The sequence below is a fragment of the Protomyctophum parallelum genome (assembly GCF_964188405.1).
Source record: "Protomyctophum parallelum genome assembly, chromosome: 7".
NCBI lineage: Eukaryota > Metazoa > Chordata > Actinopteri > Myctophiformes > Myctophidae > Protomyctophum > Protomyctophum parallelum.
Genome location: NC_139705.1, coordinates 47,893,197 through 47,965,285, shown reverse-complemented (window position 1 = coordinate 47,965,285; position 72,089 = coordinate 47,893,197). Strand labels below are relative to the sequence as shown.

The 72,089-nt window shown below is 42.0% G+C and overlaps 3 protein-coding genes across 3 annotated transcripts in view; all 3 read left to right on the top strand.

Moving 5' to 3' along the window:
• Positions 1-1,980, top strand: part of LOC310862139 (E3 ubiquitin/ISG15 ligase TRIM25-like) — a gene marked incomplete at both ends in the record, with an annotated part of 3,263 nt that extends 1,283 nt beyond the window's left edge. Inside the window, one exon of the mRNA XM_083769874.1 lies at positions 356-1,980. Within this exon, the coding sequence (XP_083626000.1) occupies positions 356-1,980 (1,625 nt within the window). The remainder of the gene's footprint in view (positions 1-355) is intronic.
• Positions 1,981-18,247: 16,267 nt separating this feature from the next.
• LOC310862138 (uncharacterized protein) lies at positions 18,248-40,202 on the top strand (the record flags this gene model as incomplete). Its single annotated transcript, XM_083769873.1, has 5 exons — positions 18,248-18,358; positions 19,509-19,631; positions 21,587-21,808; positions 39,831-39,973; positions 40,092-40,202. The coding sequence occupies exons 1-5, from the start codon at positions 18,262-18,264 to the stop codon at positions 40,200-40,202; spliced, it is 696 nt and encodes a 231-aa protein (XP_083625999.1). The 5' UTR covers positions 18,248-18,261.
• A 13,560-nt stretch (positions 40,203-53,762) lies between these two features.
• Positions 53,763-56,757, top strand: spmip11 (sperm microtubule inner protein 11; the record flags this gene model as incomplete). Its single annotated transcript, XM_083769872.1, has 4 exons — positions 53,763-53,853; positions 55,421-55,543; positions 56,120-56,240; positions 56,709-56,757. The coding sequence occupies 4 exons, from the start codon at positions 53,763-53,765 to the stop codon at positions 56,755-56,757; spliced, it is 384 nt and encodes a 127-aa protein (XP_083625998.1).
• Between the last annotated feature and the right edge of the window lie 15,332 nt (positions 56,758-72,089).

Below are 72,089 nucleotides of genomic sequence, written 5' to 3'. Positions count from 1 at the left end.
TTTCATTGAACTTACATTGCAGTTTGTATTTCTGTTTGCCTTTTAGACTTCGTAATCACAAATTGCACAGAGCAGATATGACAAATAAATTAAATATACAAATAAATCACTTTTAATATTTTTTCCTTTCCAAAATAATTACAAAATAGCGTGTTGTAAGCTTGTAGATCTGCTATTTTTTTTTATAGTATAGTGTTTATTACTTTTGACACAGTTGCTCTGTGATTTATGATGGCTACACAGTAATAATGTAGTTGTTTATATTAATTTGAGGGTACAGGCACATAGACAAATGAAATATGTATATATTTTTTATCAAAATTGATTAATACATTCTGTATCAATCTATTAACAGGACTCCAAGCTGCTCCGCCTGACCACTGCTACGCTGGACCTGGAGATGTGGCCTGTGATTTCTGCACTGGGAGGAGACTGAAAGCTGTGAAGACGTGTCTTCAGTGTCTGGTCTCTTACTGTGACACTCACCTCCAGCCTCACTATCAGTCTCCTGCCTTTAAGAGACACCAGCTGGTCCAAGCCTCCGGAGAGCTTCAGGAGAACATCTGCTCTCGTCACGACGAGGTGAAGAAGCTTTTCTGTCGCACCGATCAGCAGTGCATCTGCTCTCTGTGCTCCGTGGACGAACACAAAGGTCACAATACGACCTCGGCCGCAGCAGAACGGGCCGAGAGACAGAAAGAGCTCGATACGAGTCAGCAGAACATCCAGCAGAGAATCCAGGAGAGAGAGAAAGACGTGAAGGTGCTTCACCAGGAGGTGGAGTCCATCAAGCACTGTGCTGACAGAGCAGTGGAGGGAAGCGACACCATCTTTACTGAGCTCATCTCTTCCATGGAGAGAAGACGATCTGAGGTGAGGCAGCTGATCCGAGACCAGCAGGAACGTCAAGTGAGTCGTGCTGAAGAACTGAGGAGGCGTGCGGAGCAGGAGGTCACTGAACTGAGGAGGAGACATGCTGAGCTGGAGCAGCTCTCACTCACAGAGGATCACATCCGTTTCCTACAGCGATACACCTCCTCCCTCTCAACCACCAGTGAATCTACACACCCAGTCAGCAGCCATGTCCGTCCTCTGAGACACTTTGAAGATGTGACTGTGGCCGTGTCCCAGATGAGGGACAGACTGGAGGACATTCTCACAGAGGAAGGGACAAAGTTCTCAGAGACAGTGAACAGAGTGGATGTTTCACTCCGGGACAGTTTATTGCACGACGCAGACCGCACAGTTGCGCAGAGCCCCGAGGCGGGGGGCCCCCACTGCCCGCCCGCCGTCCGCCCGCGGCCCACCCTCCGCCCGCCCGCCTACCCCCCGCGGACCCCCCTCCGCCCCCCCGCCTCAGCTTTGCTGGGAGCCCCCAGATTGGTAAATCCGCCACTGGTTTCACTGTCAACACCAGCAGAACCCAAGACAAGAGCTGAGTTCTTACAGTATTCACGTCCGATCACACTGGATCCAAACACAGCTCAACAACGCCTGTCTCTGTCTGAAGGGAACAGAAAAGTGACACTGATGGACACAACACAATCACATCCTCGTCACCCAGAGAGATTCACTTTCTGGGAGCAGGTTCTGAGTGGAGAGGCTCTGTGGGGACGCTGTTACTCTGAGGTAGAGAGGAGTGGAGGCTGTGTTATAGCAGTCTCACATAGAGATATCAGCAGAACAGGGTCTGGTATTGAAGGTTTATTTGGATACTATGATCAATCGTGGTGTTTAGAGTGCACAGAACAATATACGTTCAGACACAGAAGAATCAGAACTATCATCGCGTCCCCATGCCGTGTGTCCTCCAGAGTAGGAGTGTACCTGGACCACAGTGCAGGTACTCTGGCCTTCTACAGTGTGTCTGACGACACCATGACTCTCCTCCACACAGTCCACACCACGTTCACACACAACCTCTATGTTGGATTCAGGCTTGGATCTGGATCCACTGCTGAGTTGTGTGAGCTCAACTAGATCACACTGTTGTTTTGTCTCTCGTGTCATCAGATCAGAATTGTTTCTTCATTATTGTATAGTTTTTTTCTCTCAGCCTGCTCTGTGAGCTTGTAGATCAGCTATTTTTTCCTGATAAGTATAATAGGGGCTTAAATAATAATCTATCTAATTTAACCCATTAAGACCTGAGACCAGATTCTACTAAATGTCTTCTAAATCCTAAAAGTTATCTGGAAAAATTAATAATAATAAAGAAAAAGAAAAAAAACCTCATGTGAGCTTGTAGATCTGCTTTTCAACAGCTAAAGCGTTACATAATGGTTGAAGAGGTTAAAAGCTATAAGGTGACACAGATTAATTAATAATGGTTAACCCATTCTGACCTGAGATAAGATTAAAAAAATGTCTGTTTGAAAATGACATTTGAAAAAGATATGTTCTATTTCGTCCCTGCTGACCGCCAGAGGCGGTGCTTTAAGCACTGAATACGTCCCTTCGCGCATGCGCAGTCGAGTATTTTATACCAACAATGTCGGTTGACCCCGTGATGACCCGGAGTCGTCTATAACTTCCGGCAGTCATCAGGGGCTCAGTCCCTAATTTCTTCTCGCTTTGCGCAAGTTGTACATAGCACAGAGTTCTACAGCAGAATTAAACTGCATGATAACAGAACTATTGCTTTGCTACTACTAAGTCGCCGGTAGTCCCGCGACCATTGTTGGTCGGAGCTGTGACGCGTGCGTTCGCCCTCCAGGGACTGCGACTTAATACTACTATTATTGTATCGTTTTCGAGTGGAGCTGGGCTTCACATCGTCTTCTTTCCCCGTGGGAACAAGGTAAGCAGACAACCCCTGTTCGCATAGGCTGCGTGCGCGCTGCTTCCCTGCAACACACACGGTTGCGTGCTACAAACGGCGACCTGAGCGTCCCGTTTTAGCACCCGTCAAAGTTGAACGGATAGCTCGTTCTCTTTGACAGCTTACGCTGTCTTGTTTTCCCACGAAGGCTGCGCCGCAGTGCTGGTGACGGCAAGCGTTAGCACTACCCGCTCCCAGCACGTGAGTCGACGCTAGTATTATTTGTTTACTACTTACCTATACTACTTATACTTATACTACTTATACTTATAAGTGTACTTATCTACTGCTATATTACTCTGCCTCTCTGAGCGAGTCTTTGCTGGCACTGGCCAGCTATATAGCACCACCGCGTGCTACAAACGGCGACCTGAGCGTCCCGTTTAGCACCCGTCAAAGTTGAACGGATAGCTCGTTCTCTTTGACAGCTTACGCTGTCTTGTTTTCCCACGAAGGCTGCGCCGCAGTGCTGGTGACGGCAAGCGTTAGCGCTACCCGCTCCCAGCACGTGAGTCGACGCTATTATTATTTGCTTACTACTTATACTTATACTACTTATACTTATACTTATACTACTTATAAGTGTACTTATTTACTGCTATATTACTCTGCCTCTCTGAATGAGTCTTTGCTGGCACTGGCCAGCTATATAGCACCACCGCGAGGTTACGTCAGTAACCCCGGTTATATGAATTGGCTTGACTGATTTAGTCACTTGTTCTCAAATAGTGTACTTTAATTTCGGCACAGAGCCATTGCCACTTTATAGGTTGGTTTTTCTGAAATTATATATATATAACTATATCATTATATATATATCATATATACTGGTCTCTGCTAGAGCACCCCTTACCTGGCATAGGCGGCGTGCGCGCCCCCTCCCTCCAGCTAAGCGGCCTTTAGCAGCTACAGTAGCCTCTACTGGCACAGGCAGCGTCCGCGCTCCCTTCCTACCAGTTTACGGCTCCACCCCTAGCGACCACTAGCGTCCGCGCTCTGGGCTACATCTGCGGGTTTCCAATGGACGAACCCCGCCACCACCTGTGCACCTCCTGCCAGGCTCCTCTGCGGCCAGAGGATGGGCATGACCTCTGCCCTGGGTGCCTTGGCCCCCAACATCTGAGGGAGGCACTCGGTGACAACCCATGTCACGTGGACGCAGGAGCGTCCAATCTCTCTCGCCGGTAATGAAGGCTAACAAAACCCTCCCCGGACAGAAGGTACGTTATCGTTTAAAGCGGCGCTATCCCCGCTAAACAGACGTTCATATGATATCATATACTTATCATGGCATAACCTCCTGTGTGGGTAAAGGCTGCGTTCGCGCCGCCTCCCTGCTCTGCATACGAGGTCTGTTCGACTGTGAACGCTAGCGCTTATTATAAGCGACTATAAGACTTGCCGAAGGATAAGAACACTGTCATATTACCTTCGTTTGTTAAACACGCTACTTTTTAAGCTTTGTTTAGCCCCTGCTGGTGATGGCAAGAGCCTTGCTGGCCAAAGCCATATACCGATATTGGCAGCATTCAAGCTTAACTGCTTTTGCGAATAGCTGTATTGTTGTTATTATCAGCCCGGTACAGGAGCAGCTTCCTGCGTCCTCCCAGGGTATTGATGTTGCTACCAGTATAGTTTGTAGCAAAATAGTACTAACAGCTACTGGTGTACATAGCCTGTCTGGTTGTTAACCCAGCTGGCCCCCAGTAGTGGGCCTAGCTGAAGCTGCTACCAGTATGTCTGGAGCTCAAAGCTCCATTAACAGTTTTTTGCATATACAGTGGGTGCAACCTGGTTTGTTCCCACAGGTCGGATTAGTGCCCCTGGGTACCTGTAGGTCCTATTAGCCCAGCTGGTCCCCAGCACAGAGTATCTGGCGCTGCTGCTGCTGACTAGCTCACAGCTGCTACCAGTAGCTTAAAGTTAAAGCTGTTTATGAACAGGCTATAGCTTGTCTTGTTTTTTAGTAGCCTAGCTGGTCTCCAGCATAGCTCTCTAACTGGCGCTGCTACCTGTAGTTGTAGCCCAAGCGCTTATTATACTATTGAAGATAAAAAGCTATCTGTATATAGCTTGCCTTACTGTTTGTTGGCCCAGCTGGTACAGGGCAGGCAGCGTATGCGCTCCGCTCCTCCAGCATACGGCCAGCTTGATGTTACTTACTACTAATCGTTTGTTAGCTCAAGCATTTATTAACAGCTATTGGTGTATAGCTTGTTATGTTCATTAGCTGCAGCTGGTACAGGCAGCGTACGCGCTCCCTTCCTTCAGCAGGTGGCCCCTATCGGTGGAGCTATCGGTTGTAGCCTTTTCTCCAAAACTAGCTTGTGTCGGTTTATTTAACCGAACCTGGCTGGGGTAGGCAGCGGTAGCGCTCCCTCCTCCCAGCATGAATGCGTAGTAGTGCACACGTGACTAGTGTATTGGAAGTGTCTTTTGTTTCGCTCTGGACTAGCAAACATAAATAATAATGCACTGGAGTTTGGATAAGCGTCATAGTGCCGTGATAAACGGTCACATAGGAAACACTACAGCTGCTACATAGCAGCGTCCAAACCTTGACTGAAGGCTACTTTATTATCATAAATTATAAGTAAGCCTCCGCCGGGGGTACAGGTAGCGTAAAGCTCCCCTCCCCCACCGCGACCATGCAGGTCGCACAGTCTATCTAACAGCAACGTTTGTGTGCTGTTTCTATGATGCACTTTACATCTGGTTGAATCTCAAAGTGCTGCAATGAGCATTTGCATAAACGTAAATGCATATTCACATGCTGCGGCAGGTATAGCAGCATTCAGTTTTTCGATTAAGTCATTATATGCCGATCTAAGTTAAAGCCTCTGCTGGCACAGGCAGCGTACGCGCCCCCTCCCTGCAGCATATGGCCAACACCTAGCAAACCAGTAGCGTCCGCGCCCTGGGCTAGTTGGGACTGGTGGGCACCGGCCGGTCCAAAGGAACCGGTGCCACCAACAACGGAGAGCACCCACTTTCGTACCTCGAAAGCCTCTGCTGGTACAGACAGCGTATGCGCTCCCTCAAGCATATGGCCAACACCTAGCAACCAGTAGCGTCCGCGCCCTGGGCTAGTTGGGACTTGTGTGCACCGGCCGGTCCAGAGTAACCGGTGCCACCACAATGGAGAGCTCCCACTTTTGTACCTCGTGTGAAGCTCTCCTTCAGCCGTGAGCCGACCTTGGTCCTGCCCCGTGTGCCAGGAGGAAAAGGTCTGACCGCTGACTACAGCAGATCCGAGAGGGCTCAGCTATCTGCAGAGTTGGCCCGCATGAGGGCCATGCTCACTTCAGATAACACCTAGGCACCTCGGAGGGTGCCGAAGCGCCTACCTCTCCGATGCCACAACTGACTCGAGGTTGATGTGCTCTCCCCGACAGCTTAAGCTACGCACTTCCATGACTATGAGGAAGATGCAGAAGGCGGTGCCTCCCAGGCATCAGAGCCGGCCTCCCACTTCTCAGCTCATGCGCATAGCCGTGGAACGCATACTAAAGCAGGCAGTCGGCTCCTCCAAGCGCCTTCTTCTTGCTGTCTTCGCCGTCCCCCACGCCTGTACCTGAGACAGCTACAGGCCTGCCGGGCGAACGATCAGGGCCCTCTCCCATCTCTATACCGATGGTGAAATCCTGGCAGCCCTGCCCTGATTGGGAAAAGTGTCCTGAGACAACCCGTTGCGACGTGACACTTTAATAGATTTGAACGCACAAGGCGATAAGGGCTGGCCTGGGTTACATGCCAGCCACCAAGCCTGTCATTGCATCCCTCATTGTGTTCCCCAACGAGGCCCGGCGGCAGAACGCTAGGTGACCTCGACCCCAGTGCAGGAGCACAGACAACCTGCTCACTGGGGCCTCCCGTTCACACTTAATAGTGGCAACGTTAATACTGGCTCAGTCACCTTTGGTGTGTCACTGGAGCCCGTCGCCAAGTCGGGTTTTCACAGTCAAGCTTGACTGATGAGCCTAGGCCAACTCTCCGTAGTCTCCCTGAGGAGCCAGGAGCACTAGGTGGTTCAGCCGGGCGAGAATCGCCGGAGCGAACCATCCAGGGGGGGAAGACCAGGCTGCAGCTTGCAGGCCTACGACACATCCCGCCTCCCAAAGGGCCGAGCTCCAACATTGATGAAATCATCTTGACTGCCCTCGGAGCTCGCGTATCACCGCCGGCCCACACTAGAGGCCAGCGTGTTCCCTGGCGTCCCACGCAGGGACCTGACTGTGACTGTGACTTTCCGGGCTGTGCAGTGCCTTCTGACGCCAGCCCCCCATATCCGGCGGGTCAAAATGGCCATTATCAGCAACATGACGAGAGCCCTACTATCAGACCAGGAGTGATGTGTCCTCCTGCCCAAGGGCGCAACAGAGGCTGTATATCCTCAGTCACACTAAGGGAAGTCCGATCTACATACTTCCTCGTGACGCAAGACAGACGGGTGTCGACATGTCTTGAATCTGATGGGACCCATATGAAGTTTATGCCAGTCTACTGGGCCGAACACGGCAATGTGCTGGAGCGGCAAGTGGTGCGCTCCGCTCTATAGCACACATTCTCATACTCATGGGACCTTAACCGGGTACTGGACGCCCTGTGCGGGCCTACCTTCGAACCCTTGGCACAGGCAGAGCTGAAGTGGGTGTCATGCAAGACAGCCCTTCTCCTGGCCATTACATTGGCAAAGCGCGTCAGTGAACTGCACGCTCTGTCAGTCAGCGAATCATGTCTGAGGTGGAACGCAGACGGCTCGGGGGTCACGCTGTGGCCAAACATAGCATTCCTCCCGAAGGTGCTGTCGCAGGCTCACCTCAACCGGCCTATCAGGCTGGCTCGATTCAACCCCCCACCTGGGGAGCTGACAGACAAACTGGAGCTGTTGTGCCCAGTCCGGGCCCTGAGAGCCTACATTGAAGCTACTGCACGCATCAGGCGAGCAGAGCAGCTGTTCTTTTGCCATAGTGGTGTGAACAAAGGCGGCGCTCCCTCCAAGCAGCGCCTGTCCCACTGGATTGTAGACACAATCAGCCACGCCTATGAGGCAAGTAACCTCCCCGTACCATCAGGGGTACGGTGCCACTCTACAAGGAGCATTTCCACATCATGGGCTGCCATGAGAGGGGTGCCCTTGGAGGACATTTGTGCCGCCGCCTCATGGGCTTCGGCAGGCACTTTCTCAAGGTACTACAGGGTGAATGTTGCCACTCCCCACCCAGTGGACGTGGCCCTCTTCCCCGAATCCTCCGGTTCTACCCTTTGAGGTCTGTAATCAGGATTCCTCGTGACTTGGCTGGTATAAGTCATTCAGTGCTTAAAGCACCGCCTCTGGCGGTCAGCAGGGACGAAATAGAACGATAGTTACGTATGTAACTACGGTTCTATGAGTCCTGAATGACCGCCAGAGGCACTCTTGTCACTCAGAATCCTCGTGTTCTCGCGAGAAGATTCTGTAGGGACTGAGCCCCTGATGACTGCCGGAAGTTATAGACGACTCCGGGTCATCACGGGGTCAACCGACATTGTTGGTATAAAATACTCGACTGCGCATGCGCGAAGGGACGTATTCAGTGCTTAAAGCACCGCCTCTGGCGGTCATTCAGGACTCATAGAACCGTAGTTACATACGTAACTATCGTTTCTATGTCAGTCGTTCTTGGCGCGCTATGAGCTTGTAGGTCTGCTATTTTTGAAAAACGAAGCTTTTTCCGCCGCAATCGGTGTGTGAATGTGTGAATGTAATGCACAATCTATGTAAAGAGCCTTGGATAAAGGCGCTATATAAATGCACCATTTACTAATACTACTATGACTAAATATATTGAAGATTTCGTCAACAAATAAAAACTAGACTAACATTAGATGTTAGAGAGGGACTAGTGGAGAAGAGATCCAGTACTAGATAAAATGCCCATCGGGGCACATGTCTCCACCAGGGCAGGTCAGGTTGTGTATTTCAACAGCTGGCCAGGGGGAGGCAGTTTAGTGACCAGGATTACTGCATGTTTTTTGTGAGGGTACCTACCCTTTAATGATGATAGCAAAGTCTACTTTACTTTATTTGTTTATTTGGACAAGACAATGCATATTAATGGACGTCACATGGACGTAAATACACCGGATATAGCACAGTTGCTAATTTTCATCCGTAGTCCTCACAGGAAACGCAAAACGGAAAAACAGACAGTCAAACTCAAACAGTGGAATACATTTACATAACATTACATAGGGAACAGAGCATAAAAAAAAGAAATACACCTAAAATAATCATAAATGGTTGCAGCTTTGGTTTTCAAGCAACCATTTTTTCAGATTGTATTTAAAAGAGGGAAATGTAGCACAATCCCTTATAGAGCACCGAAGTCTGACGTCAATATCGGTAGAGGGCGCAAATCCACAGGTTCATGTACTTTTTATTTGCATTATAATCCCCATAGGGGGATTTTAGATCGCCTCATATAAGAACTGTGTTTGTCAATCAACTGACTGAGAGAAAACGCTAATGTTACTGCTACTGAATTAGTTAAATTTTCGCTAGAAACAGACTGCATCATATATGAGTGACTGACTGTTGCAAACGATACAGAGACACCTCCCTGACAATAACGCAGAGACAGCTTGTTTATTTTTGGACCACAACACTTATATGAAACGATTTTAAGATGAGCCCATGTTATTCTCCATAGAGAAATTACTTCCGCGAACCAGGGGAATCGAAGGGATGAGCGAGTTACGTCAGGACTTCAGTGCTCTATACGCAGAGGAAGGCCATTCCATGCGACACAACCCCGTACTGAGAGGACATTTTGGCCGAATGTTGTTTGCTGGTGCGGCACTTCGCAGTCTCCTCGAGTGGTGGCTCTGGTACTGATTCCCCTATCGGGCTTTCGTTTCATGAATTCACTTCACAGGGGGGGCGGGCACAGACCATGGGGTCTTGTATATGACCCCAACCTGTTTGAAATTTTTTAAGTTATCAAAGCTAAAATAATTGAGCCTCCGGAGGATGTTACAAAAGTCTAAAAGCTTGCGGATCTGCTACTCCTCACACGTTTGTGTGATACTGTAGTATGATCAAGTTAATTTACAGACTCTAAAGAGTATATAGAACAGTGATTGTCAAAGTGCGGTCAGGGGGGACCACCTGGGTTCATTGAGAATTTCTAAATGGACCCTTACATGTCTTTTCTGTTAAAGGGTAAGACCACTTTTTTAGAGGTTTGGGTTGTTTTCTTACCTTATTATAGGCAAACTAGTCCATTCCATGAATTCTTTCGCTCCGTTGTGCAGTTTATTAGCTATTTAAAAAATAAAATTAGGGTCTCATTGACTTCCATTGTAACGGGGAAACAGCTCTCAAAGTCACTCTTTTAGCACATAAACGAACGCAACAAAAGCTGATTCTGACAGTTTATTCCATCAGGAAAACTCATACGGTTTTATTTTTGTCTTTTAAGATAGAGAGATTTATAAAGGTACTATCTTCTCGGGACATTAGTTTATAAACAATTCGCCACGCTGTTTGAGATGCACCCAGCTGCAGCCTCGCATACGAGCAGTCCCAGACACAGACACTTCTTCTAAAGTGTCTCCCTCAAACACGTCCATTGTGTATGTTTTTCGCGACAAGCGGACGACCTCAAATCCGTTTGTTTACATCCCTGTAGTGGTTCAACGGTGTCCCAATAATACCATACGCTTCAGGAGTGGGTGTACAGATTTGGACCAATCAGAACGCGAACATAAGTGATTCGGTTGGCGTAGACATGTTGTAGCCTACCTACCGGATTTACTTTCTACACAAATTAGTCAAAACAAGACAAAGTTGACATTTTTTTATTAAAAATAAAATCGTATGAGTTTTCCTGATCAGTCTGTCAGAATCAGCTTTTGTTGCGTTTGTTCATGTGCTAAAAGAGTGACTTTGAGAGCTGTTTGAGAAACACACGTGGAATAGGCCATTACTACCCATCAAATCCCTTCTTACCAACACCCTGTGCATAGCCCTCCGGGACGGGTGGCACCCAGTTGATGTCGGGCCACCCCAAGGTTTCATCCTGGTTCTGCTGTTGGAGCCATTTGACGATGGGATCAAAGTATCTCATCAGGGCCCCGGCATCCATCTTGTTGGTTCCCAGAGCTGACTGGAGAACTTCTGTCCAGGGTTTGGAAGAACCAGACTTCAGCACCGTCCTGGAAATATTGAAATAATCTAACTATATGAGTTAATCATATATATATATATATATATATATATATATATATATATATAAATACCGTAAGCAGCCATTGGGTGCCCCGACATTTAATATAAATATTTGAATAATAGGTTCCTACTTTCTATTTCAGGCATTTCATTATCTGTGAAAAAAGGAGAAAAAAGTAAAGTTTGAAAGTAAAATAATTTAAAAAAAAAATTGGTCTCCCCCTAGTGATGTGTGTGGGGGAATGGAAATCAATGCTGTCAAGCAGAATATTAAATTCAGTCTCTTTTTTTCTTCCTCTTGTTTTTTTTCTTTTGTCAGATGGGTGGGCCGTGTGTATTTTCAGAGCCTGTTTATTTTAAAATGTATTATATTTATACTACAATTTTGGGCGGGACCCCCTTTTGGTGTTAGCATTATGTTATGCTTTAGCAATTGAAAAATAGCAGATCTACAAGCTCATAGCGCGCCACTCGGAGCTTGTAGGTCCGCTATTTTTGAAAAATCGAAGAACCACTGACATAGAAACATTTTCAGAATTTTCAGAAAACTGTCAGGATGTAGAAGACATTTTTAGAATCTGATCTCAGGTCAGAATGGGTTAATAAAAAGTCGAGTCAATCTGATTTGGATCAATGGAACTAATGCTATTCATGAAAGAATACGGCCAGGCCGGTCTGTCCCAAGGCCAGAGACTCCATCTTGGTCCATGCTAAACCCCTTATCCCTAAAACTACTTTGCCTTTTTTTTTTTTTACTATTTTGATTTTAAAATAGTTAAAATAGACAATCTACATGAACACGTATAGGTATTGGAACAATTTTAAAAGGTTATTCAAAATATAATTAAGTTTAGGGATAATGCACCATATATATATAAATTAAACAATTTTTTTATATTACAAATGTTGTCCAAACCTCATGCGTATCGTTACACATTATGTCTATAGTCATATGATAAACACGTATGTGTCAGAACTTTTATTTTCCATCCTGATTGGCTAAAATAGCTTTCCAACGTTTGCAAGAGTGGCCTGTTTTGAACAAAATGCCACAAATCCTGAACGCAAAACGGTTTTGCTACAGTAGGGTGACCATATTCTGAATTCCCAAAAAGAGAACACATGCGCACGTGCATGTGTCATGCGTGCGTGGTTTGGACTGGCGAGAAATGCACGTTTTCATAGTAAATGCGACATGCGGTCGCAATAAGATGGCTCCTGGAACGGTAGATGTCACATGTGTGCAGGGGGCCGACGTGATTGGCTGCCTGGCACAGTTTCTCATGGATTTGGAACTGCAGGATATAGCTGACAAAATATCTGCAGAGAAGACAGACAGACAGCCGAGTCATCTAATTAAATATCTGCAGGGGAGACAGACAGACAGCCGAGTCATCTAATTAAATATCTGCAGGGGAGACAGACAGCCGAGTCATCTCATTTATATTTACTTAGTTTCATCAGCGCAATGTATTCCGTTTAGCCTTGAGGCCCATTCTATAAATGCGCCTTCTTTCTTTCAATCATTTTATTTTTCATTTCTGTACAAACTGATACATGACTCACATATACATACAGACCAACCGACATTGACATACATTATACATACATAGGTCCATACATCATCTTCTTCTTACTACTTATATGATTATTTATGTAGTCTTAGAAATCATAAAGCCCTTGTTCCCAACATGAACAGTTCCTTAATTTGACAAACCTCTTGATAATATTTCTGCGTATTCTACTCCCATGTATTCCACAACTGGGCCCCAAACCAAGAAGAATCCATCCATGTCTCCTTGGAGAACATGTGCCTTCTAAAACTCAAGGCACTTTTGTTTGATTGATTGATATTTTTATTTTACATATTTATTTATATTTTATATATATATTACAGTATTTTATATACAGTATTACAGTACAGGGTACATTTCAAACAAATGTACTATACAGGTCAATACAAAAACTGCTACGTGAGGATAAAGACTTGTTTACATAAGGGTCCTCCATTTTCAATTCATCAGAACATGTAATGACATACAAATAACACTTCTATGAAAAAAAGAAAATCATCAAAAAAGCTAACAAACGTAAATGTAAATGATCTAAGAATGAAATCTAAAAGACTAAAAATCTAAAACACGGACATGACGCGACATCAAACAATGATCCGGCAAGGACTAACCGGGGAACAAGAGCACATGAGGGTGCATTTTATATAGCGCCTTTATCCAAGGCGCACATCTATGTAAACATAGATCCACCCATTCACTGGGGTCAGGGGCCAGGGCTGATGATACCTGAATGTATGGCTTGTTTGAAGGAGTGTTCTTACCTCATGTACGGATGGTTTGTAGGAATGTGGAATATTGCTCCAGGATCAAAGTGCTCCTCTGTGCGCGTGGTGGGTGGGCAGATTCCTTGGTACTTTGTCCTTTAAAAAGGAACAAGAGACATTGGTGTGTCCATACATGTATACTGTAATATGTTCGTGGTTTGTTAGTTATTATCAGTATCAGTATACTGTAGTACATCATACTGTAGATTCAGGAACATCTTTGACAATGTGACATGGTGGAATTGCTGACGTATAATCAAAATTGCACATATCACACAACAAAATCAAATAAAAAGAACTAGGCCATGATGGATGACGTGATCTCCATATATGGGCATTAAATGGGACACAGACAGACCGGATGGTCTGAATTCCCCTCGGAGCCTCTGTGACGCTAAATTATGGATTCCACCAAAGACCCTCCCACCATAGACCGCCCTGCCTGTGCTGTGTATGATTGGCTTCCTGGCTAGTTTTACTGAGTTTATGGTTAAAGTTAGGTATAGTTGCAAAAACGCTAGAAAGGAAGAACTGTCAATCACAGCGACTAGACCTGTGGTGGGATCCATAAGCACACCTCTGTGACACACACACGCACGCATGCACCCACGCACGCACCCACGCATGCACCCACGCACGCACCCACGCACGCACGCAGCCACGCACGCACTCACACAGTTTGATCATTGAAGTAGGTTCTTGAGTTATGTGCAAGACAGACAGACATCAGAACATTTAATTCCCTGATGAAGGCTTAACCGCCGAAACGTTGGATTCATTTTTGTCTTACCTGCTGTCCTAATAAATATTGGCACTCTGGCTATTGGTGTGTGCGCGGCCACCTTCTTGTTTTTTCAAGATCTCCTCTACAAGACAGACAGACAAACAGACAGAGACATTCCATGCATTTATACTGTACACAGATACAAATACAGATTTGAAATCCTACCTGAGGTGCCACCATTCAGAGTTGTAGCGCTCTGGGGGTGTGTCCCCGCTGAACACGCTCCATCTCCATTGGTCGACGAGGTAGCCAAACGGAAGGAAAGCTATTTTGTCTAGAGCCATCTTCAACAGGTAGTTGATGTCACTCTCTGTGCAGAAAAACAATGCCGTTTAGCCTTCCCATATGCATGAACAAAGACAAATATAGCTGCTGCAAGCAGCAATAAGATGGGGCCAAGCCATAAAGAGAAGGAAAAGAGAAATAGAACTGACACCATAGACTGTCCTCCAGGTACTATGTAAGGAGAACTGCAAGAAATTAATAAATAAAATAAGGGGTACTGCACTAGTAGTAACTATAGGTCGGAATGGCTTATTGCATCGGCCAAGAACCCTTTCAACCCTTTCAGACCCCGTACTTACGCCAGAACCTTGTGGTCCAAAGGAGAGTGCTCTACTGAGTCTGACTGACTGTGATACCCGGACACTGCATTACATTCTGACAACGACTACAACTGTTTTAGACAGACATATCCTGAACTGGATGAAGCAGGAATTAACATAAATAACTGTATTAATGTAGTAATGATACCCGTGTCGGTGGTGATAGAATCCAGCAGGCCAATGGTTTGCAGATGTTTAGGTGTGGAGACGGACAGAGCCATTACGTCCCATATTGCCTCATGGAAGCCAGGGTTGGCTCCGTGACGGAAGCCTACAGGCAGGTTCTTGTAGTGCAGGTAGTATTCAACATGTCCCATCTCATGATGCACAACGTTTAGATGCTCCATGGTCACCTCTGTACACAGCTTGATCCTACACAAAAACAACCATACAGAAAAATGGTAAAATGGTCAATGGTGCATTTATATATTGCCTTTATCCAAGGCGCTTTACATAGATAGTGCATTACATTCACCCATTCACACACATTCATACACCGATTGCAGCGGAAGCCATGCAAGGTACCAACCAGCACATCGGGAGCAATTTGGGGTTCAGTGTCTTGCCCAAGGACATGGGTGCGCGGGATTCGAAGTTCGAAACGCCGACCCATGCATCATTGGACGACCTGCTCTACCTCCTGAGCCACAGGCCATAACCAAGTACTCAAACCCAGTACTTCAAAAGTATATCCTGGGCAAATGTTACCTCAACACTGGCCAGCGCCAGGGGGCGATAGTTCAGCAACCACCACCGTTCACCACCATTCTATTTGGTTGTAGAAGAAGAGTGCCTCCTCGTCTCCCCAAAACAGCAATGGTGAAGGATGTTGATATTCATTCATCAGCCAACACCACCCACTGACAGGTAGTACCACCCCCCCCCCCCCCCCAGAGAGGACGTATAGGGCCTTAGTCCTACTCCTCCTCCTCCTCCCAGCCAACACCCCCCACTGACAGGTAGTACCCGCCCTTTTGATTTACATCAAAAGGGCATGTGAGCTCAAACCCACAATTCAACATTTTTGTTTTAAGATGTTGATATTCATTTTGTATTCATCCTTAGGACCCAAAATCACACCTTGGAAAGCATGAGTGTCTATTTCAAACAAAGTGTTTTTTGACTGGGGGGTCATATTTTGACAGCAGGAATTGCCCGTCATTATTTTGACCCCCCAGTATTAGGATGAATTGAAGGATGTTGATATTCATTCATCAGCCAACACTCCCCACTGACAGGTAGTAGCGCTCGCCGACAAAACCCTTGATCTGACGTTAAGCGGTGCCCAAAAGGTAGATCACGATCTACCAGTAGATCACAAAGGCTTTGCAGGTAGACCACATGACATGCCCCTAAAAAAATATATAATTTAAATATAAAAAACGATTTTTGCATCTGCCGCTTGAGATGACCTGAGATGACTTGATTGATTGACATCAAAAAGGGCATGTCAGCTCAAACACACAATGCAATACTTGTTGTTGCGTACAATCATCAGTAGCAAAGTCAAATACCAAAAGAAAACCCTACCATTTCCATTTTTCCCCCTCTATTTCCCATTCCATGAGAAAAGTAACTAGTTACTTATTACTTATTACTTTTTTCTCTCGCCTCCAGTAATTGCATATTTTGTCCCCAAAAGTCTTACTTTGCATTTTCAACATTAGCAGTCCCCCCTCCCCTATTCTGTTTATGTGTTTCTTGATATTTGAAGTAGATTCTTTTGACGTGGAATATAGCTTCTTCCCTATGCACAACTTGCAGCGGACAATAATGTTCTATGACTAACACTTTATCTCTTCCCCTTATGTTAAAATGTGGTTTGTCTTTTTATTTTTTTTAATGTAGGCTACATTGCTACATCGTTGTCACATCACTAAGCTACATCAAAATGTTGATTTACGAGACACACTATTATGTGCTTGATGTGTCAAGTCACCAATATTTGTTTAATCTATTCAGATGTATTCATAGAGGATAGCATTTATTGTATGTATTTATTTTAGGGCCGGGACTAATTGCGATTAATTTAGATTAATTAACTACAGAAAAATTAATCACGATTAACTACAGATAAATTAATCGCACCTTTTTTTTCACCGCGGAACGTTTCTCACTGGGCGCTTTTCTATTGTACTGAAAACTGGAAATAATAAAAAGGCACCCCATTTTGTGTTGCCTAGAACTGGAGGTCTGACAAAAAACAGTAACAATATGAATTAAGTACAGCTTTGTGATGTCACTGAGATGTACTTGTTACTGTTACTATTTTTTTTTCAGACCTCCAGTTCTAGGCAACACAGAATGGGGTGACTTTTATTATTATTAGTATATTAATGACAGTAAAATGTTGAAAATGAGTGGTATCCTGTAGTCACTATTCGTTGATTCACTGGGATACCAAAAAACATTTAAGAAAAAGGTTTCTCGCTGTTCTCGGGTTGAATATTGATATGCGATTAAAATGCGATTAATCGGCCCAGGCCGTAGCGTAACGGTCTGGGCACCGGACTGGTAATCCAGTCGCAGTGTGCCGCGGGTTCGACTCCCGGACCCGACACGGCCTTTACTGCATGTCATCCCCCCATCTCTCTCCCGTTTCCTGTCAGCCTACTGTCTGTCCCTTCAAAAATCAATAAAAGGCGTAAGCCGCAAAAAAATATCTTAAAAAAAAAAAAAAAAAATGCAATTAATCTAGATTAATTAATCGCAAAGCCTCTGATTAATTAGATTAATTTTTTTAATCGAGTCCCAGCTCTAATTTATTTATAACAACATGTGACCTTTAATCATCATCAATGATATAAATGTATTGAAAAAAAGTTTAATTTTTACTACTGAAACTTCATGTGCTCTGGACTCACATTAGGTCAAACATTTAAATGGCCCAACACAGGTTGTGATGGTGAAGGTATACATTTCGTGTAATTTGCTGAAAAGTGTGTTTGTATATAGTTTTCAAACTTCCTTATTTTGTCAACTGTCGTCACTGTGCTCTGCATGGTCAATATGTCATCATACATTTGGTGTGTGTGTGTGTGTGTGTGTGTGTGTGTGTGTGTGTGTGTGTGTGTGTGTGTGTGTGTGTGTGTGTGTGTGTGTGTGTGTGTGTGTGTGTGTTCGTGTTCGTGTTCGTGTGTGTGTGTGTGTGTGTGTGTGTGTGTGTGTGTGTTGCACGCACACACGTTGTTTGAGGATTTAGGTTTTGTACATCCTTAACGCGGAAGCATTGTGCCAAACCAGCCACAGGCTGACATGGTCACATTTTGCTAAGCCAGTATAATTATGGTTATAGGCCTATAGTTCATGCAATGATTTTGATATGACAATGACACACACAAGAGGGGCAAATACAACATAGTTACTATCTGTAATCAACAGAAGTTACTTTTCAAGATGTCTACAGATCATATTTATGCCGAGCCAGACATGACAAAGGAGGTGAGAAAGAGAGATAGAGACAGAGGACAGAGAGGGGACCCTGCTGAGGACAGAGTAGAGATGGTGGTGGACATCTACCAGAGTGTGGACGACTTCGTCCCTGGACCACAGGCGGTCATGATGGTGAGGGACAACACAGCAGGAAGACAGGCTCAGGGTGAGTTTGATCAAGTAGTTGATCGTTGTCAATGTGATTTCAATGTTTAAAATGTAAAAGATATAAGGGGCACGGTGGCACAGTTGGTAGTGCTGTCGCCTCACAGCTAGAAGGTCCTAGGTTTGATTCCCGCTGGGGACACTGTGGGCACTGGCGGCGTGTTCCCTCCTCCGCGTCATCAGTGCCCATACCCGAGGCGGGGGTTGGCGAAAGGGCCTTTCTGTGTGGAGTTTGCATGTTCTCCCTGTGTCCCCTAGGGTAGATACCCTCACAAAAACATGCAGTAATCCTGGTCTCTAAAACTACCTCCCCCTGGCCAGCCGGGGCGCCTGATGGAGGGGAAAGGAACTGGTCGGAATAACGTGTCCCTTCCACGCGCTACGTCTGGCCGGGGAAATTCCCCTCTGTCAGTTGAAAAGAAGCAGCTTGGACTCCTCATGCATAGAAGGAGGCATGAGGTCAGTCCGCTGCCCCCCCAGGTTGGCAGAGGAAGTGTAGCGCCCAGGATTACATTCGATAATTGGCACTGGGTGAAAAGAAAACTGGGTTACAAAATCGTGGGATAAAAATTTAAGAGTTAAAATGTAAAAAATATAAAGGGAAGCTCCGCACACTCAGATCTGCGTACAATCAATGTATTTATACAATATATGTATTTATAGCAAGCTACTGACCTTCTTCAGGCATTCAGGCATGCCTGAAGGTAAGTAGACCGAAAGCTTGCTAAATAAATACTGATTATAATTGATTGTGCGCAGATCTGAGTGTGCGGAGCTTCCCTTTATTTTTCTCATGTTCCCTTTGTCTCTCCGCAGCACCTCACTTAAGTTGTCAGCGGATGAGCGGTGGTTCTTTTTACTTTATTTTTGTCTGAAATGTTTAAAATAATAATAATAAAAAAATACATGTAGCAGCTGTCCTTCAATAAAATATTTTTCAGATTTGATTCAGAATTTCTTACAGCACAAAACGTAACAAGTGTATATCCTTCACTATAACAGACCAGGGGTTCTCAACGTTTTTGGCTGGGGACCCCCGGAAATGCTTTGGCCCTGTCTCGCGACCCCCGCCCCGACAGACAGCTGTTGTTCAGTTATAGCAGAGCTTTCAGACTCTAATTCAGTCTCTCTCTCTCTCTCTCTCTCTGCAGCTGTACTTTCTGTTTCAGGACAGCGCTCTAAAACAGGGAGAAGGCCTCTCATAGTGGTTGCTGGGTGTCTGGTGATGCTGTGTCTTATACTTATGGGTGTGACCATAGCCCAGGCTGTGCACTGTGAGTATTAATAATAATAAAACTTTATTTGTATAGCACCTTTCATGACATGAAATGCAGCTCAAAGTGCTTTAAAGAACAATGGAGAATAAAAGGAAAGCAAGGCAACGGCATTAAAAAACAAGCAGTAATGCAATACAGTGAGGACATAAATAAAAGATCAATTAAAAGCAATGTTGTAGAAGTGGGTCTTGAGCTGAGCCTTAAAAATGTCTACAGAGGCTATTACATGTCACTAAAATACCAAATCACTCTCAGGGAGATTGTTGCCTGACATTTTTGTAGATGCGACAAGTATTAAGTAAGTAAGGCCACCACAGTATTAACCCAAAACTTGTAAAATTTTTAGTTTTTCTTTTTAATTGAAGTTTCTTCTTGTGTGTATTATAGACCAATTATTTGTTCACAAACATTGGGACTGGGCGCATGGGTGACTGTTTCATGTAATCAATTCCCAACTAGAAAAAGTGCCCTTCTGGGCACAGGTCTCCACCAGGATAGGAATGTAGGACATTGCAGCTTGCCTTCATCTGGTGGTTGGATAAAAGGGCAACAAAAGTAAATTATCCGGCCCAGGCCGTAGCGTAACGGTCTGGGCACCGGACTGGTAATCCAGTCGCAGTGTGCCGCGGGTTCGACTCCCGGACCCGACACGGCCTTTACTGCATGTCATCCCCCCATCTCTCTCCCGTTTCCTGTCAGCCTACTGTCTGTCCCTTCAAAAATAAATAAAAGGCGTAAGCCGCAAAAAAATATCTTAAAAAAAAAAAAAAAAAAGTAAATTATCCACAGATCCGTGCAGTTAGAGGTAAAAACACTTTTCGGCCAGTTATAGCGCCACCTTGAGGCTGAGTTGAAATTGTTCATGTGGCATTTCGTCCTCGGCCTAGTGGGAATGTGCGTGCACAATTTCACGGAAATCACGCGATGTGTTCATGATTTGCAGCATTTTGTTTGAAACTGAGCACTCCTGTGAACTTTGGAAGCCAATCTTAACCAATCAGGATGGAGTCTGAGAAATCTGAAAGACCGGTTTCGTTGAATGGCTCTAGAGAGACTGTGTACCAATTTGCGCGATGTTTGGACAAAATCTGTAGGTGTACTGTGCAAAAACTTGTTTTGCACAAAGCGGCCTCCTGGTGGCGCTATAACAGGCCGTTCTGGAAAGTTTGGGGCAGAGGTTGGCATCGTTGGCATCCAGGGAGTGTGTGTGCAAAATTTGGCATCGACCAGGTTAACGGTGGCCGAGATTAGCTGCTCACACGGACACACACACGGACACACACACGGACACACGGACGGACACACGGACGGACGGAGTGCAAAACATACTCTCCCCCCATGCCTTCGCCTGGTGGAGACAATAAAGTAGGCCTAGTGTTGACAATTTAATACACGTTTTTCAACAGGTGGTCCGTGGACCAATGGTGGTCCGTGGAGGTATTACATGTGGTCCCTGACCATGCATTTAGTAATGTAGGATTTGTTGATTTGTTTTAAATGTTCTTTCCACTAGTTGAGAAACCGTGAACTGAATGACCTGGTGACCTATGATGAGTCCATCCATGTAGTCATTTACTGACAACTTGGAGTTCAAGACATTCAACAGAAAAAGGGAGTTAGAATCTCAAGAAGGGGGAAGTGCACCGTATTGTCTGGTTGAGTCATTATAATTAGGACATTTTACCAGTAGTAGTCAACGGTTGGGATGTATACACATGGGACGCGTAGCAAGGGTTAACTTACAAAAGCACTAATCTTAGCCCATATCCCCACCCAACGCAATAGTGGTCCCAAGGTTGATTCTAAGTCAGGGTGGTGTTCCCTGGTTCACAATCAGTTGATAATAACATTGAGTTTTTTCTTCTTCTCAAATCAAAATGTCCACGCAGATGCTTAACCTCATCATGAACAGTAGCAATAACAGTCTGTATCATCCATTTCTGTCCTTGCAGATCGTTCACCCAGTAACAGCATGACCAACGACACCCTGGTGAATCATTATAACACGCTAAAGTCCAGCTACGATAACCAGACCCTGGATAATACCCAAATAAATATCCTCAACAACAACCTGAACCAGGAGAAGAACCGGCTAGAGTCTGACAACACCAACCTGAACCAGGAGAAGGACCTGCTTCAAAGGGAAGTAAACCAGCTGAAAACACAGATAGCAGGTGAGAGAAGATACAAAATAAATTAAAATGGTATAAATAAAATAAATACATAAATGTAGTGGAGTCAAAACTAACTACAATATTTGCAACAACAACAGACTACAGCAAACTGAACCAGGAGAAGAACCGGCTAGAGTCTGACAACACCAACCTGAACCAGGACCTGCTTCAACGTGAAGTAAACCAGCTGAAGACACAGATAGCAGGTGAGAGAAGATACAAAATAAAAAAAAATGGTATAAATCAAATAATAGTAGTGGAGTCAAAACTAACTACAATATTTGCCTCTGAGAAGTAGTGAAGTGTAGAAGTATAAAGTAGGCCCGTCGCAAACTTGAAATACTTATCTGAAGTAAAAATCACACACGTGTGAACTGAGTGGTGCAATTCCCCCCCCCCCCCCCCCCCCCTCTCTCTCTCTCTCTCTCTCTCTCTCACTCTCTCTCATTAGAGTCACTACCCCTCTCACTGTTTCTGGCGCCCCCTACTGCTATTATTAAGTCACATACTCATGCTTACACAGACACACAGACACACAAACAAACAAACACGTACGAGGACATTGCAAGCTGGTTGTAGGAGTGGTTGCACCACTCAAAAATACCAGGAATGTTTACTTGAGTTAATGTATGGAGTAGAAAACACCATTGATAAAATAGATGAATAGTTTTACCCTCCACTCCACCTCTGACTAATATTATTATTACAACTATATGTGCTAGAAAATCTCCTGTTTGATGTTTTCAGACAAGTCGTGTCCCAGTGGATGGACGAAGTTTGGATGCAGCTGTTACTACATAACTACTGGGAAATCATGGCAGCAAAGTAGAGACGAGTGTCGGAGTCTAGGAGCTGATCTGGTGGTCATTAACAGTAGAGAAGAGCAGGTTAGTGTGTGTGTGTGTGTGTGTGTGTGTGTGTGTGTGTGTGTGTGTGTGTGTGTGTGTGTGTGTGTGTGTGTGTGCGTGCGCATGCGTGTGTCGATCATCATAGTGAAGTGTATTGAAAATAATTAATGATGATTCAATCATGTACAAATAATCAGGTATTCATCAGAGGGTTGAACCCTGAGGGGCATTATGGATCATGGATTGGTCTGACCAGGACTCAGGGCAGCTGGACGTGGGTGGATGGAACACCACTGACAACACAGTGAGACATTTGACATGTTTTCATTGTAATCAAAGTCTATCAAAGTCACTTTATTTGAGTGACTGAGTGGATGTGGTTAAATAAATACATTGTTTATTGTGCAGGTACTGGGACAATGGATATCCTCTTGATGGAGACAAGAACTGTGCACTGTACAGGCACTGGGCTGACCCTGGAACATGGTTTAATAATGGATGTTCAGGTACACGGGCCTCCATCTGTGAGACTAAGTGATGTTTGTTTTCACTTCATTGATGAAACTGCAGTTCAGTGTTCTGCTGCTACGGCAGTAATTAGTAGTGAAAATGATAAAAACTCCAAAAATATATATATCTTGAAGTACTACATGTTGTACTGTACCTGTAACTGTAAACCAACAACTACAGTATGATGCTTTAGCATGTTATTAATTTGGCTTTCAAACCTTGACCCTATTCCCCACAGCGTGTCACACCACAATGCATTGTGAGCTTGTAGATCAGCTATTTTCACAGTGAAGATAGTGCAGAAGTTCTCAAAGTGTGGTGCGGGGGCCCCTAGGAGTCATTGGTGCGGTTTCAGTGGGTCGCCAGATATATATTTTTAAAGAATTGTAGTTTGGCTATTTTTTTGTACATTTTAGAAAAATCTACACATTTATAATTTAGACTTAGTCTCTGGGGTCTCTGACAAAGACCTTTAGATGGGGGTCTGCGGCCAAATACATATCAATTACATAAATTTGGGGGTCCTTGACATGAAAATGTTAGAGCCCTGGGCGACCCCAGTCTATTTCGATGAAGCGATTTGATGTAGAAAGAAAATGTTGGAGGACCAAGAATAGAGCCCTGAGGGCAGGATCATGCAGGATGTTGGGTTGGAATGTCCTAAACGTTTTATTTTTATTATCATTTTTAAAACATGTTAAAATAGATTATCTACAAATGGTAAATTTGTATTTTTATATAGTGCCTTTATCCAAGGCGCCTTACAGAGATTGTGCATTACATTCACCCATTCACACATCGATGCCGGGGGAAACCATGCAAGGCACCAACCTGCACATCGGGAGCAATTCGGGGTTCAGAGTCTTGCTCAAGGACACTTTCGACACCAACTCTGGGGGAGCCGGTGTTCGAACTGGGAACCTTGCGGTTTCCATCCGGTCAACCCTTGAGCCAGTACTGCCCCTACAAGCACACAACGCATCGCGATGCGACTATTACTGTACACCCACTGTTCATTAGCCTGAGCCTGTATTTCAGTGGCTGAAACTAAAAAGGCCCCACATACAGAGGCACATTTGATGAACAGTCAAAGTGATCAGCAGGGCTCGATCATTCAAGTCAATCAGAAAGACCTCATGGGATTATTTTTGCCCAAGCTCCCGATAGTAACAAGAATGACCTCTGATCATGAAAGGCTAAAGCCAAGTCCACTTCGCAATTGAACTAGTCACAACCAAAATTGTGCCTACCTGCTACGGGTCAATTCAGAGTCAAACCACTGCAATTTGTTACAACTGGTTGCAAGTTGCAACTGCATGTGTCGGACATGTGACGAACTGGGTTTTAGACCTCTGTGCCTTCCTTCTGTTTAGCCTTGCAGTGGCCAGACGCCAATCTGCCAGTGGCATTCTTTTCTTTTGCCTTCCGCGGACTGGTCTGGCCAAAAAGCCAGGCATCCCCTTCATTAAATGAAAAGAGTATATGTTTGGGGTGGGTCATATAATTTTATTTGCTAAAAGAAAAAATCCAACTGACCCAATAAATTCTGATGGTGAAGCTAAATGTCATTCTATTTTGCTATATATGCCATTTGTTTTTGCTTGTTCGCTCATATCATGTCTTTTTGATCTTCTTATATTCGTATTGTTAGTCTTTAACCACATGAACCTTGCATTATTATTCATTATTATTATTCTAGTCATAATAGGTGAACATTCTGTGAAAATAGTAAAAGAAATAGCAAATCTACAAGTTCACAACTCGTCACAAGGTGATGAGCTTCATAGAGCTGCTATTTTTGATGAAGCTGATTTTGGTCTAGCCGCTGTAGAGAAAGTAGTAGTGCAATATTATATAGCTCTATTTTAACCCTGTTTTTTTATGAAAGCTTTTAATAAAACTTTACTTGACAAGAGCATTATTCAACTCTTTATTTAACAATTCTACTGATTAAACTATGTGGAATTGGTGAAAGTGGTGACACAAAGAAATGAGACAAAATTGGAACTGCAAAAGCTGTTACGCTCTCCTGATTGGTTGAAAAATGGCAACTCACCCGAACATGTATTTTCTGTTTATTTAAGAGGTGGACGGGGAGACTTTTACTGAAGAAAAGCTCTATACTGTATAGTGAAAAACTGTATAGTGATGATTAGCCTACTATCAGAGATATAGATAAAGCCCTGATGATTTTTGGCTTATTAACCTGTTAAAATGCCTAACAGATTCTAGCATGTTCACACTTCACACACTAAGTGTGACGTGCATGTGTTCGCCATGTTTTAAAACCTGCAGATTTCACACCCCCATATGTCTCAGAAACACTGAGACTTCTGTACGTTATTTAAAGTGGTATAAATGTATTTGTGAGTGACTTAAATTGATATTTTTGGGTCCTTTTTGTTTGCACCGATCATGCTCTGAAGACCAGAAGAACACTATGTAGATTGTGCAGGGCACAGAGCAACATGTGGGGGGGGGGGGGGGGGGGCTAATTACTTCACGTCTCTGACACCCAGGCCCACAGCACGTCTCTGTAACAATGACAACCTGCTGCTATGTGTCAGGAGGAGGAAACACAACAAACTGGCCTTATTTAGACATGCAAAAGGTCAGTTTCTCCTCTGATGGGGGAGTCACCCAACTCTGCCAGTTCACGTAGCCCCAGTGATACCGCCTCATCCGCCGCTGTAACTTTTTACACACAGTACTCCCACGTCACAGACCCATGGTTTATAGTAATCATGTAATAATGATAATTATAATAATGGATTTTATATATAATGCACTTAAATTTGTATAAATCTCAAAGTGCTAATAAGTGAGTGCCGGTGTAGGCAGAGAAAAGAAGGAGATTTATCCCTCTTGGAAAAGCCAATGATGGTGGCACTCCGTTTAATCAGACAGAGAATGAACAACACAAAACTTGTCGCAGAGGTAAATACGTCAACACCTTGGAGGTGTGTTTCTTCACTTTAAAGGTAACACACTATGCATTGCATTAAAGGAAAATACTGCCTATGGTAAGAGGAACAACCATATTAAACATGGGCAAGAACGCAGTTAATTATACATGTCATTATCAACTGTCCTGTGTGTGCATATCCACCACATTATAGATAGTCAACACAAGAGAAGAATATACAGTCACTCTCATCCAGGGTGCCAAAAAGGTAGATCGCGATCTACCAGTAGATCACAAAGGCTGTACAAGTAGATCACAGGACATGTCCCTAAAGAATATTTAATTTAAACATATAAAAAACTATTTGTGGAATATGCCACTTGAGTTAGGTGACTAGATTGATTGACAAAAGGGGCCTGTAAGCTCAAACTCACAATGCAATATTTTGTATTCAACAGTGTTGCTGTGCACAAATGTCTGTAGCATTACAAATTAAAAACAAAAAAACTGTTAGATTTCTCCCCCTCTATTTCCCATTCCAAGTGCATTTGTCCTATATGTAATGCCAGCACCGCTATTCTAAAGCCCACTCAGGCACATATTTAAACTATTTTCACTTCTTCAGCAATGGTGGGTAGATCTTGTTGAGCTGAGCATTTTAGTTGTTGTAAGATGTCGTACGATGTTGTAAGATGTCGACACATATTTACACCATGCCAGACTTGAGAGTGATGGAGAGAGAGGACATAGGGGACACTGAGGACAGAGGTGGACGTATGAGGGCACACGCGCGCGCACACACACACACACACACACACACACACACACACACACACACACACACACACACACACACACACACACACACACACACACAACACACACACACACACACACACACACACACACACACACACAGAGTTGCTAATCCTCTAATCACAAGGTTTTACTACTTGAACAGATCAAAGTTCGCTCAACATTTTAGGGATAAGACAGATCTGCTCTAAAACCAGACCTCACACAGCTCTACTGCAGCCTGTTCCCTTCTACTGATTATGTCTGGCATTAAAATGGAGGACATGCATGCGCACGTGACCAGTATGACTTCAAGAGCTGCATCTATTTTAAGCCAGTGTGGTTTATGTGTGTGAGTGTGTTTTCTAACAGAAAGTACAAATAAAGGTAAGTTCATACAGAGAGGGGAGGGGGGGGGGGGATGGGGAGACTGGGCCTAGTTGCTAATCCTCCAAGTAATCACAAGGTTTGACTAGTTGATCAGATCAAAGTTCACCTCGTAGCATAGTGGTAACGTATTTGTCTCAATTCCCCAGACAAACTAAAAAACATTTGAGAGTGGCAGAACTTCTGGAAGTACGTGCTCTGGGCTTGTAGATTGTGCTTCCAGCTAAATCAAGGTTGTCAGGTTAACTTATTGAGTTTGAGATGTATTTCCCCCCAGTGCAAAGGTACTGTATAGTCTAGACATCGTAATTTGCATTAGACTGCATGGTCTCTCTCCATAGTATTTCAATTCAGCTCCATTCAAAGTGTGGATAATAAACGTATAGGCTACCTTGTAGTAGGCTAAGGACCGTTTGCAAGGATTCTACACTACATAAAGTCCATTCATCTCCATTGACTTCACTTCAGATTCTGAACACTTGGATGCATCAATACAGTGAGTAGGCTATATGTCATTCTTTAGCTTTTGTATGGCTCATGTAATAATTTGAGCTCATGGAGTGTTTATACATTCTCATACCGGTATTGCCCAGATATTCTCATCTAGAATTAAAGAACAGCAAGCAACAAAAGGTTAGCATTGTGCATTATGTCAAAGGCAACGCTTAACTCAAACTAACCTCAACTCATAAATGTCACCATGATATTTAAACAAGTGTTATAAAATGCCACTGATCTCAGGAACAAGTGGGACTAGAGACCTCAGCATCAGACATTAATGAGGACTCAGGGCAAAAAGTATGCAGAAAGTTACTGATATGCCACTGGAAATGCTGGGGCAAAAGATTACCTTATCATGAATTCCAATGTTTTTGATTTATTTGTTAACAACATGTTCACATTTCATTATTCTATAATATACAAAGTTTTACGGATAGCAATCTGAATACACTGTAACGTAAAGTCAAAACTCTGACGACAACTGTAAATGTTAAATTGGACCTCTATGCCTACTAGAAATATCACATATAATACGATACACATACACAGAATATCTTATATCCCCACCCACAATTTGGGACACATTTGTGTAAATTAAAATGATATCATAGTATCATAGTATATGCATAATTGGATATATATGCGCCATATAAATTTGAGATATTATTATTATTGTAATATGATGTCTGTCTATGTTCCATCCAGGGACAGTATGCAGGTGCTGAGTGGACCCTGGGCTGACATGGCTCTGCTCTACAGACAGACAGACAGCTCTCTGCCTGTCTGTCTGTTAGTCCTGCTGCTGTTTCTGTCTGTCTGCCTCCTGCTGGTACAGCTGACTGTCTACCTCACATGGAAGCTCGGAGAGGGTGAGACTCATGATCACATCTTAATGTCTGGATGCTGTCAATGTGTTCACAAGAGACACGTGTAGATTAGGCCTACTGTACAGGCTTTTACCTCCCACTGGGGCTGCAGTGCACACTACAATACATGTACTGTATGTGTTCTGTATTCAGAAGGTAACTTTACATTTAAACGTAACATTATTCCACAGTTACCAGACACTTATAAAGCCACCAAACTTCTAGCGTTGGTAAAGGTGAAAACATTGTTTCCTGTCATGACGGACATAACAGAGCTCAAGCTCACAGCCTCAATAATAAAGCACTAACCATGTGTACAATGATGCCATTTAATTCTGTGTTGTTTTAGTCAAGTCACTTTTAAACCACATCCTCTGTCAAAGCTGGCCTTCCCTTCCCTCTGCAGGCTTTCATTTCACAAAATGCTGTTGACATGATATCTCTTCTGATTGATTGATTGATTGATTGATGATTGATTACCTTATTAACAGTTTGCAGAAAAGAGCACAAGAAAGTACAGTTCAATGCAAGGTCTGCTAAGAGGATTTATAATATTATAAGCCAAGAAAGCGCTATGGCTTGTTTCCATTGGGTTCCTTCATATTCAATTAATGTGAACATCTGAACTCCAGTTAATATAAACCACAATAAATGCTTTCATTGAACTTTATATGTGTCATGACTCATGCACAAACACACACCTCTATATCTCCATTAATCTCCTCGTCCTCTTTGCTCTCGTCTCCAAGTTGAAGCTGAGCTGTCAGACCTCCCACGGGATAGAAGCAGCACCATCTACTGGCCACGGAACAAAACTACATCCCCTAGACACAGAACTGACACTGGTTCAGTCACACACTTGACCAGTGTTGGGTGTAACGGCGCTATTAATAACGGCGTTATGTAACGGTCTACTTTTATTGGTAATGGAATAAAATAACCAATTCATTTTGCAATTTAGTAGTTAGGCACTTTTATCTGTACTACTTTGTGGTATTGGTACTAGTAAAAACAACTACTGCTGTACAAGGACTTCTTCCACCACTGGAGACTACCATCAAACATTATGTGCAATGGAATTAAATCAACAGATTATGATGATTAAGTATTAAGTTTCTTTATGCTTTTGTAGGCTACTATGACTACTGTACTCACCAAAGTGAAATAAGAAATGGTTTAGGTTTATTGTCTGTAATTCACTTATGTTGGGAAAGTTTGAGAGCAAGAGTGTCTGTCCTGTTGTCTGTTTTGTTTGTCTGTTCATATTTGTCATTGTTTAACTGTTTTTTGTTTTTGTTTTATGTTTATCACATTTATATGTCTTTATTATGTATTGTATGTGGAACATTTACATTGCCTGTTATTTCTTTCATTTTATCTAACAGAACTACTCATTATCATTGTCGATAATATTCTGATGTTGTCATACAAAAAATGCCTAATAAAAACAGTATTAAAAAAAAAAAAAGGTTTATTAAAATAGAAATAAAAACAGAAGAACAATGCTATTATGCATGAACTGTTTAACATAACAGTTTAGATGTTCGCATATTTTATGTATAGAACTATTTAAACTTTTATATTTATATTTTTCGTATTATGCTAGTTAATGGCGTAATGATTTGCCCATTGTCACAGACCCCTGCAGTTTGTTTGGCCTACTAGGGCCTGCATGTGTGGTTTGTTAGGGAGGCATATGTCTTTGCTTCCCACAGGTTCTGAATTGCCAATCAGTGCTTTGGGACTGGGAGCACCTGGCCAGTAGTCCCAGTGTGCTCTATAAAGGGCTGGCTCACTCTCTCTCCTTCCATGAGAGCAGCACCATTCAACACCCCACACTACACTCACCAGACATCCACTCACTTACACTACTGATCTACTGATTAACACACTCCACCTTAGTACTGTAGTATTGTTTGTTTGTTTTGATTCATGTAAGTTGTAAATAAATATTGGTTTGTGCACTTTTAAACAGCCGTGTGTCTTCCTCCTTTGTTATGGCCCAAGAGCCAGGTCATAACACCATAAATGGAGATACATTATGTTAAAGTACTGATTTCTGTTTTCATAGACCTGGCGAATTTTGCTCACATCTTTTGCGGACAGCTTTTGCGGAAAGCTTTTCATTTGTAGTAGCCTATAGGATACTCTACCATACAGATTGGACAAAATAAATGTATTGTTCAAAAAAGTTATATAGTAGTAAAAGTACAAATTGCAAAGTTCGTTTTAAAGCAGATCTCTACAAGCTGCATGTATGTAGATCTGAATGTGAGCTTGTAGATCTTATAGATTAAAAAAAATACACATTTAATTGCTTCAACTAAAACTCTACTACAAAAATAAAGAAAATAGCACAACTCAAACATTTTCAACAAGCACAGAATGCAAAAATGTGGGCTGCCAGGTTAACGATGTCCAGCTGTGCTAACCTGAAGTCTTTGTGGTTGTAGAAGTCCCAGGCGGTGGGGTGACACTCCACCTGTCGTCCGTCGGTGGGTTTCTCCAGCATGGACTCCTTCCAGAACTCTGGAGGCATCTCCATGAGACCCAACGAGGTGTAGAACTCCTCCGCAACACGGAACATGTGTGTGGCATTGTAGTTCTGATGGAGCAACACAGAACATGTGTGTGGCATTATAGTTCTGATGGAGCAACACAGAATATGTGTGTGGCGTTATAGTTCTGATGGAGATAGATGGAGAACGTGTGTGTGGCATTATAGTTCTGATGGAGATAGATGGAGAACATGTGTGTGGCATTATAGTTCTGATGGAGATAGATGGAGAACATGTGTGTGGCATTATAGTTCTGATGGAGCAAGACAGAACATGTTTGTGGCATTATAGTTCTGATGGAGCAACACAGAACATGTGTGTGGCATAGTTCTGATGGAGCAACACAGAACATGTGTGTGGCATTATAGTTCTGATGGAGCAACACAGAACATGTGTGTGGCATTATAGTTCTGATGGAGCAACACAGAACATGTGTGTGGAATTATAGTTCTGATGGAGCAACACAGAACATGTGTGTGGCATTATAGTTCTGATGGAGCAACACAGAACATGTGTGTGGCATTATAGTTCTGATGGAGCAACACAGAACATGTGTGTGGAATTATAGTTCTGATGGAGCAACACAGAACATGTGTGTGGCATTATAGTTCTGATAGAGCAACACGGAACATGTGTGTGGCATTATAGTTCTGATAGAGCAACACAGAACATGTGTGTGGCATTATAGTTCTGATCGAGTAACACAGAACATGCGTGTGGTATAGATCTGACGGAGTAACACAGAACATGCGTGTGGTATAGATCTGACGGAGCAGTAGGGATGAGTGTATGAGTCAAATTCATATCAGGATGTCTGTCTGTAGTCAAGGATCATAATGGAAACGAGTCTTTTTTAATCCTGTGTTATTTCAGCAAGTGTTTATATTGTATAAGCCTCCTTCTTCAGTCATGAGGAACACAAATGCTCAGAACTGCACAGGTGCTACACAGACAATACAATAAGAAGAACAACAAGAACATGTCTGTGACTTGGTAACTTCCCTCTGATATATCCACACTTTTCCTGGGCTGTGTGTGCTCCAGTTCCTGTTGATTTAATTGGATATCATTGGTCATCTGACCAGTTTCATTGGCTTTCATTGGATCAAATCGACAGGAACTGGAGCACACACAGCCCAGGAAAAGTGTGGATAGGCCTATATGCTTTGCATCACTATCTTCAGCACCAAGGACAGCAAAGTACAGTAGGTCAGAGTTCACAGAGAAGAGGGAGAAAAAGACAACAATTTCACTTGAAATTGGACACCTGTAGGACTATATACACAATAAAAAAAGACGGTGGTTTTGCATTTAAATTGGAGTTCTGAACAGATTATAGTTTGACAAACTTCACTTTTGGTGTTGAATACAGTTTGGTCATGGTGCTACAAATTGTGTTGTACTGTAAAGGAGGACAGAAAAGGGGAGCAATCATTGTTCAATTGCAGTTATATTATATACAGTACATCCAATGTATAATAGCATGTTACTTTATGGAAATCTGGCATTGAATAGTTGCATCTATCTATCATCTATCCACACACACACAATCACACACACACACACACACACACACACACACACACACACACACACACACACACACACACACACACACACACACACACACACACACACACACACACACACACACACACACACACACACACACACACACACACACACACACACAATTAGCAATACAGTATATCCAGTCTCTGTCGGGTGACAGGCTGCCAGGTAACAGTCTGTGTCAATCTTCCAGGTATAGCAAACACGACAAGCATGCACATGGTGCTACTGTACTTATCATGGCTCATGGAAGATACATTATTTTCATTGATTGCAGCAAGAAGAGGCACTCTACTTGTTTCAAGCATCTCTAGGCTGGGCCAACAAAGGAAGAGGGCCATCAGGATGTAACATTTCACATTAAAATAATGTCTCAATCTGTAGGAAAGGCATTATCATTCCTATTATTTAACTGATTCCCAAACACTGGGTCAGAACCCATTTGTTGCTCGTTTAAAAATGTCAAAGAAAAGAAAATCAAAAGAAAAAAAAATCAAAAGAATTTCTGATCTACAAGCTCACAATGTGTTGTTGCGTTGTGAGCTTGGCTTGCAGAGCTAAAGAGCTTATATTTCCACTAGGTTGGGTCATGGGAAAAAAAAGAGCCCCTCCGGCTCCTACACACTTTGGAAGGCAATTTTAATAACCTTTTAAGAAATACTGTAGGCCTACGCTCTTTTTGCTAGCATCTGCATCGCCATCAGAGTGGTGATAGGAACTCTCAACTCAGCACATCATGGCTTTCTTTGGAATAACAACTATGGGGCATCAGAACCCCATTGGGGATAAAAAAGAGGAGTGTCTCTTTCACAAGGTAATTGATATGCAAGCCAATAGCTCTGCTCTGGAGTAACCTCTTGTATTAGTAATACTGACTGTAACGGCAATCTTTTCCCTTCCAATGTATATTTGCACGTTACTTCACAGGTGCTGGGATAGTGATCCAACGCAGATTAGGCCTACTAACAGAAACATAACAGATGGATGTCATGTCTTCAATCCAGTTTTGGTGTATTTATTGAGCAAGTTAGTTGAGCAGTTGAAATGAACATACCAGTGAAGTTATTGTAGAGGTTTGTCTGTCTCTGTTCTGCTGGTAAGAAGCGGTGTGCTCCCACCATTCCCTGTGTGTCCTATCAGATCTGATTAATGCACCTGAGTGACCCTCTAAATACACACCCAGTTCTGTCAAATCTAAAGCCCGCCACCAAGTGTTCAAAAATACTATGCCAACCTAACCAATATAGCATCATAATGGCTCCTACAACAAATACATTGACTTGTTAATATCTCCTTATACTTTTTATTTGCCACACTGCCTTATATTGAGATTTGTTTTTTAACATTCTCCTGAACTTATTATTTTTCTGTTATATTTTCTTATTTATTTATTTAGTTCGTTTTTACTGTCTTCAATGTGGTAGTGTGTGTGTGTGTGTGTGTGTGTGTGTGTGTGTGTGTGTGTGTGTGTGTGTGTGTGTGTGTGTGTGTGTGTGTGTGTGTGTGTGTGTGTGCGCGTGCGAGTTTCTGTGAGTGCGTGCGTGTTTTTGTGAGTGTGTGTGTGGGGGGGCCGGGGGGATGGGGGGGTGGGGGGGACTATGACTAACACTTTATCTCTTCCCCTTATGTTAAAATGTGCTTTGTCTTTTTATTTTTTTAAATGTAGGCTACATTGCTACATCGTTGTCACATCACTAATCACTACTAATCACTAATCACTAATCAAAATGTTGATTTACGAGACACACTATTATGTGCTTGATGTGTCAAGTCACCCCTATTTGTTTAATCTATTCAGATGTATTCATATAGGATAGCATTTATTGTATGCATTTATTTATAATAACATGTGACCTTTAATCATCATCAATGGTATAAATTTATTGAAAAAAAGTTTAATTTTTACTACTGAAACTTCATGTGCTCTGGACTCACATTAGGTCAAACATTTAAATGGCCCAACACAGGTTGTGATGGTGAAGGTATACATTTCGTGTAATTTGCTGAAAAGTGTGTTTGTATATAGTTTTCAAACTTCCTTATTTTGTCAACTGTCGTCACTGTGCTCTGCATGGTCAATATGTCATCATACGTTTAGTGTGTGTGTGTGTGTGTGTGTGTGTGTGTGTGTGTGTGTGTGTGTGTGTGTGTGTGTGTGTGTGTGTGTGTGTGTGTGTGTGTGTGTGTGTGCGTGCGTGCAGTGCACACAGTGGGTGGATGGAACACCACTGACAACACAGTGAGACATTTTACATGTGTTTCTATATTCTATTCTATCATTCTATCAAAGTCACTGTATGAGAGTGACTGAGTGGATGTGGTTAAACTTACAGCATGTTGTTTACTCAGCAGGTACTGGGCCAGTGGACAGCCTGGTAACTATCTTTACTGGGACTGTGCATACTACAAGGATGGAGGATGGCATAATAAATATTGTTCTACTCAAACAACAAGCAACACAATCTGTGAGAAGTGAAATTTAACTTCATTGATTTAACTCCAGCTTAGTGTTCTGCTTTTAATTCAATTAAACCCAGTAAATTATTAGTAAACTCTTGTACCCTTAATCATATTAACACAAACAACCAACCATCATTGCACCATTTTGGAAAAATATAATCTTTTGAACTTTCAGACATCTATATCTATAAATGTCTAAAAGATGTGGCTCCTCCTCCTCCTCCTCTCAAGGGGTTTATACACAGGAAGAGAGACGACGGTTATGGAACCAGATCTGTATCCAGGGGTGACTGTGAGGTACAGAAAGGTGTCAGAAAGTCTGCCTTCAGTCAAAATGTTATTTCCATGAAAGGTTGTCAATACTGGAATGAGCTCCCTGTCACACTAAGGAAGATGCCCACTTTCACAGCTTTTAAAGGACAATTGAAAAAGTGGCAAAAAAAAAATTAACCCGTTTTGTGTCCACATTAGAGTTGGCACCCTAGCAATAGTTTAAAAATAAAATCTTATTTTCTCTTTTTACTGTGCTGGAAATGCATTATGTTTTTGTATGCTGTTCTCTAAATGCGCCACGTCTCTCTGTGTGTGTGTGTGTGTGTGTGTGTGTGTGTGTGTGTGTGTGTGTGTGTGTGTGTGTGTATGTGTGTGTCATAGGCAGACCTGTATCCCGAGAGAAGACAGACTATGCACTCACTGCACACAAAATGAAGTGGAAACCGAGCTACACTTCCTAACCATCTGTCCATTGTACCAAGACATCAGAGACACATACTTCCCACAGATTACAACCACACACAGAGATTTTGAAAACATGACCAATGACAAAAAAATCCCATATCTGCTGGGCGAAGTACAACAATGTGCAAACACAGCAGCAAGATTTGTGAGTTGCTGTCAAGGATATCAAATGGAACACAACCACCGTAAAGACTAATCATTGTGTATATTCCTGCACTATACCTGCATCGAGTGACCATGGTACATAGAATTTGAACTATTGAAGATTCTGACCTTCAAATGTACATAACTTTTGTTTTGATTGTATTGCTTTATTGTTGTATTGTTCTTTCTGCTTTGGCAATGTAAACGTATGTTTTCTAATGCCAATAAAGCCCTTTGAATTGAATTGTGTGTGTGTGTGTGTGTGTGTGTGTGTGTGTGTGTGTGTATGGTTGTAATGCAAGAACCGTTCGCCCCACCAACTTCACCATTGTATAACGATAATACATTCATTTTATTCTACAGATATATTGTGTACTGTTTTTGCTTTTTTGTTTTCATTATAGCTTTTTGAGCTTTTCAAAATGTTATTGCTGTCACACTGTTGAGGTTTTAGTACAATAATTTCACTGACTGCAATGTTGTTACAGCTGTTGTTCATTATGACAAATAAACTATTAAATTAATGGTGAGAGTAGGAACGCAGATTGCCAACAAAGATGGGCCAGAAGGCAAAGCTCTCTGTCTACCGAGCAATCTTCGTTAAAAAAAAAACACAGGAAGTGTGGAGATGATCTTTAAAATGATCTTTTTTTTTGTTGTAAACAATGACATGCTGCCCATGCCCATTTGTGAGTCAGTCGGTCAACACATGATCACCAATGATCTCTCTTTTTTGTTTAGGCTACTGTGTATAGAATATAGATTGATGTTTCAGTGCATGTCCACATTTGAAAAGATTTTGTTCTAGGAACCCCCATACGATTTCTGAGATTATTCCAAATGTTTCACAATGTTTCAAAAATAGCTTGAAGTTGGGCTATTTTTTTATGTTTAAAGTATGAATTAGGTTTAAGGTGGTAAAACAGTTAAGTCATTTTACATCCTCAAGGACCCATTGGGGTCTCCTGATTGCTAGGTAGTAGTAGGAGTAGAGACAGAGCATTTATTCCTCGACTGGTCAGGACTGCCACTATAGCAATGGCAGTGCGAGTGACAATGATCCAGTTGTCTTACTTAAATGGTGCATTTTATATAGCACCTTTATCCAATGCGCTTTACATAGATTGTGCATTAGACCGAAATGTAGTCTTTTAAAAATATTTCCCAAATCTTGTAGTGTAGGCTAAAGGGTCAAAGGTGTAAAATGCTGTCCATTTATCAGTTATAGTCATAGTCAGGCCTTCATCTTTTTAGTGTGCATGTTTGGTGCATGAGTGTATGTTCTGTTTGTTGTCATGTACACCGCGTCTCAGACTCTCAAAGCCGGTTCTGTGCACCTTTTCAAGAATCTACGCCCTTGTAAGGACCTATAGTTCAGTTGTATGTGTCCTTCTCTGACCACAAACGGTTTTTACATCCTGCTCTACAGAAGTAAAGACAACAGGAAAGAGACAAAGCAGAGAATACTTTTGGGGGTTAGAGTATTAAAGTCAGACATGATCAGACAGCAACTCAGAGTGCACATGAAGGCCAATGTAGGACAACACAGATATTGAACAATGTGAGTATGATACAAATTTTAAAATGCAGTATTTATACATAGTACATCATATAATAGTTAATTATATAAAACATTTATAAGCAAAGACAAAACAATAGTTTGTTTGTGAATTATTTTTCAATCATTTATAACTATATGGTAATAACCCTAGAAAACTAAACCCGGGTGATTTTCACAAATACTTTTATATACTTTTACTGTCCTCCAATGATTAGCATACTTTTACTGATTAATGTCCATTGTCCATACATTTTGTTTTGTCCTTGTTTTATTTAGTTTTATTATCATTATGCTGTTCTTTTCCGTCACAGTGGTGATCCAGTGGGATCAAAGATGGAGGAGTCAGGGAGGAGAGGCAGGAGGAGGAAGGAGGTGAACGTTGTGACGTCAGACAGTCTCCCAGAAGACTCACAGGAGGCTACAGGAGATCAAGGTACACATGAACACAATTACACTGTTCTATCTCTCTTCTGCTGCTTTAATGTCACCAAATATTGATACTACTTATGTTAAAAGGATTGAACCCAAGCAACCACTATATATGGCTTGTTGTTTCCACTGGGGTCCCTGTATTCAAGTCATGGACATTTAAAGTAGTAGTTATCAATGGTTACAAGGGACATGCCGACATTTTTGGACCAATAACAATCAAAGAAACATTATGATTTGGAACTTCTCTCATTATCTTCCTCCAGGCCTGTGTGTTTTCACCACTGTCGCTGTTTGTGTCCATGTGTGGCGGTCTGTGTAGAGCTAATAGCCTATTTCAGGGGTTCTCAATGTTTTTGGCTGGGGACCCCCGGAAATGCTTTGGCCATGTCTCACGACCCCCTCCCCGCCCCCCTCCCCACCCCCAATATAATCATTAAGGAAGGTTTATGCATGTACTATGTGTAGCCTACTAGGCCTATTGGACACCGCTGAATCGATCGGCCATACAATTTGTGTGCGAGGCCACGTTACATTCTGGCCTATACTGTTGACTTGAACTGTCGTATAATCAAAATGTTCCCCTGGATTGCTTGGATCATGGTGCAACTCACAGCTTTGGACATGCCAATCTCCAATATTATAAATATGTTACAGTACAAGAGAGAAAAACTGGTGCACCAAATCACTTAATTATATCATATATTCACTGTTTTCTTTGAAAGTAAACATTGAAACTGATCAATATGAACGTTGAACTGTATTATCGTATACAACTGTATCCTCCAGTTGCCCAGAGAGAACAGAGAATCCAGAGAAAACTCACCATCGAGAGAGACATCGTCAGAGGGTGTGCAGTGATTCTTACTATGCTGTGTGTTCTAATAGCAATAAGAACCACAGACATGGCCCTGCAATGTGAGTACCACTATTTGACAAAAGTCACTTCCTCACTTTTTATAGCTTATAAACCAAACCCTATTTGCACAGTTAAAGTTTACATTATTATACTTAGTATTATACATTATACTCAGTAATTCTCAACCTTTTTAACCAAAAGATCCCTTAGGGGTCCATATTCTCTCCAATTGTACACACTCAAAGTTAAGACATGAGGATTGTACACAATCCAAAAACATTTATTTTTTTCTTCTTCTCAAATCAAAATGTCCACGCAGATGCTTAACCTCATCATGAACAGTAGCAATAACTGTCTGTATCATCCATTTCTGTCCATGCAGATCGTTCACCCAGTAACAGCATGACCAACGACACTCTGGTGCATCATTATAACACGCTAAAGTCCAGCTACGATAACCAGACCCTGGATAATACCCAGATAAATATCCTCAACACCAACCTGAACCAGGAGAAGGACCAGTTAAAGTCTGACAACACAAACCTGAACCAGGAGAAGGACCTGCTTCAAAGTGAAGTAAACCAGCTGAAGACACAGATAGCAGGTGAGAGAAGATACAAAATAAATTAAAATGGTATAAATCAAATAATAGTAGTGGAGTCAAAACTAACTACAATATTTGCCTCTGAGAAGTAGTGAAGTGTAGAAGTATAAAGTAGGTCCATCGCAAACTTGAAATACTTGAAAATACCAGGAATGTTTACTTGAGTTAATGTATGCAGAAAACACCATTGATAAAGTAGATGAATAGTTTTACCCTCCACTCCACCTCTGACTACTATTATTATTACAACTATGTGTTAGAAAATCTCCTGTTTGATGTTTTCAGACAGGCCGTGTCCCTGTGGATGGACGAAGTTTGGATGGAGCTGTTACTACATAACTACTGGAGGGAAATCATGGCAGCAAAGTAGAGACGAGTGTCGGAGTCTAGGAGCTGATCTGGTGGTCATTAACAGTAGAGAAGAGCAGGTTAGTGTGTGTGTGTGTGTGTGTGTGTGTGTGTGTGTGTGTGTGTGCGTGTGTCGATCATTATAGTGAAGTGTATTGAAAATAATTAATGATGATTCAATCATGTACAAATAATCAGGTATTCATCAGAGGGTTGAACCCTGGGGGGCGTTATGGATCATGGATTGGTCTGACCAGGACTCAGGGCAGCTGGAAGTGGGTGGATGGAACACCACTGACAACACAGTGAGACATTTGACATGTTTTCATTGTAATCAAAGTCTATCAAAGTCACTTTATTTGAGTGACTGAGTGGATTAAATAAATACATTGTTTATTGTGCAGGTACTTGGACAATGGAAATCATCTTGATGGATACAAGAACTGTGCAGTCTACAGGCACTATGACCCTGGAACATGGTATAATGTGGTATGTTCAGGTACATGGGTCTCAATCTGTGAGACTAAGTGATGTTTGTTTTCACTTCATTGATGAAACTGCAGTTCAGTGTTCTGCTGCTACGGCAGTAATTAGTAGTGAAAATGATAAAAACTCAAAAAATATATATATCTTGAAGTACTACATGTTGTACTGTACCTATAACCACTTTAACACAAACCAACAACTATACAGTATGATGCTTTAGCATGTTATTAATTTGGCTTTCAAACCTTGACCCTATTCCCCACAGCGTGTCACACCACAATGCATTGTGAGCTTGTAGATCAGCTATTTTCACAGTGAAGATAGTGCAGAAGTTCTCAAAGTGTGGTGCGGGGGCCCCTAGGAGTCATTGGTGTGGTTTCAGTGGGTCGCCAGATAAATATTTTTTTGTACATTTTAGAAAAATCTACACATTTATAATTTAGACTTAGTCTCTGGGGTCTCTGACATAAAGACCTTTAGATGGGGGTCTGCGGCCAAATACATATCAATTACATAAATTTGGGGGTCCTTGACATGAAAATGTTAGAGCCCTGGGCGACCCCAGTCAGAGTAGTTCTATTTCGATGAAGCGATTTGATGTAGAAAGAAAATGTTGGAGGACCAAGAATAGAGCCCTGAGGGCAGGATCATGCAGGATGGGTTGGGTTGGAAATCTTTCATGTCCTAAACGTTTTATTTTTATTATCATTTTTAAAACATGTTAAAATAGATTATCTACAAATGGTAAATTTGTATTTTTATATAGTGCCTTTATCCAAGGCGCTTTACAGAGATTGTGCATTACATTCACCCATTCACACATCGATGCCGGGGGAAACCATGCAAGGCACCAACCTGCACATCGGGAGCAATTCGGGGTTCAGAGTCTTGCTCAAGGACACTTTCGACAACAACTCTGGGGGAGCCGGTGTTCGAACTGGGAACCTTGCGGTTTCTATCCGGTCAACCCCTGAGCCAGTACTGCCCATACAAGCACACAACGCATCGCAATGCGACTATTACTGTACACCCACTGTTCATTAGCCTGAGCCTGTATTTCAGTGGCTGAAACTAAAAAGGCCCCACATACAGAGGCACATTTGATGAACAGTCAAAGTGATCAGCAGGGCTCGATCATTCAAGTCAATCAGAAAGACCTCATGGGATTATTTTTGCCCAAGCTCCCGATAGTAACAAGAATGACCTCTGATCATGAAAGGCTAAAGCCAAGTCCACTTCGCAATTGAACTAGTCAACCAAAATTGTGCCTACCTGCTACGGGTCAATTCAGAGTCAAACCACTGCAATTTGTTACAACTGGTTGCAAGTTGCAACTGCATGTGTCGGACATGTGACGAACTGGGTTTTAGACCTCTGTGCATGCCTTCCTTCTGTTTAGCCTTGCAGTGGCCAGACGCCAATCTGCCAGTGGCATTCTTTTCTTTTGCCTTCCGCGGACTGGTCTGGCCAAAAAGCCAGGCATCCCCTTCATTAAATGAAAAGAGTATATGTTTGGGGTGGGTCATATAATTTTATTTGCTAAAAGAAAAAATCCAACTGACCCAATAAGTTCTGATGGTGAAGCTAAATGTCATTCTATTTTGCTATATATGCCATTTGTTTTTGCTTGTTCGCTCATATCATGTCTTTTTGATCTTCTTATATTCGTATTGTTAGTCTTTAACCACATGAACCTTGCATTATTATTCATTATTATTATTCTAGTCATAATAGGTGAACATTCTGTGAAAATAGTAAAAAAAATAGCAAATTTACAAGTTCACAACGCGTCACAAGGTGATGAGCTTCATAGAGCTGCTATTTTTGATGAAGCTGATTTTGGTCTAGCCGCTGTAGAGAAAGTAGTAGTGCAATATTATATAGCTCTATTTTAACCCTGTTTTTTTTATGAAAGCTTTTAATAAAACTTTACTTGACAAGAGCATTATTCAACTCTTTATTTAACAATTCTACTGATTAAACTATGTGGAATTGGTGAAAGTGGTGACACAAAGAAATGAGACAAAATTGGAACTGCAAAAGCTGTTACGCTCTCCTGATTGGTTGAAAAATGGCAACTCACCCAAACATGTATTTTCTGTTTATTTAAGAGGTGGAGGGACGGGGAGACTTTTACTGAAGAAAAGCTCTATACTGTATAGTGAAAAACTATAGTGAGTGACTAAGTGATGATTAGCCTACTATCAGAGATATAGATAAAGCCCTGATGATTTTTGGCTTATTAACCTGTTAAAATGCCTAACAGATTCTAGCATGTTCACACTTCACACACTAAGTGTGACGTGCATGTGTTCGCCATGTTTTAAAACCTGCAGATTTCACCCCCCCATATGTCTCAGAAACACTGAGACTTATGTACGTTATTTAAAGTGGTATAAATGTATTTGTGACTTAAATTGATATTTTTGGGTCCTTTGTTTGCACCGATCATGCTCTGAAGACCAGAAGAACACTATGTAGATTGTGCAGGGCACAGAGCAACATGTGGTTCACAAAGATATAAATGAGAATTTTCTAAATTAACTCAAACTGTGCTCATAAAAGCATGGCAGTGTCTATTATGTATACATTATGTCTGGTATTAAAAGGCTGAACTGGGAGGACATGCGTGTCCAGTGTATGATTTTTCAGTTCATTAGAAGAAAAAATATTATTGAGGACAGTATACATGTAGTCACGTGACGACGGTGACTTGCATGAGATGTATGTGCTCGCCACATCCTAAAACCTTCTCGCTGCAGCATGTTTTAAGCGAGAGGGGAACTCAGATGAGATAAGAATGGACTTCACGTCTCTGACACCCAGGCCCACAGCACGTCTCTGTAACAATGACAACCTGCTGCTATGTGTCAGGAGGAGGAAACACAACAAACTGGCCTTATTTAGACATGCAAAAGGTCAGTTTCTCCTCTGATGGGGGAGTCACCCAACTCTGCCAGTTCACGTAGCCCCAGTGATACCGCCTCATCCGCCGCTGTAACTTTTTACACAGTACTCCCACGTCACAGACCCATGGTTTATAGTAATCATGTAATAATGATAATTATAATAATGGATTTTATATATAATGCACTTAAATTTGTATAAATCTCAAAATGCTAATAAGTGAGTGCTGGTGTAGGCAGAGAAAAGAAGGAGATTTATCCCTCTTGGAAAAGCCAATGATGGTGGCACTCTGTTTAATCAGACAGAGAATGAACAACACAAAACTTGTTGCAGAGGTAAATACGTCAACACCTTGGAGGTGTGTTTCTTCACTTTAAAGGTAACACACTATGCATTGCATTAAAGGAAAATACTGCCTATGGTAAGAGGAACAACCATATTAAACATGGGCAAGAACGCAGTTAATTATACATGTCATTATCAACTGTCCTGTGTGTGCATATCCACCACATTATAGATAGTCAATACAAGAGAAGAATATACAGTCACTCTCATCCAGGGTGCCCAAAAGGTAGATCGCGATCTACCAGTAGATCACAAAGGCTGTACAAGTAGATCACAGGACATGTCCCTAAAGAATATTTAATTTAAACATATAAAAAACTATTTGTGGAATATGCCACTTGAGTTAGGTGACTTGATTGATTGACAAAAGGGGCCTGTAAGCTCAAAGTCACAATGCAACAGTGTTGCTGTGCACAAATGTCTGTAGCATTACAAATTAAAAACAAAAAAAACTGTTAGATTTCTCCCCCTCTATTTCCCATTCCAAGTGCATTTGTCCTATATGTAATGCCAGCACCGCTATTCTAAAGCCCACTCAGGCACATATTTAAACTATTTTCACTTTTTCAGCAATGGTGGGTAGATCTTGTTGAGCTGATCATTTTAGTTGTTGTAAGATGTCGACACATATTTACACCATGCCAGACTTGAGAGAGTGATGGAGAGAGAGGACATAGGGGACACTGAGGACAGAGGACAGTGGTGGACGTATGAGAACACAGGCACACACACAGGCAGGCACACACACACACACACACACACACACACACACACACAAACACACACACACACACACACACACAGTTGCTAATCCTCTGATCACAAGGTTTGACTACTTGAACAGATCAAAGTTCGCTCAACATTTTAGGGATAAGACAGATCTGCTCTAAAACCAGACCTCACACAGCTCTACTGCAGCCTGTTCCCTTCTACTGATTATGTCTGGCATTAAAATGGAGGACAGGACATGCATGCGCATTTGCCCAGTATGACTTTTCAAGAGCTGCATCTACTATAAGCCAGTGTGGTTTATGTGTGTGAGTGTGTTTTCTAACTGAAAGTACAAATAAAGGTAAGTTCATACAGAGAGGGGGGAGGGGGGGGGGGTGGGAGACTGGGCCTAGTTGCTAATCCTCCAAGTAATCACAAGGTTTGACTAGTTGATCAGATCAAAGTTCACCTCGTAGCATAGTGGTAGCGTATTTGTCTCAATTCCCCAGACAAACTAAAAATATTTTGAGAGTGGCAGAACTTCTGGAAGTACGTGCTCTGGGCTTGTAGATTGTGCTTCCAGCTAAATCAAGGTTGTCAAGTTAACTTATTGAGTTTGAGATGTATTTCGCCCCAGTGCAAAGGTACTGTATAGTCTAGATATCGTAATTTGCATTAGACTGCATGGTCTCTCTCCATAGTATTTCAATTCAGCTCCATTCAAAGTGTGGATAATAAACGTATAGGCTACCTTGTAGTAGGCTATGGACCGTTTGCAAGGATTCTACACTACATAAAGTCCATTCATCTCCATTGACTTCACTTCAGATTCTGAACACTTGGATGCATCAATACAGTGAGTAGGCTATATGTCATTCTTTAGCTTTTGTATGGCTCATGTAATAATTTGAGCACATGGAGTGTTTATACATTCTCATACCAGTATTGCCCAGATATTCTCATCTAGAATTAAAGTACAGCAAGCAACAAAACAAATTTTTTCCTGTCCTCAGACAGCCCCTCTTACTGAGGTGTTGTGTCAGAGTTTTTTTTATTTGTTGCAGATCCAAAATCCAACCCCCCACCCTCGTCCCAAGTTCCCGTGCCTACACAATGCAACTGTATGTGATATGATGACTCCATCGCTCCCCTCCCTCTCTGTCAATACCCCTCACCCATTCTATGTCTTCTACCCCCCCCCCCCCCCCCCCCCTCTATGTTTTCTTTTTCTTTTTCTATGATGCAAGAAAGATGTATTTCCAATATAGCGCCGTCCATGGCAGCTGTGGTAACTGCATTTGTAACTGTATTCTGCTGTTCACCGTAACAAATTCCTAACATGTTTTACATGTATGGCAATAAAGGCTTCCGATTCTGATTCTGAAAAGGTTAGCATTGTGCATTATGTCAAAGGCAACGCTTAACTCAAACTAACCTCAACACATAAATGTCACCATGATATTTAAACAAGTGTTATAAAATGCCACTGATCTCAGGAACAAGTGGGACTAGAGACCTCAGCATCAGACATTAATGAGGACTCAGGGCAAAAAGTATGCAGAAAGTTACTGATATGCCACTGGAAATGCTGGGGCAAAAGATTACCCTATCATGAATTCCAATGTTTTTGATTTATTTGTTAACAACATGGTCACATTTAATTATTCTATAATATACAAAGTTTTACGGATAGCAATCTGAATACACTAACGTAAAGTCAAACCTCTGACGACAACTGTAAATGTTAAATTGGACCTCTATGCCTACTAGAAATATCACATAATACGATACACATACACATAATATCTTATATCCCCACCCACAATTTGGGACACATTTGTGTAAATTAAAATGATATCATAGTATCATAGTATATGCATAATTGGATATATATATGCGCCATATAAATTTGAGATATTATTATTATTGTAATATGATGTCTATGTTCCATCCAGGGACAGTATGCAGGTGCTGAGTGGACCCTGGGCTGACATGGCTCTGCTCTACAGACAGATAGACAGTCAGACAGACAGCTCTCTGCCTGTCTGTCTGTTAGTCCTGCTGCTGTTTCTGTCTGTCTGCCTCCTGCTGGTACAGCTGACTGTCTACCTCACATGGAAACTCAGAGAGGGTGAGACTCATGATCACATATTAATGTCTGGATGCTGTCAATGTGTTCACAAGAGACACGTGTAGATTACGCCTACTGTACAGGCTTTTACCTCCCACTGGGGCTGCAGTGCACACTACAATACATGTACTGTATGTGTTCTGTATTCAGAAGGTAACTTTACATTTAAACGTAACATTATTCCACAGTTACCAGACACTTATAAAGCCACCAAACTTCTAGCGTTGGTAAAGGTGAAAACATTGTTTCCTGTCATGACGGACATAACAGAGCTCAAGCTCACAGCCTCAATAATAAAGCACTAACCATGTGTACAATGATGCCATTTAATTCTGTGTTGTTTTAGTCAAGTCACTTTTAAACTACATCCTCTGTCAAAGCAGGCCTTCCCTTCCCTCTGCAGGCTTTCATTTCACAAAATGCTGTTGACATGATATCTCTTCTAATTGATTGATTGATGATTGATTACCTTATTAACAGTTTGCAGAAAAGAGCACAAGAAAGTACAGTTCAATGCAAGGTCTGCTAAGAGGATTTATAATATTATAAGCCAAGAAAGCGCTATGGCTTGTTTCCATCGGGTTCCTTCATATTCAATTAATGTGAACATCTGAACTCCAGTTAATATAAACCACAATAAATGCTTTAATTGAACTTTATATGTGTCATGACTCATGCACAAACACACACCTCTATATCTCCATTAATCTCCTCGTCCTCTTTCCTCTCTTGTCTCCAAGTTGAAGCTGAGCTGTCAGACCTCCCACGGGATAGAAGCAGCACCATCTACTGGCCACGGAACAAAACTACATCCCCTAGACACAGAACTGACACTGGTTCAGTCACACACCTGACCACTTGACCAGTGTTGGGTGTAACGGCGCTATTAATAACGGCGTTATGTAACGGTCTACTTTTATTGGTAATAAAATAACTAATTCGTTTTGCAATTTAGTAGTTAGGCACTTTTATCTGTACTACTTAGTGGTATTGGTACTAGTAAAAACAACTACTGCTGTACAAGGACTTCTTCCACCACTGGAGACTACCATCAAACATTATGTGCAATGAAATTAAACCAACAGATTATGATGATTAAGTATTAAGTTTCTTTATGCTTTTGTAGGCTACTATGACTACTGTACTCACCAAAGTGAAATAAGAAATGGTTTATTGTCTGTAATTCACTTAATTTACAACAACATGTTGGGAAAGTTTGAGAGCAAGAGTGTCTGTCCTGTTGTCTGTTTTGTTTGTCTGTTCATATTTGTCATTGTTTAACTGTTTTTTGTTTTTGTTTTATGTTTATCACATTTATATGTCTTTATTATGTATTGTATGTGGAACATTTACATTGCCTGTTATTTCTTTCATTTTATCTAACAGAACTACTCATTATCATTGTCGATAATATTCTGATGTTGTCATACAAAAAATGCCTAATAAAAACAGTATTAAAAAAAAAAAAATGGTTTATTAAAATAGAAATAAAAACAGAAGAACAATGCTATTATGCATAAACTGTTTTACATAACAGTTTAGATGTTCGCATATTTTATGTATAGAACTATTTAAACTTTAATATTTATTTATTTTCGTATTATGCTAGTTAATGGCGTAATGATTTGCCCATTGTCACAGCCCCCTGCAGTTAGTTTGGCCTACTAGGGCCTTTGTTAGGGAGGCATACAGTATGTCTTTGCTTCCCACAGGTTCTGAATTGCCAATCAGTGCTTTGGGACTGGGAGCACCTGGCCAGTAGTCCCAGTGTGCTCTATAAAGGGCTGGCTCACTCTCTCTCTCCTTCCATGAGAGCAGCACCATTCAACACCCCACACTACACTCACCAGACATCCACTCACTTACACTACTGATCTACTGATTAACACACTCCACCTTAGTACTGTAGTATTGTTTGTTTGTTTTGATTCATATTAAATTTAAGTTGTAAATAAATATTGGTTTGTGCACTTTTAAACAGCCGTGTGTCTTCCTCCTTTGTTATGGCCCAAGAGCCAGGTCATAACACCATAAATAGAGATACATTATGTTAAAGTACTGATTTCTGTTTTCATAGACCTGGCGAATTTTGCTCACATCTTTTGCGGACAGCTTTTGCGGAAAGCTTTTCATTTGTAGTATAGGATACTCTACCATACAGATTGGACAAAATAAATGTATCGTTCAAAAAGGTTATATAGTAGTAAAAGTACAAATTGCAAAGTTCGTTTTAAAGCAGATCTCTACAAGCTGCATGTATGTAGATCTGAATGTGAGCTTGTAGATCTTATAGATTAACAAAAAAATACGCATTTAATTGCTTCAACTAAACTCTACTACAAAAATAAAGAAAATAGCACAACTCAAACATTTTCAACAAGCACAGAATGCAAAAATGTGGGCTGCCAGGTTGAAAGTGGTTTAAACGATGTCCAGCTGTGCTGACCTGAAGTCTTTGTGGTTGTAGAAGTCCCAGGCGGAGGCGTGCCACTCCACCTGTCGTCCGTCGGTGGGTTTCTCCAGCATGGACTCCTTCCAGAACTCTGGAGGCATCTCCATGAGACCCAACGAGGTGTAGAACTCCTCCGCAACACGGAACATGTGTGTGTCATTGTAGTTCTGATGGAGCAACACAGAACATGTGTGTGGCATTATAGTTCTGATGGAGCAACACAGAATATGTGTGTGGCATTATAGTTCTGATGGAGATAGATGGAGAACATGTGTGTGGCATTATAGTTCTGATGGAGATAGATGGAGAACATGTGTGTGGCATTATAGTTCTGATGGAGATAGATGGAGAACATGTGTGTGGCATTATAGTTCTGATGGAGCAAGACAGAACATGTGTGTGGCATTATAGTTCTGATGGAGCAACACAGAACATGTGTGTGGCATTATAGTTCTGATGGAGCAACACAGAACATGTGTGTGGCATTATAGTTCTGATGGAGCAACACAGAACATGTGTGTGGCATTATAGTTCTGATGGAGCAACACAGAACATGTGTGTGGAATTATAGTTCTGATGGAGCAACACAGAACATGTGTGTGGCATTATAGTTCTGATAGAGCAACACGGAACATGTGTGTGGCATTATAGTTCTGATAGAGCAACACGGAACATGTGTGTGGCATTATAGTTCTGATAGAGCAACACGGAACATGTGTGTGGCATTATAGTTCTGATAGAGCAACACGGAACATGTGTGGTATAGATCTGATGGAGTAACACAGAACATGCGTGTGGCATAGTTCTGATGGAGTAACACAGAACATGCGTGTGGCATAGTTCTGATGGAGTAACACAGAACATGCGTGTGGCATAGTTCTGATGGAGTAACACAGAACATGCGTGTGGTATAGATCTGACGGAGCAGTAGGGATGAGTGTATGAGTCAAATTCATATCAGGATGTCTGTCTGTAGTCAAGGATCATAATGGAAACGAGTCTTTTTTAATCCTGTGTTATTTCAGCGAGTGTTTATATTGTATAAGCCTCCTTCAGTCATGAGGAACACAAATGCTCAGAACTGCACAGGCGCTACACAGACAATACAATAAGAAGAACAACAAGAACATGTCTGTGACTTGGTAACTTCCCTCCGATATATCCACACTTTTCCTGGGCTGTGTGTGCTCCAGTTCCTGTTGATTTAATTGGATATCATTGGTCATCTGACCAGTTTCATTGGATCAAATCGACAGGAACTGGAGCATGCACAGCCCAGGAAAAGTGTGGATAGGCATTATGCTTTGCATCACTATCTTCAGCACCAAGGACAGCAAAGTACAGTAGGTCAGAGTTCACAGAGAAGAGGGAGAAAAAGACAACAATTTCACTTGAAATTGGACACCTACTGCAACTGTAGGACTATATACACACAATAAAAAAAGACGGTGGTTTTGCATTTAAATTGGAGTTCTGAACAGATTATAGTTTGACAAACTTACCAGGATTCACTTTTGGTGTTGAATACAGTTTGGTCATGGTGCTACAAATTGTGTTGTACTGTAAAGGAGGACAGAAAAGGGGAGCAATCATTGTTTAATTGCAGTTATATTATATACAGTACATCCAATGTATAATAGCATGTTACTTTATGGAAATCTGGCATTACACACACACACACACACACACACACACACACACACACACACACACACACACACACACACACACACACACACACACACAGTAGCAATTAGCAATACAGTATATCCAGTCATGTATCGTCTCTGTCGGGTGGAAACCTCATATGTCCAAAACTGTTACTTTTCAGGATTCAAAAGCAAACAAGCTTAAAACGTTTCGAGCTTGTGGATCTGCTACTTGTGATGCTTCTGTGTGATGTTGTAGTAAGTAGGCTGTTAATTTATGAAGAAAACACTCATGGAGATGTAGAGGTTTCTGCCCAACAGCATGGATATGTTACCTGCTGTCTCTCTTCCTCTGGCAGGTTAGCAGCACCCAGCAGGCTGATCTTGTGTATCAGCTTCTTGGCTTGGAGGTCAGTCAGGGTTTGAAGGAAGGCTCGAGGAAACACAGTCTTGGCCTTCTTTCCCCAGGCCTCGACGTAGGCCTGTGCCTCCATGGAGGCCTCCACCTGCACAAAGACAATAATGTCCAGAACCTTTACATGGTATTAATAAGCTCTGTTCAGGCGGATCCACTGTAGTTATTTAGTCTAAACGTGTGTCAATACTTAATTTGTTAAAGACTTAAAGTATAAGAACCCACAGACAATCACGTCCGTTTCAGAATTTGCGTGACACTCTTGTATGAGGGGCTAGAAAACATCAAATAATTGAATGTGTGTGTGTGTGTGTGTGTGTGTGTGTGTGTGTGTGTGTGTGTGTGTGTGTGTGTGCCTTATGCCTGCGAGTGTGTGAACATGTAGGCATTTGTGTGCGTACTGTTACTGTAAATTAGTGTGTATTCCTCCCTGTCCTAAGGCCAGAACTCGGCTCACCTTTGCTATTCTATTGGTTCCTTCAACTGCCAGGTAACAGTCTGTGTCAATCTTCCAGGTATAGCAAACACACGACAAGCATGCACATGGTGCTACTGTATATGTACACTGTACTTATCATGGCTCATGGAAGTTACATTATTTTTCGTTGATTGCAGCAAGAAGAGGCACTCTACTTGTTTCAAGCATCTCTAGGCTGGGCCAACAAAGGACAGTGAAATGTTACATCAGGATGTAACATTTCACATTAAAATAATGTCTCAATCTGTAGGAAAGGCATTATCATTCCTATTATTTAACTGATTCCCAAACACTGGGTCAGAACCCATTTGTTGCTCGTTTAAAAATGTCAAAGAAAAAAAAATCAAAAGAAAAAGAAATCAAAAGAATTTCATAAATTATATATGCTGTAAGAAGTATAGTAAAATATCTGATCTAAAGCTCACAATGTGTTGTTGCGTTGTGAGCTTGGCTTGCAGAGCTAAAGAGCTTATATTTCCACTAGGTTGGGTCATGGGAGAGATAGATACAATTTATCTTTTTGTGAGCTAAAATGTTTATTTTTTTATTAATATTTTTAACTGTATAGTATACCCACCTGGAGTTGAGAGTTGAAATCTGTCAAGTTGGTCTTATAGTTCCAGTTGGCCATTTCCAGCTGGTAGCGGACCTGCTCATAAGTGCTGTTGTAGTCATCTAGGAACCTGGCAGCGTCCGCCGTGGTGTTGGTGTAACATCCAGGAAGCCAGTGGGCTGGCAGAGCCTGGCACAGTGCCAGTTGACCACACAAACCTGACACCCCTCTCTCTCTCTCTCCAACCTGAGAAAGGGAAAACAACCTGCAAAGTGAAAGAAGCATTGGAGTATAGCCTAGGCTAAAACATAAACTTCCATTTCACTGTATAATCCTGTGACGTGATCGACAAATCAAACTTTCCCTGGGGCTGTTGTCTCACACACCACTTCCACTGTTCTCCTCCCTGCCTGCCGGCCTGCTAGTCATCTTCACAGGCAGCTGCACAGACAGCATGGCTCCTTTTAAACAATGGGTCTTCATATGGGTCTGGGATATGATTTCTAATTTAAATTAATTTACTACATCCACCATTTGAACCCGCATCCCGGGGGAACATTCACCAAAAATGGAAGATCTACGTCAATGTGTCACGGCCCGGGAGTTTAATGTCGTGAAAGCCAGCGTTTGAAAGCGCTTGTTTTTGTAAAGCAACGTCCTGCTGGCTGCTGCCTCCTGCATTATGTGCAAAAAAAACAGGTGGTATGCAGGGCAGTTGAGTGATATCTAATGAGCACTTCCAAACGGCAACAAAAAATAATCTGTAGACACTGTAGACATGTTATGAGCTTTCTTTCCTTGTAGTCTACAGATTTTTATGAAACAAACACTTTGCAGATATAGGAGGATATTTCAAGCTAACCTATGGCAAGATGGGTGCAGTGGGCATATGGTCAATTGATTTCAGTACAAAAATATTAAAACAAAATACAGACCAACAGGAAGCACATTAAAAACTGATCGCCTCTCTCATCAGCAACAGCAACACGTGCTGTGAGCAGAGCTTGATTAGCAATAGCATGATGAACCTGTGGCCATAGTGCCCTCTAGTGGTAGAGTAATATAAACCATACATCAAATGGACCTTTATACAGATATCAATATCATTGCCAGTGGGAGTGAGCCTCACTCAGTGAGGACATTCCAATGAGGACATTTTTGCTTGTTTTTTGGGTGGAATGAGGACATTTTGCTTGTTTTTAATTTGTGCTGTTCTGTGTCTCCTTCAATGACCCCAGAATTGATATGTATTTTAATTTGGCCGCATTTTGCATTGTTTCTGAATCCCGCAACCATATTCTGGGTCGCAAGTACATTCCTTTGTTATGCTTCCCACATACTGTAAAAAGAAAAGAGCCCCTCCGGCTCCTACACACTTTGGAAGGCAATTTTAATAACCTTTTAAGAAATACTGTAGGCCTACGCTCACAACGTACAGTATTGTGAGCTTCTAAATTGGCTATTTTAACTTTTCGGGTAAGTTTGGCAACTGATGACAAATGTATCTTTTAGTGAGCTGAAACTTTTTGGAACCCCTGGGCTGGACTATTAGTGTGGACACTAACCATCTTCTGAGCCAAAAGACCTGTGCCAATAATAGCTGCTGGTGGGGGTGGTGCATGTTGCCATGGTTCCGTCCAAACAATGCATTACAAGGCTGGCTCTATTTTATTCTTTAAATGTTTTTGCTAGCATCTGCATCGCCATCAGAGTGGTGATAGGAACTCTCAACTCAGCACATCATGGCTTTCTTTGGAATAACAACTATGGGGCATCAGAACCCCATTGGGGATAAAATGATATTAAATTCAAGAGGAGTGTCTCTTTCACAAGGTAATTGATATGTAAGCCAATAGCTCTGCTCTGGAGTAACCTCTTGTATTAGTAATACTGACTGTAACGGCAATCTTTTCCCTTCCAATGTATATTTGCACGTTACTTCACAGGTGCTGGGATAGTGATCCAACGCAGATTAGGCCTACTAACAGAAACATAACAGATGGATGTCATGTCTTCAATCCAGTTTTGGTGTATTTATTGAGCAAGTTAGTTGAGCAGTTGAAATGAACATACCAGTGAAGTTATTGTAGAGGTTTGTCTGTCTCTGTTCTGCTGGTAAGAAGCGGTGTGCTTCCACCATTCCATGTGTGTCCTATCTGATCTGATTAAAGCACCTGAGTGACCCTCTAAATACACACCCAGTTCTGTCAAATCTAAAGCCCGCCACCAAGTGTTATAAAAATACTATGCCAACCTAACCAATATAGCATCATAATGGCTCCTACAACAAATACATTGACTTCTCCTTATACTTTTTATTTGCCACACTGCCTTATATTGAGATTTGTTTTTTAACATTCTCCTGAACTTATTATTTTTCTGTTATATTTTCTTATTTATTTATTTAGTTCGTTTTTACTGTCTTCATTGTGGTAATATGTGTGTGTGTGTGTGTGTGTGTGTGTGTGTGTGTGTGTGTGTGTGTGTGTGTGTGTGTGTGTGTGTGTGTGTGTGTGTGTGTGTGTGTGTGTGTGTGTGTGTGTGTGTGTGTGTGTGTGTGTGTGTGTGTGCACTTTGTATAGCCCATACAGTAGCAGTAGCATGAGGTAATTCAAAGAATAAGCTTTGCCATACAGATTACTAGGGCTGTTTGTGTGTGGAGTATACAATGAAATCACATCCGTGCATGTGAAGTGAGGGGCGCTCTTGATCACAATTTGCATAATCACTTTTGTCTTCAATGTTTGTGTTTACACAAAGTTGTCTTCTATGTTTGTGTTTACACCACTTTTGTTTTCAATGTTTGTGTTTACTCAATGTTTGTGTTTTACACAATGTTTGTGTTTTACACAATGTTTGTTTTACACAATGTTTGTGTTTTACACAATGTTTGTGTTTACACAATGTTTGTGTTTTACACAATGTTTGTGTTTACTCAATGTTTGTGTTTTACACAATGTTTGTGTTTTACACAAACACTCAAAGCTAGACATAGGAGGGGCTGGCGCCACTCAATAACCTCACAGAAAATCACAATGAAAGCTATAGGGAAAGTAGAGAGAGCTCTTGTAGAGATGTACAGTACAAAAGAGATCCAAGATAAGAGATCCAAAATAAAACAATGAAACTAATGCTCAACCTATAAAGCTACATTATAACATTACGTCTCCATGCAGACAGTGGAATGAATTCTAGATGCTGGTCCATCATACTTGGTTTAGACTAGTCATTGGTTCGACATGGGTTTTAGGTGTGCTTAGGTTTAGGTGTGCTGCCCCGTGGGAGGTTAGGTTTAGGGTGAGGGTTTGAGATATAGGTTGTAGTTGTAGGACTAATGACTGGTCTAACCAATGACTAGTCTAAACCAAAAACTGTCTAAACTAAGTACTGCACCTTCCAGAGACCCTGCGCTGCACAGATACATGCAGTGTCTACCTGCAGCCTCTACCCCACAGCACGGACATCCATCATGGAAGCCAGGAGCGATACAAGGACATGGTCAAGAGGGTTCAGACACCAAGATGTGAGTCCAGTTGACATGGAAGCGGGTGGAATTTAACTGAATACTTTTTCCTTTGTTGATACACTTGTATGCATTCGGTATAGTTAACCCTCATTAGCATAGAAACATAAGCACTTCAACCATATAGCCCCTATTCTGGGCTGAACATTTGCCAGACATTACGTATCTATACAAGCATACTGTACAATGCATCGCGATGTGACAAATTGTGAGCTATTTCTGCAATAAAAGGACACTTCTTGATAATGTTTTATGATCTGGCCAAAATAGGGACACCAGGTTGAAAGTGGTTGCTCATTATCTTTATCTCATGTCAACCAACTGTACTTTGTTATGTCTTCTCTAGCTCCTAACCAACTGTACGCAGTATCTAGCCCCTAACCAACTGTACTTTGTTATGTCTTCCCTAGCTCCTAAATAAACGTACATGTTGTTGTCTTCCCTTGCTCCTAACTGTACGCATTATCTAGCTCGTAACCAACTTACTACTTATAATATAAGTACAGTTGGTACAATATAATTGTTGACTCCCTATAGCTCCTAACCAACTGCAACTGTACTTATATTCTTCTCTAGCTCCTAACCAACTGTACTTACTGCCTCTGACTGACAACCAGCAGTATGGATGGTTGGATCAGAGGCTGGAGCCCTGGGCCCAAGTGAAGAGATACCCCCGTAAGAACAGTGAGATGACCAAGTAAGTTGAGTAAATGTTGCTGTCGGGCAGAAACCAGCTCTTACCTCCAGAATTTAACTTTTTGTGTTTTATTTGTAAATTAACACCCTTCTTGATCACATCTACTGTAACAGTGTCACCCAAAACCCCAAAGTATCAAAAGTAGCAGATTTGCAAGCTTGTGAGCTTGTAGATCTGCTACCTTTTCCGTTTTTAAAAATTAAGTAACAGTTTTGGACATATGGCTGTATTTTGCGTTGAGTAAACTAAAGACCTGGAGGCGTGATCAATGCTCTTTGGCCACTCAGAATAGCCAAATGGCATTGATCACGCCTCCAGGTCTTTAGTTTACTCAAGTTAGGGAATAAGACCTGGTACTTAAGACACGCAAAATACAGCCACTAGTTTCCACCCGACAGAGATGATATCTGATTGATTGTTTTGAATGTTCATTCCTGTGATTGTCCTCTGTGTGCTGTTTTCTTATAGGTTTGTGAAAGAGATGACAATGTCCGATCGGGACTTCAACCTGTTCTGAAAGACTGTCAGTTTTTGTGCTACAGTGCTGAAGGGGCCAGCTGTCTGTATAGTCACACACATTTACTTTAACCATCAATGTGATGTTTTTGCATAGCATTGTAGATTTGTCTGTCATTAAATGTTGTGTTCTTTTATCAGTCCTTTTATCGAACTGCACTTTCCTGTGCTTTTTTGTGCAAACTCCTAATAAAGTATTCAATCAATCAATAAATCAATCAATTCACAGGTCTCCCTGTAAAATCGATCAGACAGCTTTCAGTCCATTCAGAACATTGCTGTTCAAGTAAAATTATCACCTAATTTTTATTTTAACTTTTTAACATTTTCTACTGTATTCAGAACAGAACAGGAATTCATTATAGAACAGGAATGCTGTTGAATTGTGTCGTATACAGCTGCGCCTGCTACAGCAGCTTGGGTTGTGAAACATGCTCAAAATATACTCCTCATTGATTCAGCTCTGAATCAACTTAGTTTGTGTTTGTTTTACGTACTAAAACAGTGACTGTCGATCTGTTTCAGCGCAGTGCTGTTTTTGGCAGCAAATTTCTATTTTGTTTAGTCATAGTCTTTGGACTGATTTAGTTTTGGTCACATTTTAGTCACCTGGAATGTCTTAGTGTTAGTCTAGTTTTAGGTCACATTCATACCAGAGAGCTTTGCTACGATTAAAACGAATCCTGCTGCGCATTGTCAGAAAGTGCGCTTCGTTTGGCAGGTGTGAAGGCTCATTCGAATCCTAATGCGCAGCAAATAACCGCATTTTACTCCGCCCAAAAACGTGGGTTTCGCTTTGAATCGCACTTGACTACGATTCGGTGCAGGTGTGAATGCAATCCGCAGTAAATAAAGGAAATGAAGCACCATAGATTTCACTGTGTAGGCTATAGTTTATGAATGGAACACATTGATAAAGGTCCCCCCTGCTGCGTTTCCAATTCCTGCGAATGACAGTGTGAAGGCAAACCACAGCCAATTAAATATGCAAGAACCCAATTTCCCCGCCCATACGGATCTGAGTCTACCGAAGTATTAGGTGAGAATCTGACCTTAGTCGACTAAATGTCATAAGATTTTAGTCGACTAAATCTACAGTTGATTTAGTCAACTAAAATGTATTTTGGCGGGTCTTGATGCTGTCTTAATGAGTGTTTTTACACTTGCTGAAAATAGCCGATCTACAAGCTCACAACTGCTGTTGTGAGCTATTTTCCCTGATGTCATACTTATATGTGACCTCACCGGTATGACACGACCAATCACAGCCAGTATGATAAAAAGCACTGCAGCCTCAGAGAGAGTTCAGATTGAATCAACTTCTCCAAGACTCAACTCTTCACCACAGATCTCTACCAGACTGTTATCTTCAAGACTCTTTCCACCAAGACTCAACTCTTCACTGCAGATCTCTGCCAGACTGTTATCTTCAATACTCTTTCCACCAAGACTCAACTCTTCACCACAGATCTCTACCAGACTGTTATCTTCAAGACTCTTTCCACCAAGACTCAACTCTTCACCACAGATCTCTACCAGACTGTTATCTTCAAGACTCTTTCCACCAAGACTCAAAGAGCTCTAGAATCTAGAAGCGTACTTACTCTATAAGGGTGACGAGGGTGACCGGGCTCTCCTTTCCTTTGGCTCTTGAGCTCTTTGTTCTTCTACAGAGCAGGAAACCAACCGGTTTACTTCAATCCACCATTAACTGTTACAACATGCTTTCCTGGACGTTGCATCAGAAAGGATCATCAAAGGAAGATGGTGCAGCTGTAGCGGTGAGACACAAGCTGTACTACTTTGGATGGAACCCTGAGGACAACGAGGATCAGATTGGTGTGCAGGTCTTCAACACACTGACTTTACTCTGGAGGAAGTTGACCTCTGGAAGAGGAGAACCTCTTCCCAACGGGCGCCTAAGCCACACAGCTGTGCTGATTGAAGATATTGTCTACCTCTGGGGAGGTATACAGGTATACACATACGAGAACTGCAACATGCTTTATGCATTTGATGTCGACGCCCACACCTGGTTCAAACCACAGGTTTCTGGGACTGTTCCAGAGGGGAGGAGGTACCACTCAGCCTGTGTCTTGGGGAAGGTCATGTTTATCCATGGAGGAGACACCATTCTGACTGAATACACTAATGACATCTACAAGTTGGACACCAGCACAATGATCTGGTCTGTAATCAACACCAGAGGAACTCCACCTCCTGGGTCATCATTTCACTCTGCAACCATCATCGGGACAAAGATGTTTATATTTGGGGGATTTTGTAGTTGGGACGTCTGCAACAACATCAGAGTGTTTGACACAGAGACCCTCTGGCTGAGCACACCTTCTGCAAAGCCCCTTCACTCTTGTGGTCATTCAGCCTTTAGCTACAATGGAGAGATGTACATATTTGGTGGTTCATATGGGGGAAGAAACTTCAATGATATGTGGAAATTAATCAGTCCAGAGACCTTCTGCTGGAAGAAGGTTAAGCCCAAGGGGAAAGGCCCGTCTCCGACGTGTTGTATGTGCTGTTGCATGCTGGGAGATCGTATTATCCTCTTTGGAGGAGACAACATCCCCGGTGACCTGTATGTCTTAGACTTCAGTCCTAGCCTCAAGACATTATGCAAGCTAGCAGTTATTCAGTACGGTCTGGAGCAGTCTGGACTCCCACACAACATCAGGTGGGAACTGGCAGCCATGACTAGCAACAGCAACTGAAAGGATAACAACATAAAATAAAATAAAAACCAAATCAACAAACAAACAAACACTAAATCAAAGTTAGTGAGCTGGTAGTAACGACTACCCCGTTGACCTCAGGATACATCACTGAGGATACGTCCCAGGTGCATCCATGCGATGTTTTTTGTTATAGTTCTTCTTCTTCGACAGTAACTCTGGGGGAGCCCGGGTTCGAACTGGCAAACTTACGGTTACCATCCAGGCACTCTACCCCTGAGCCACCGCCGCCCCATGGTTAGACTATGTGACAACCAGGTATAGTCTGGTGACCACCGGAGAGACGGGTGACAGCCGGAATGTAGACGGCAACCGGGTGAGCAGTATGGGTTAGCGCCCCAGCCTGTGCCCAACAACCCTCGGTGAGGCCTTTAGGAGGGCCATGCAAGCAGCAAGCGGAACCACAGTACCATGACCCTGCAGAACCATTTCCCACCACTCCTGAATGAAATGTCTGGTGCTGGGACTCTGGTGCAACGCACAGGTCGTCGCTCTGGTGAGAGCAGGAGTGGACCTGGTGAGACGTAGGAGGGGCCCGGACAGGAGACAACCCACAGAGCCTAGTCCATCCATGTGCCAGAAGTGTACCTCCAAGCCCTGGCAGAGTAGTTCTGGAGTAGTTCCAACGGATTGTGTGCCCCTGGTTTTTCCCTAATGGGACTGATTGAGGGTAGCTACTGGGACGTAAGTCGGGACTTGATCACTCCCGGCTGGGTCGCCTGAGTGAGGGGTATGATGTTGCGAGACCCGAAACCCCGTTGACCTCAGGATACATCACTGAGGATGCGTCCCAGGTGCATCCATGCGATGTTTTTTGTTATACTACCATCTTCCACAACAGATGTGTTAATGTCGAAATAATACAATGATAAATGATGACGGGAGATGCAGTCAAACGGACCTCTGACTGAGACCCTGTCTGTTAGCCATGGGTCAAACAGGCCTCTGACTGGAACAGGAGGAGGCGGGGCGGTTGGCAAATTCTCCTTTTTTTGTTTTTTTATGTGCTACTACCCTCTCCTATGCCCAGCTCTCCGGGTTTGTGTGAACACAATCATTGGCTTGCGATTGCGATCGTGCACGAGCACGATGGTTACGCGTGGACGCGGTCCTCGAGGGGGGGATACTGTCTGTACGGTTTTCGGTGAGATTTGCCGGGATCCGAATTCCCAAGAAATACAGCAGATAAGCTACGTCTAATACGCACAATTGATTTATTTAATGCTTCAATAATTTCCTTATTTTACGAATCAAACATGCTTTTTTATAGGGTTTTATTAGTTCATTCTTTAAACATAAAACACATATAACAACATTCACACGTTTGCTCAAACTTCCCCAATGCAGACTGACAAATAGTACCTTGGATTTGTGCCTTAGCACGCCCTTAAAGTCTAATGCCTAACCTGCTCTCATCTGGAGAAGTGTGGTTAATTGAAACATATTCCTAGTATCCCACTTTGTGTGGTATTAAGTAAATGTGCATATGTGCGGTATTCCACTTGTTTAATGGTTCCGCTATGCTTACTTTCTAATATGTGTGTGGTTCCACGTTTGCGTGGTGTTCCACCCACTAAACACTAGTTTGTGTGTGTGCCACTGGTTTGTGGTTGTGTGCCACTGGTTTGTGGTTGTGTGGTTTTAAATCTGCATATTAAAGATTATTTAATAGGAGAGAAGAACACAAACACACTTGGTTACAACCTAATTATCATATTACACATTAATAACATAGTTATGGAATAATGCACATATCATATGATTATAATTACCGCTGGCCTCTGCTGGTTTCTTCTCACGATGGTTTGGTGGTTGAATCTAACTTCAACTCCCTACCAACAGTGTATTTAGACCAGAGAGTATGCCTTTGCAGCCAATCAAATAGCAGGGTCAGTTTTTCTGCCCCTGTTTTTAGCCAATGAGAAGCCACAGACACTTTCGCCTGTGGATTGTGACATCAGTCCCTTGCAACAGTCCCATCATTCCCTGTCATGTGAGCTGTTGCTTATCTCTAGATCAAAATGTCTAGATTAACTGTAAGATCATTACATTCTTATATTATCTAGGCTTTACTAACCCAGTATAATATTGGTTCCATAGAACACATTTTACTCAATGACAGGAAGAATCTACCAGATCATGGCTTTTTCCTACATGCATCTGCTCAGTGACTTGAGGGGACTTCCTGCCTGCCTGTAGGCAGGTCATAAATGTCTTTGTTCTCACGTCAAGATTAGATAACAACCCCCTTTACCAAGTGGCTGCTTCAATGGAATGCGCTGAGAGACCCCTTTCAGTCCCTTGCAGTTTATCAGTGTGAAATAGCTGATCAATAATTTTGACCTATAATATATTTTACCACACTTCTGATAACACATCCTCGCACATCCATATTTAGTTCGACACTGTCTGTCAGGGCTGATGTCACGCCTACCTAGCTGTGACGTCATCCCCTCCTTATATAATTGTTCTCTGTTTAGGCTAATTGTTCTCTTCAATCTAGAATAGACTTTATTAGAATCTAAAACTAAGCCATGTGCAATTTAAGCTTTCTTGATATGTTCATAAAGATAAAGTTATGGCCTGCAAGACATAAGACCTTTTTAAATTCTCAGTCCTCGTCCCTTTTATGTGCGTATATGAAGATCGCCGATGCCATCAGTATATTTGCCTTGGAAGGACAAACACATTAGGGCTCCGCTTCGCGTTGATGGTTAATTAGCCTGTCTGTGATTTATCTATAAACAATGACCACTCAGCCATACATTATGCCTTACATAAGTGCTGGTCATAATGCATAAGCCCAGTGGAACAGCACATTTAGAATGCTTCATAAATGTGAATGCATTATGACCAGCACTTATCAATTATAAGTTATAATACTGCATGAACATTGTTACAAGTTGTTATGCATAATTCAACTGTTAATGCCTTATAAGTGCATTATAATGTATAGTTTTCGATTATTAGAATACTCGAGAGTCGAGAAGCCTTCATATACAATGCATTTAATCTGTAGCCTACTGCACTTTTCATGGGGGGGGGGGGGTTAACTGTCTAACTCTGAGGACCTATGGTCACATTCATACCAGAGAGCTTTGCTGCGATTAAAACGAATCCTGCTGCGCATTGTCAGAAAGTGCGCTTCGTTTGGCAGGTGTGAAGGCTTATTCGAATCCTAATGCACAGCAAATAACCACATGCACTTGACTACGATTCGGTGCAGGTGTGAATGCAATCCGCAGTTAATAAAGGAAATGAAGCAAACATAATGTGGCGGGTGAGGAGCTGAACACAGTTGGAGACGGAGAAGGCATATTTTACGCAGCGCAAAGATGTCCCGTTACTGTGAATAGACGTGGTCGAATAAGGAGGCGGAAGCCCTGATCGAAATGAGGACGTGTACATTAATCAATTGCTTAAGAAAACACATAAAAACACTGCAGTGTATTATAGCCTACATAATATTCTGTCTGTCTGTGCGTGCCGTAAACATGGAGTGCTGTCACTGTGTGGGACTGGGGAGTTATATCAGTGCGCTCATGCAGCGCTGTGCTGCTTGCCCAAAAGAACAGTGTGTGGCGGCTGCGTGCGTAGAGAGAGAGGGGGGGGGGGGGGGTCCCAGACGGCACGACACATGCACGTTATGAGTGTAATTTTATCACCATAAATTTCACTGTGTAGGCTATAGTTTATGAATGGAACACATTGATAAAGGTCCACCCTGCTGCGTTTCCAATTGCTGCGAATGACAGTGTGAAGGCAAACCGCAGCCAATTAAATATACAAAGAATCCCAATTTCCCCGCCCATACGGATCTGAGTCTACCGAAGTATTAGGTGAGAATCTGACCTATGTCTGGCAGTGGCTGTCTAACTTTAACAACGTAGAAGAACTGGCGTCTGGCGACGAGCTGCAGACAGGCCTGGCTCTTGTAGGCTCATCAGGTGATTGCAGACGAGGCTCAGGTGGGGTGGGGAGGTTGTAACTGGAACAACTTGGAGATCATATTAACCTGGGGCACAGGTGCTGTAGAGTGCTCTGGAGCCCTCTAGTGGCGCTGAAGTGCCCAGAACAGTTTGCGCTTGAAACACTTAAAACTGTCCATTCATTGTCAACTCAATGGCATTCAATGTTGTGTTTGTGTTAGGACAATGTTTGTGTCTGAACAAACCCTCAAAGCTGGACATAGGAGAGGCCTAAAAAAAAACCCATAAAGAAACAGTCAGTGCTAAAGGGGGACAAAAATGGTAATCAAATCAAATTGAATATTGCTGACAATAATGAATACAGAAAAAGCTTTCCATAAAAAGGTTCTTAGGCCTATCTTAAAGGGATCCCTGGCCAATAAGCCTTATATAATACGCTAGAATTGCTCTAGTTATACAGGGCATGTATTAAGGGCCAGGCATGAGGCTTATTAGCCATGTGATCCTTTTAAGGCTTCATCCACACCTACATAAACGTAGCTTTTTCGTTTTTGTTTTTTAAAATCTCTCTGTCCATACGACACTTTTTTTTTTAAATCTCCCTGTCCATATGACCAATGGCAAGACCCATGCAAAACTCCGTTTACATTGTCCACACAGGGAACACACAGGCGGAGTTTAAAAAAAATACACTGTGGCAGGAGTTTTCCAAAAGATGTGTTTATATGGACCAAAAACGCGTTTGCGTGTGGGCGACACCCCCAAAACGCATATAAAAATGTATCTGTTTATCCGTTTACCCGGATACGTGTGGACAAGGCCTAAGAGTCCAGGGTCTGAGACTGTGATGCTCTTAACCCTAGAACACTAACATTTGAACACATGACATTTATGTTTATGTGATTTTCTTAATGTTGCTGATCTCTGACGTGGGTGGGTCCTTTTCTACAGGCAGGTGTTCGGCAGAGCGGTAACCAGGCTAGGTGTTCGGGTGTATTTCACCCAGCCAGCGTTAGTGATAGAGGGTACATAAATAAATATAGCACACTCCCACAATGGGCAGTTGACGCAATTAGAGTAGACTGCCTTCACTGGACCATTCTCACATGTCCCAGGAATGGGTAGGAATATTTTTTTAAACAATACCCACATTTCTCACCGATTTTGAAATAGAAGCTATAGCTATGAAAACCGCAAATATAGCCTATCTACAAGCTCGCTGCTCTCACAATAAATTTTCAATGGAAGTCACATTTAAACAGTTAAACATGTTTATTTTTTATTTACAAATGTAACAAATAGATTTGTAAAATCTACTGCGAACACAACAAATCTGATTAAGTGTCATTTAGAATATAGATAAAATCAAATCAATCAAATGCAAGCTGTTTTAGAACTCAGCTGTCCTCCTTGGGGAAAAAAGGTAATTTGCTTTTCTGGCACCATTTGAACATAAATTAATTACACAGGTATTTCAATGAATACATACCTGCCTTTCCAAAGGCAATCATCTGTTGCACATAACCAGTGACCATGACAAAAATTGTCTATAAAGTTCAATTTGGCCAAAACAGCACAAATATACAGTATTTCCAGTGGATGAAAGGTGAGTCAAGCTGAAGTGACAGGAGTACTTGTTTTTGTGATGTGCATCACTGTCACATGAGTGAAATCAGTGATGCTCTGCTGGGAAATCCCGGTGATGTAGCTCAGCTCTTCCACCACCTGTCATGCATGAAAAGAAAGAGTAAGTGCCATGCTTATTATAAGCAACATTGGGCTTGTTTTCTGAAAAATGTAGTTGCTTATTTGGCCTTGCTTCCTAATGTTTAAAGTCAAGGACCCCCAATTAATATGCATTTGTCCACGGACACAGATTTCCTTCAATCACGACAAGTTATGTCTTGCCTGCAGATACTGCCCCTACCATACCAACATGTGTGGCTGCGTATTGATCTTCCAGATGATACTGAGTTCCCTATAAAACTTAGTATAAAACTAGATAAAGTGCCAATCGGCACAGGTCTCCACCAGGATTCTTCCTCAGCCTAGTGGGAATATGCGTGCACAGTTTCATCGCAATCGGACGCTGCGTTGAGGAGTTGTGGCCATTTGCTACTCCTGAAAACGGTAGGAGCCAATCGTGGCCAATCAGGATGGAATATGAGAAATCAAACAAACCTGTCTTGATCACATGACTATGGAGATCATGTGTACCGATTTGCGTGAAATTTGGATAAAATCTGAAGGAGTAATAATAGAAAATGTGTTTTACATATGTCGGCCTCCTGGTGGCGCTATAAAGAGCAGATGTGGAAAAAGTCCAGACAAAGGTTTTTCCTTGGCCTCTAGGGAGTTGGCATACAAAGTTATCCACAGATCCGTGCAGTTAGAGGTAAAAACACTTTTCGGCCAGTTATAGCGCCACCTTGAGGCTGAGTTGAAATTGTTCATGTGGCATTTTGTCGTCGGCCTAGTGGGAATGTGGGTGCACAATTTCAGGGAAATCACGCGATGTGTTCATGATTTGCAGCATTTTGTTTGAAACTGAGCACTCCTGTGAACTTTGGAAGCCAATCTTAACCAATCAGGATGGAGTGTGAGAAATCTGAAAGACCGGTTTCGTTGAATGGCTCTAGAGAGACTGTGTACCAATTTGCGTGATGTTTGGACAAAATCTGTAGGTGTACTGTGCAAAAACTTGTTTTGCACAAAGCGGCCTCCTGGTGGCGCTATAACAGGCCGTTCTGGAAAGTTTGGGGCAGAGGTTCATCGTTGGCATCCAGGGAGTGTGTGTGCAAAATTTGGCATCGACCGGGTTAACGGTGGCCGAGATTAGCTGCTCACGGACGGACGGACGGACGGACGGACCATGCCTTCGGCCTGGTGGAGACAATTAATGAAGTGGCCAACATATGCCGTTCCTTTCTTTATCACTGTGGGAGAGTGCAATCAATAATAAACTCAAAACTAGGGTGAATACCAACCATTTGCAATTCTTTGAAGGCGCTACCCACATGTTTAGGACCTGTGTTGCTCATGCCAGGATTGCCCGATCCTTACAAGCTATACCTCGTTGTAGAAACTATATACAATACAATAGCAATTGGTATTATTAAAGGGGAGAAATAACCGACCAAAGTTACGTTTCCGAACTTTTTGTGCTGAGTTTAGATGTAAGAGGTACGGTCATTGAAATGGTTGGGGTACATCAAGCATGAATGCACTCATTAAGAGTCATGGTAATCCAATCCAATCAGATTTCAAGATAAACACACCTGCAGGTCACTCACAACGAGAGCGATTACCAACAGAAGCATATTGGAGGATTTTGCGGCACTACCCACACACTTAGCTGTGTTGCAATCAATGCTCATTCCACAATTGCACAATCCTTGCAAGTTATACCTTGTTGTAAAGGTGACAACAATAACAACGAAGAGAAATAATCGACCAAAGTTACGTTTCCGAGGGGTGTATTTTAGAAGAAAAAATCTAAATCAATTCATTCATGTAAATGGTTATATACTGAATGTTTCACCTGTTCCCATTTGCTGATGTTGAGGATGTATGTAGCCACTGCGATCACGCCAACGCTGAGAAGCATACAGTCTTTAGTCACAGGTACAAATTTCTCTCTGTTTAAAAGAAATACATATACAGCATATAAATCATTCTAATACTATAGGAAGACAATGATGTATCTGTAATATACATATACTGTAGTAGTAGTAGTAGTAGTACACACTGTGTCCAGTTACACGGTATTCGATTGTTTAATTTATTGTGTGTGGGTTTTTTTCCACCCTAAAACATGATCATCAGGTCTTATTGTTATATAATGAGGTATATTTATTTCCAAAAAGTGTACAGTATTTGTTAAAATGTTGTTTTTATGTGGGCACGCCCACCAGTTCATTAAGTATGCCTGGTTTGGTGGTGATACACCTGAACTGAAGCCACACCCACAGCTGTAGTTGTATGATAAAGCGGGGGTCACTATATTACTGTTTATTTCATTGGCCCGTTTGGCTGTTAAGGGTTCAGCCTCCAGGAAGAAACCCTAAATACAAAGTAAATACACCATTGCACATGAAAACGACTCCAGGGTGTCTAATGAAGTACTGTCACCTCATAGACTCATGAAAAACTGGAAACATGTGATGGAGTTTAAATTAAGCTTATGCCCCCCCAAATCATCCAAACTTTGCAGCATGCAATCATTCATAAATATAAAAGGGTATTACCTCTGCTCTCTAGATGGAGTGAGGCACTCAGTGGTGGCCATTAGCAGGGAGTCATAGATGGCAGTCTTCTCTAGGCAAGTGAACTTGAGAACATGGCAGCACAGTGGATGTAGACGCTCAACAGGGATCGATGACTCGTTGTGTCCTATGAAAGTACACGTTTTTCCATATCAATGTGGCTGCTTTCTATATGATTAAAGTTATGATTTTTTTTTTCACCAGGAGATCAGGCATTTGCCCCGTCTGTCTGTGCGTCACATAGTAATGTCATATTTATTGTACACGCTGCCAACAGGCCAAGGACATTCATTATTCAACTGTCATTTAGAAAACAAATTAATGATTGCAGAGCAATTATCAATTTGTGACCACGAACCCCCAAAATTGCACATTAAACTCAAGACTGTCTTAAGGTGAGTCTTTACACACTTTTACAGAGTTTACAGTGCCAACACTCATGCAGCAAAGCAGAGTGAAAGAGTTAATGCTTACTCAGCTAAGCTTATTCCGATCTCGCTGACTCTTGTAAGTCACTCTGATTATTATTAATTATGAATTAATTCGTTAATTATAGCAGGAGAGGGAGCAAGACAACAGATACGATGCACACGCTTTCATGGCTGTAGATAGAACAGACGTCACTGTTATTATTATTACTATTATTATTTCATGCCTCCTGACAGAGCTTTTGAGGTTTGCTGGGTGCACCTAGTTTGGCTTATCATCGTATAAAGGCTCATACGTAGTCTGGATTTTCGGTGGAGAGGTGACCAACGCTCCGGTGGTGAGCTGACCACCGGAGCTGAAATAACGTTGAGCGGTGGTGAGTAAAAACTGAGAGAAGGGCTGGAGCGGTGGCGGTGGTTTGCTCTTCACTGCGGCTCGTGACGTCATGTTGTAGTTCGGTGGTCACCTCACCACCGAAAACCCAGACTTATGTATGAGCCTTAAGACAATTAGTCACATCCCCCTAAGTACACAATGTCAATGAGACAAATTGACACATCCTGTTACTTTGTGTAGGCTAAATTGTGTCAAGACGTGATAGCTTACCAAGCACCTCCAAAAGAGTTTCCACAGATGTCAGAGCACTTGGGACATTTAGATTGAATTCAAGTGTTTTCAAGATCATTAATTCTGACTCCAGAAGGGCTTGCTTGGAGACTGTTTGGCCCATCGAGTGAAGAAACCGCACCCCAATATTGAGGTCAATAATCTTGACAAAGAGAAAATTCTATTTTAGAACTCGAAGCCTGGTAAAGATGTACAAGACCTTGAAAGTTGGTGAATTGTGGGACGTGTCACAATAACTTACATTAGTGTGCAAAGACAGTTTACTTGCAATCTGTACACAAGAGAAGACAATCAGTGTGTATTCGTTCCTCAGCTTTTCAAAAACAACATCCTCGTGGTTTATTGGCTGATCTGCAGGAGCTCCTTGAGCTCTCAGAGTAGTGAACAAATCGGCAAGGTGCTTGATCATGAACCTGGAGGGACAGTGGTTTGGATAAAGGCAAATAGTATGATAGAATAGAAGCTACATTATTGATCATTTTTCACCTTACCTTTCAAGTATTTCAATGGCATGGTATCCAGCCATGGGATCAAGTTTCAACTGCTCCGTCATCAGGAAGATGCATTCTGGGAGGCACAGTGGGGAAGAGAATCAGGTGACCATACAGTAGCCAAGTAGATAACTGCATTGTAATAATAATATTATGGTGTAAGTCATGTAATTTCATACCGAGTTTCAAGATTCCTAAAGTTATCTTTTCTTCAAATCATCTTGTTTATAAAAGCCAGTTCAGTCCACATGTGTAAATGTACACGGGGGTCCCCCCATCCCACTTGTCCCACACAAGTGATACTGGAGTACCGGGTTAGCAAGTTAACTTACTACTTGAGTTGCTATTAAATGCCTTGATGTCATATTCGACCATAGGCCTATTGGCTAACTCCTCTGGTGTCTCACTGTCACATTTTGTTTTAAAATCATGCTTTATTTTTATGATATTTTAACAGGCTTAAAACACATCTTGCAGCAAGAGACTAACTAGGGGACTAACTATTAAGGCATTTGAACACTGATGCCTGCCAGTCACAATGTGGGACAGGGACAGGGTCTCAATTTGTGGGACGCCTGAAAAGTCTTGTCCCACGCAAAGAGGGACAGTCACATCTGGTCACCCTATTCCACAGTCATTTTTCAGAGCTACTCTATACATTAGCTAAGGCTTTAGGGCAGTCCCCAGAATGAGGGGGTCGAACATTTCTGAAAATAGCAAGCCTAACTAACTGTCTTGTGGCATGGCATGCCCGCATGCGGATTCCACAAGAACTTCAACAAGTAAGGACATTAAATTCGCCCTCAATCATAATGTTACTCACCAATCATCTTCGCGTTGTCTTTAAAAGCACCGTTACATTTTAACAAGCTGCTGAGGCTATCTTTGTTTTGCTTGTTAACAACCACGAGGACGTCCGACAACATCTCACAAGACGTTTCACCAAACTTGAGACTTGGGCTTTGGGAACACAGAAATGACTTCGCCATTTCCAGGGTGAGCAACCGTCAGAGACCTAACTAAATTTGCGTTTGCGGTTGTGTTTACTAATAATGACCTGGTCTGGTCAAAAACAAAATACCCTAAAGACCAGGTAAATTAAGGTAAAGACCAAATTGTTCACAACATTTGTGTCGAACGGAATTATCCAAATTAACAATTCCCAAAAGATGGCGCTGTTGTACTTTAAACGTTTCGAAAGGGAATCATTTGGATGTTGCACCTGTTTGTCTCCCACTATAGAACGTCCGGGGGGACTACCAGACTGTAGCAAAGAGAAACAGTAGGATAATATTAATGGCATTAAATGTTTGTGTTTGGAGACAAAACAAACATTAAACTCTGTCCATTGTCAATGGCGTTTTTAATGTTTGTCTAGACAAGACAAACATATTAAACCTGTGTATAGGTAAAAAATAAAAATATAAATATAAATAACTCTTTAGTTAAAAAAAACACATAGGCAACCCTGTCAAATACATTTTTATCAGGCTTTCTTCTATATATGACTGTATATTCGTGGTCAGCATGATCACTCACTAGGGGTTTATAGAAAATAGCTCTGGGTTGTCAAATATAGCACTGTACAAGTGTACAATTAGAAAACAACTTTCTTGAAGTTTCCAATATTCCTTGAATCCTTAGGCTAATTAACATTGAGGTATTAGGATGATGAACTCCAAAGGCTGATATGTTTTATGCACCTTTGTGATGGAGATTGAAACTCAAGAGTAGGCTATAATGTACACCTAGCTGTTTATAGGCCTACTGTTCTAATTCCACTTGCACAAGTTATTGCATCCTCAATTCCTATCAACAGTAATCTTGAACACATTCAACATTACTGTGATTTGCATTTTATAATATTTTACCTGATTGTAGGCATATAGCACTTTGAGATTTGTTTCAAATGTAAAGTGCATTAAATTGCAAATACAATTTGTCTTATTAGCCAGAGATCCTTTTAACAATTTTGCCAATGTTTGACCATTCTTTATAGTAGCCTATAGTTTTTTATTACTTTTGATGCAGTAATGAATGGTCTTTATAATTTTTTAGAGGCATTAAACATGTCTTAAAATGATTTAAATGGTCACTTTAGAAACGTGCAGATATTGGTTTGTTTTACTGTTGAGTGAGAAAACAATGTGTCATATTAACCCATTTAGACCTGAGGCTGATTCTTTAAAAGAAAAAGCCTTTTAAATCCTAAAACACAAATAATGTGTGGGTCCCGACCCACAGGTTGAGAACTACTGAATTAGATAAACTGAAGTTGTGGGTGCATTTGCAACATTGCAATGTTGTAATGTGTGTAATAAATCACACACTTTGTTTTCTTTTCCTCCGCCATATTAGTGTATTTGTGTAATGCTACTTCTTCCTTCACAGGTGTTACTCATGATACACTAAGGATTTATGTTGTGTTAACTTCCATTGAGGTCAAAGAGAGTCAGGATGTGCTGATATTGTTGTGCATGTTGGCCATAGATGTTGCCTCACTGTAAAAAAAAAACAATTCTGCTGCACTAAATAGAACAAAGACTTAATTAGCATAATTAATAACACCTAACTCCTGTGATGGAGGTAACATTACTGCTGTGAATAAGGTCTATTGCAAACATATAATTGAGCTATATAGTTCACATTTTATTGTATATATAGTAGTAGAGTGGCTAATATCTCCCCCGGCCAAGTGGGAATTTCCCTTAGGCGTTTGGCTTTAGCCATCTCTTCCAGCGCGGAATAACAAAAAATGCGATGGATGGTGCACCTCAACAACTTAACCACTTAAACCCCAGGATCCATATTATGAGGAATTTAGGAAAACCTTCTGCAGATCTAC